Source organism: Nomascus leucogenys, chromosome 8, assembly GCF_006542625.1.
Source record: "Nomascus leucogenys isolate Asia chromosome 8, Asia_NLE_v1, whole genome shotgun sequence".
Classification (NCBI taxonomy): Eukaryota; Metazoa; Chordata; class Mammalia; order Primates; family Hylobatidae; genus Nomascus; species Nomascus leucogenys.
This window is the reverse complement of record NC_044388.1, coordinates 87931054-88003142: the sequence shown is the minus strand read 5'-3', so window position 1 is coordinate 88003142 and position 72089 is coordinate 87931054. Positions and strand designations below refer to the sequence as shown.

The following is a 72089-nucleotide window of genomic DNA, read 5'->3' as shown; positions in this document are numbered from 1 at the left end:
TAATGTGTGGCACAAACAATGGCAAGAAATTGGTAAAAGGCGGTACGTATCTTTATTTTTCTAGAAGATTCTAACATTGTCTTGGAATTCACCAACCTCAAAACTTTGTAAAGACATCATAATGAAATGCTGAAAGTGACTGAAAAAGGGCTGTACTACACACTAGTTAAAAAAACCCACAGTGAGGCCGGGCGCAGTGGCTTACGTCTGTAATCCCAGCACTTTGGGAGGCTGAGGCGGGTGGATCACCTGAGGTAAGGAGTTCGAGACCAGCCTGGCCGACATGGTGAAACCCCGTCTCTACTAAAAATACAAAAATTAGCCTGGCATGATGGCAGGAGCCTGTAATCCCAGCTACTTAGAAGGCTGAGGCAGGAGAATCACTTGAACCCAGGAAGTGGAGGTCGCAGTGAGCCGAGACTGTGACACTGCACTCCAGCCTGGGCGACAAGAGTGACATTCTGTCTCAAAACGCAAAAAAAACCAAAAAACGCACAGTGGGTTCTGATCTCCAACTCCTGCTCCTCTTCAGATGATGCCACTGATTACCCTAAACCAGTGGGGCAGGTTGGGTCTAATTCTTTGTAGGCAGCCCATGTCTCCTGGTCTCACACAGGACGCCCTGCACTGGGATGTCTGCCTGTTTCTATAGGATCTTATTACTGAGCATTATCTTTCTGCATAACCTGAAGCTGCAGTGTTTGGATGCTGAGTCTGAGAATAGCTGAGTGAGGCTGAATGCTCTGAATCTCTAACCTGAGGGCTGTGAGCATGTAATCTGCTGGGATCTTTCTCCTCTAGTGACTATATTCATATATGTGGTGGCCAAGAAAAGGAGGTTTAAAGCCCCTCTGTCTGGAGGAGTTCCTTCCTGCTTGAGATCGGAACTGAAAACGACTCCTCCATTTGCACAATGCTCTGGCATTTCCTGGGCAACATTGTTACATGCTTCTGCAGCAAGAGTAACTTGAGATACTGCTTTTTAATCACTTCTTGCCCAATATCTCATATTACACAGTCATCATCCTCTCATACTCATTCATCAGAAAGCAGAACAGTTGGTGAATAGCTTGAGTTCTTCAACTGCGATCTGTAAGGGATATAGTGAGGTGGTATTTGTGTCGTTCTATTGGAGAAATCAGGGGAAGGTTTGATGGGGGAGATGTCAACTACCTGCATCATTTTCTTTCTCTCTTTCTCTTTCTCTTTCTCTCTTTCTTTCTTTCTTTCTTTCTTTCTTTCTTTCTTTCTTTCTTTCTTTCTTTCTTCTTTCTTTCTTTCTTCTTTCTTTCTTTCTTTCTTTCTTTCTTTTTTTCTTTCTTTCTTTCTTTCCTTCTTTCTTTCTTTCCTTCTTTCTTTCTTCCTTCCTTCCTTCCTTCCTTTCTTTTTTTTTTTGTTGAGACAGAGTCTCACTCTGTTGCTCAGGCTGGAGTGCAGTGGCACAATCTCAGCTCACTGCAACCTCTACCTACCAGGTTCAAGTGATTTTCCTGACTCAGCCTCCCAGGTAGCTGGGATTATAGGCATGTGCCACCACATCCAGCTAATTTTTGTATTTTTAGTAGAGACAGGGTTTCACCCTGTTGGCCAGGCTGGTCTTAAACTTCTGGCTTTAAGTGATCCAGGCACCTCAGCCTCCCAAGGTGCTGAATTACAGGTGTGAGCCACCGTGCCCAGTCACTGACTACAGCAGGAGACATCTCATATCGTGGGCTGCAGAGAATTCCAAAGAATGCCACTTCCTCATTAGAGCCATCTTTAATGGATATTCCCTGAAAGAAAAAGATTAAAGTTCAGTTTGCTACATGTACATCTGTAGAATGAATTCCTAGAAGTAGAACTGTTAGGTCAAAAGGCATGTGTATTTATTTATTTATTTATTATTTTTTATTTTTTTTGAGATGGAGTCTCACTCTGTCACCCAGGCTGGAGTGCAGTGGCATGATCTCGGCTCACTGCAAGCTCCACCTCCCAGGTTCATGCCATTCTCCCGCCTCAGCGTCCCGAGTAGCTGGGACTACAGGCGCCTGCCACCACGCCCGGCCAATTTTTTTTTTTTTTTTTTTTTTTTTTTTGTATTTTTAGTAGAGACAGGGTTTCACTGTGTTAGCCAGGATGGTCTCGATCTCCTGACCTCGTGATCCACCCGCCTTGGCCTCCCAAAGTGGGCATGTGTATTTATAATTTTCATACAGAGTTTGTGCCAATTTGTGCTTCCACCAGCAAATGTAGGAGAGTGCTTATTTTCCCACACTTTTGTAAATAAAATGGGCTTTCAAACTTTGCCAACTTTATAGGTGAAAAAATACATTTGTGCCTAACTGTGAAAAATTCATCCTTCTGTCACTGGAGACTCTTTGGAAGAGAGGATTGGGTCCTGCCAATGTTTCCTTGGGGTTTACTCATACCACCCAGGGTCCTGAAGAAAAATGGGGGTAGGCCAGGCGCAGTGGCTCATGCCTGTAATCCCAGCATTTTGGGAGGCCAAGGTGGGCGGATCACTTGAGGTCAGGAGTTCCAGACCAGTCTGGCAAACATGGCAAAACCCCGTCTCTACTAAAAATACATAAATTAGTCGGGCATGGTGGTGGGCGCCTGTAATTCCAGCTACTGGGGAGGCTGAGGCATGAGAATTGCTTCAACCTGGGAGGCAGTAGTTGCAGTGAGCTAAGATTGCACCACTGTACTCCAGCCTGGGTGACAGAGTGAAAAGCCTTCTTTTATTTTTCTCCAAAAGAAAAAGCAAAGAAAAGAAAAGAAAAATGGGGGTAGAAGAGAGGAAGGAGATCAGGGAGAACGAGAGAGGAAAGGAGTAGCAGAGAGCAGAAAAGGGGTGAGGAGCTGGGCATGGTGGCTCATGCCTGTAATCTCAGCACTTTGGGAGGCCGAGGTGGGTGGATCATGAGGTCACGAGTTCGAGACCAGCCTGACCAACATGGGGAAACACCGTCTCTACTAAAAATACAAAAATTAGCCAGGCATGGTGGCATGTGCCTGTAATCCCAGCTACTCAGTAGGCTGAGGCAGGAGAATTGCTTGAACCCGGGAGGCAGAGGTTGCAGTGAGCTGAGATCGCACCACTGTAATCCAGCCTGGGCGACAGAGCGCGACTCCACCTCAAAAAAAAAAAAAAAGAAAAGAAAAAAAGAAAGAAAGAAAAGAAAAGGGGTGAGGAGGATGAGGAAGTAGAGTAGAAGTAGGTTGGGGCAATCAGAGTGTAACTAGAGGTTATAGTTCCCAGCTAATCAGGTATGTTCTTGTTTTCTCTCCATTTGACTTATCTCCACCCATCAACACACCCATTTTCTACCCAGGTGTTTTACTTCCTGTGAGCAGAGAGTTGTGTTGTAGGTGCTCAAGCACCTTGACTGCTCATGACATTCTCAGATCTCAAGACAGACACTAGACATGGATGTACCTTATGCCCAAGAAGTCCTTTCTAGGAGGGCCAGGGGGAAAAAAGGTGGAGGGAGTTGTTAGGGTAAACAGTGAGGCTTCTAACGCTGCAACACTGATTATTTGGGATGGGAGAAATGACCACAGTGAATTCTGGGCTAATCAAAAAGACCTCAGGTCTTACAACTGGGAGATAGAAACTAGTGGATCAAAAGTTTTAGTACTAATTTATATGGTTTGTGCAGAGTGCAGTTGCCAGAGGAAAAGCTAATCTGTTAGGCTCTTTGGGTTGTAAGGTACAGAGAGGTTTATCCAGATTGCTTTGAACATTGATGGTTTATGAAGCTACATGTATAAGGCAGAGTGCTGGCCATACAGCCAGGTCTCTAGTGAACCTTTATGCAGCTCAACAACTATCCTCCCCCATCCCCCAGACGTAGAACATAGTTTGATAATGGGAAGATTACACAGCAGGGATCCCCAACCAGTACCAGTCTGTGGCCTGTTAGGAACTGGGCAGCACAGGAGGAGGTGAGCAGCAAGTGAGCAAATGAAGCTCCATCTGCATTTACAGCCCTGCTCCATCACTCACATTACCACTTGAGCTCTGCCTTCTGTCAGATCAGCGGCGGCATTAGATTCTCATAGGAGCGCAAATCCTCTTGTGAACTGTGCGTGGGAGAGATCTAAGTTGAGCTCCTCATGGGAATCTAATGCCTGATGATCTGCCACTCTTTCCCATCACCCCCAGATGGGACAGTCTAGTTGTAGGAAAACAAGCTCAGGGATCCCACTGAGTCTATATTATGGTGAGTTGTATAATTATTTCATTATATATGACAATGTCATAATAATAGAAATAAAGGCTGGGCACAGTGGCTCACACTTGTAATCCCAGCAATTTGGGAGGCCGAGGCAGGTGGATCACCTGAGGTTAGGAGTTTGAGACCAGCCTGACCAACATGGTGAAAACCCGTTTCTACTAAAAATACATAAATTAGCCGGGCATGATGGTGGGTTCCTGTAATCCCAGCTACTTGGGAGGCTGAGGCAGGAGAATCACTTGAACCCAGGAGGTCGAGGTTGCAGTGAGCTGAGATCATGCCCCTGAACTGCAGCTTGGATGACAGAGACTCCGTCTCACTAAAAAAAAAAAAAAGAAAAGAAAAGAAAGTGCGCAATAAACAGAATGCCTTGAATCTCCCTGAAACCATGCCCCAACTCACCATCCCATCCATGGAAAAATTGTCTTCCATGAAACTGGTCCCTGGTGCCAACAAGGTTGAGGATGGCTGTTATACAGGATTCAGTGTGGGTCTAGCAACTGGGTGATCACTCTCCTTCCCTCAGCAGCAGGAGGAGCCAATGGCTGCTTTAGCACCTCACCATCCTTTTGATTCAGCTTCTCCATTTTTTCCTCTGCTGTTCACATCTTTACCTGCAAAATGTCCTTTTTTTTTTTTCTTTTTGAGATAGGGTCTTACTCTGTCACCCAGGTTGGAGTGTGGTGGAGTGATCTTGGCTCACTGCAACCTCCACCTCCCTGGCTTAAGTGATCCTCCCACCTCAGCCTCATGAATAGCTGGGACCACAGGCACACACCACCATGTCTGGCTAACTTTTTGTAATTTTTGTAGAGACAGGGTTTTGCTATGTTGCCCACGCTGATCTCAAACTCCCGAGCTCAAGCTATCTGCCTGTCTCAGCCTCCCAAATTGCTGGGATTATAGGCGTGAGCCACTGTGCCCAGCTGCAAAATGCTCTTTATCTCCATCTGACCCTATAGTGTCTGCTCACTCATAGCTTCAGGTCATCTTACTGCCTCTTCTGTGTGTCTTTCACCTTTTGCTCCTCTTACCAATTGTTCAATGCCCAATATCTCCTATTTTAAAATTCCCAAATGATCCCTGGGGTCCTTTGTGGCTCTGCTGATCTAATTTCATTCTGCCAGTCCCCAAATACCCTATCTGCTCTTTCAGGCTACTTGTCTTCCCTTCTGTATGATTGCCATGTTACCTACTATTCTAGAGAAGACAGCAAAGACCATTGTCTGTCAACTATGATGTTTAAAGGGAAAAAAGGTCCCTTCTATCCCATTTCCTATCAGAATGGATTGCATTGCCGGATTAGCTGATGGCCCCTGATAGACTCAGAGGATGTTACAATGTGAAAGGCAGTGTGGAGAGGGAAGAAAGCTTGTTCCCCATTCTTCATACTGTCATGGAGAAGGGGAGAAAGTATGGGCAGACATGTTCACCCCCATTTTCCTCTTTTCCTTCACATAGTCCTCCGGAGGGAGGAAGAGTGACTAACTGGAAGAGTGAGGGTGGACATGCTCTCAGCTTACTCTCGGCAAACTCAGATTCTGTGCTCCTCCACGCAGAGAACTTACCAGAACATGCTCTCACTCTCAGAAAAAGGAGGACTACGATTTTGACAATAAATAGTAGGAAGCCTGGGGAGTTCAAGCCATGGTCTCTTTTCTCAGTTGGAAAGCTAGTCTTTTGATTTTTTTTTTTTCTGAGACGGAGTCTTGCTCTGTCGCCCAGGCTGGAGTGCAGTGGTGCCATCTCGGCTCACTGCAAGCTCTGCCTCCCGGGTTCAAGCGATTCTCCTGCCTCAGCCTCCTGAGTAGCTGGGATTACAGACACATACAACCATGCTCAGCTAATTTTTTTTTTTTTTTTTTTTTTAGATGGAGTCTTGCTCTGTCACCCAGGCTGGAGTGCAGTGGCACTATCTTGGCTCACTGCAAGCTCTGCCTCCCTGGTTCAGGCCATTCTCCTGCCTCAGTTTCCCGAGTAGCTGGGCCTATATGCGCCTGCCACCACGCCTGGCTAATTTTTTGTATTTTTAGTAGAGATGGGGTTTCACCATGTTGGCCAGGCTGGTCCCGAACTCCTGACCTCTTGATCTGCCTGCCTTGGCTTCCCAAAGTGCTGGGATTACAGGCATGAGCCACTGCATCTGGCCATTGACCTGTGCAACTTCTATGATGATGCTGCGGTTGCCCTGGAGCTGGCTTAGGAAGAAGGGATGTGGTTAATTAGCTCATTTCCCAATAGTGTCATTCCTGGGCCTGGATGCTTGGGAAAGCACCCGATGCAGCTTTAAGTACAAAATAGAGTGGTTTGCTTTAAGAGTCCTAAAGCAACCCGAGGAATAACGCAAGATACCCTGCAGGAATATCAGCCTCCTACAAGGGAGTCCCGGGCCCATGACTCTATCCAGAAAGATTCTCCATTCCTCATTTTCCTCTATGGCTACCAGTCAATTTCTGAGGTTTGACTGAATTATCAAATTCAAATCTGCCCAGATGTCAGTGTTATCATTTTCGTGTCTCCTGATGGAAATATTCTTTGATTGGTTACTAAGACCTCTAAACCAGCAGAGCCCATAGTTGAGGAAATGAGAATGAAAAACTATCTAAGTGGGTTATTAGATGTAATAATGAACGATGTTAACACTCATTTCTTTTCTTTTTTGAAACAGGGTCTTGCTCTGTCACCCAAGCTGGAGTGCAATGGTGTAATCATAGCTCACTGCAACCTCGACTCCTGGGCTCAACTCTCACTTCAGGCATGTGTGTGTCTCACCCAAGGCATCGAAAATACCTGGTACATCTGGCCTCCAAGTCCTGTTAGCTTTTTTTTTGTTTTTTGTTTTTGAGACAGAGTCTTGCTCTGTCACACAGGCTGGAGTGCAGTGGTGCGATCTTGGCTCACTGCAGCCTCCAACTTGCAGGTTCAAGCAATTCTCATGCCTGAGCCTCCCTAGTAGCTGGGACTACAGGCACGTGCCACCATGCCTGGCTAATTTTTATAGTTTTAGTAGAGATGGGGTTTTGCCATGTTGGCCAGACTGGTCTCAAACTCCCGGCCTCAAGTGATCTGCCTGCCTCGGCCTCCCAAAGTGCTGGGATTACAGGTGTGAGCCACCATGCCTGGATGATATTTTGAAGACTTCATATAAAAATAAGTACCTCAGTAAGTTTTATATTGACTACATATTGAAATGATACTATTTTAGATATCATGGATTCAGTAAACTGTGCTTTTAAAATTAATTTCACCTGTTTCTTTTTACTTTTAAAAAATTCAGCTACTGCCAGGCACGGTGGCTCACGTCTGTAATCCCAGCACTTTGGGAGGCCGAGGCAGGCAGATTATGAGGTCAGGAGATCAAGAACTTCCTGGCTAACACGGTGAAACCCCATCTCTACTGAAAATACAAAAAATTAGCCGGGCGTGGTGGTGGGCTGTAGTCTCAGCTACTCGGGAGGCTGAGGCAGGAGAATGCCGTGAACCCGGAAGGCAGAGCTTGCAGTGAGCTGAGATCATGCCACTGCACTCCAGCCTGGGCAACAGAGCGAGACTCCGTCTCAAAAAAAAAAAGTTAGACATGTGACTCACATTATTTTTCTGTTGGACAGTGCTGCTCTAAAGGCTTAATTTGCTTTTCTTACCATAATAGCCCTCATGACTTGGGTTAGAGAGTCAATTTGGAAATTATCCCAATTGTTGAACTTACTTTTTCCAATTGTACACTCAACCACAAGATGAGTTTGGGGTCTTATTAGAGACTAATTGGAATCAAAGCTTTATAATCTTATCATGAGGCTGCCACTGACTGGTAATCCGTGACAGCGTTCTAGTCTCCCATTATTTCAAAGCCGAAGGTTTAGATACTTTCCTTCCCTACGTGTACATCTACCCCTATGAATAGCTGTCTTTTTGGAGAAGTTGAGGGGGAGGAGGCTGAGTATATACCTGTCATGTTACCACAGCCTTTTTTTTGAGGATATGCACCTTTCCTTTTACTTAAGGGGCTCAGAGTCTCTGAAATTAATCAGACCTGGGAATTGAGTGAGGAGGCAGGATTCTATGGTGGTGGTTCAAGTAAGGCCTCTTATCACCAAACTTGGAGTTTTTTGGTTTCATACATCAAATAAAACCTTGTGGTGGGCTACCCGTCTGTTTCAATTCTGGATCTTCTGTTTAGGTAATTAGGTACCACCAAAGAGTCAGACTATTCAGATGACTACGTAAGTATCTTTGGCAGTTATGACAACTGTAGATTCCATGCCTTCAAAATGAAGTGCTGATGCTTGGCCTTGCTTGTGTGTTCTACTCCCAATTCCATAACCCTTACTGGAATTAGGGAGCCTGTGTCATCCCATAAGGAGTGCACTTCATCCCATTTGCATCCATGGCCTACAACTGCTTTACAGAGATTCTAGCTCTCCTTGCACCAACGCATTTCTCAATGGTTTGATGATGTGAGTATATTGTTAGTCTTTACTGGAGGGGCATGTTTTTTTTTTTTTTTTTTTTTTTTTTGAGATGGAGTCTTGCTCTGTCACCCAGGCTGGAGTGCAGTGGCATAATCTCGGCTCACTACAACCTCTGCCTCCCAGGTTCAAGCGATTCTCCTGCCTCAGCCTCTTGAGTAGCTGGGATTACAGGTGCCTGCCACCATGTCTGGCTAATTTTTGTAATTTTAGTAGAGATGGGGTTTTGCCATGTTGGCCAGGCTGGTCTCGAACTCCCAACCTCAGGTGATCCGCCCACCTCAGTCTCCCAAAGTGCTGGGATTACAGGCATGAGCCACCACGCCCGGCCTAGAGGGGCATAATTTTGAGGTGGGTGAATCACATATGATAAATCCATTCCCAAGTCCCCATCTTCCTGTCTTTGCATTCCTTCCTCTACATTGTAGGCAGAAATTTCTGGCCTCTTGGCTTCATTTGGTGTGGTCTATCTTTGAATCACAGTTTCCTGTCAGCAAACTGAGAAAAACAATTAGAATCACTCTTAGCTGCTGGAGCTGGCATTTTCATCCAAAATCTCTGGAAAGAATACCGTATTAAAAAATTTAGCCTAACCTGCCAGGTGAGGTGGCTCATGCCTGTAATCCTAGCACTTTGGGAGGCAGAGACAGGTGGATCACCAGAGGTCAGGAGTTCAAGACCAGCCTGGCCAAGATGGCAAAACCCCGTCTCTACTAAAAATACAAAAATGAGTCTGGCGTGGCGGCGTGCACCTGTAGTCCTAGCTACTCGGGAGGATGAGGCAGGAGAATTGCTTGAACCTGGGAGGCGGAGGTTGCAGTGAGCTGAGATCATGCAACTGCCCTCCAGCCTGGGTGACAAGGCAAGACTCCCTCTCAAACAAACAAAAAAAAAAAAAAAAAAAAATTGCCTCACCTTTATCTATTTCCCTCTTTCCTTGGTCCAGCCCTTATGCTTACAGGCATTCTCCAGGGTTTTGCTAATAAAAATGAGCAAATGCTTAACATCCTTTTGATGTTTTAGCTTCCATCTTCATTCTGGATCCTCAAGGGCATGCTGGCTGTCATCTGGAGGCAATCAGAGATGGTAAGAATGCCCGGTATAAAGAGAATTGGCAACGGTAACTCCCTATAGCAAGGTGGGTTCCCTGACAGAAGAGGAAAAGGAGGGAGAGCTGCATTTGCTGGCAAGAGAGGCTCACTGGGACTTGGGATACTCTGAGTCACATGAATTCCCCCAAACCAATTCTTCTAGGCCGACTTCTTCTTTCTGATCAATGCCATAACTTTTGCAATAGATCTGATGAGGCTATGAACTCAGCTAATGTTTTAATTCAACATACTACAGAATGAAACTTTGAGTGTTAGGAAGCAGCAGGGAATACCAAGCTGGTCATCAAATCTGAGTGAGTGGGAAACTGGAGCAGGGAGATAAAGTCAGCAGGACTGAGAGCCAGTCATATGCAGGAACAGATTGGAGAGCAACGTTCTGGAGGAGTCAAGTGAAGGCAGGAAGTCAAATGAAGTGGGTTGTGATCCTGACATGAACTTTTTTTTTTTTTTTTTTTTTTGAGACAGAGTCTTGCTCTGTCACCCAGACTGGAGTACAGTGGCATGATCTCAGCTCACTGCAACCTCTACCTCCTGGGTTCAAGTGATTCTCCTGCCCGAGCCTCCTCAGTAGCTATGATTACAGGCATGCACCACCACACCCAGCTAATTGTTTGTATTTTTAGTAGAGACGGGGTTTCGCCATATTGGGCAGGCTGGTCTTGAACTCCTGACCTCAAGTGATCCACCTGCCTCAGCTTCCTGAAGTGCTGAGATTACAGGCGTGAGCCACTGAGCGGGGACCGGACTTTTCTTAGGTGTTAGCCTCCTGGGACTTTGGGCAGCCTGCCCCTCCTAAGGAAGGCTTAGGGTTGGTTTGAAACATTAAAGAGTTCCCATTGTAGAAAGTGAGTGTGGTACGTTCCCAACTGACCTGTACGAAACTAAAAAGAAAATATTTCAGCCACATTTGGGTCATAGGAATGGGGGAGAAACAGAATTCCTCACTCGGATTAGAGCGACAACCTTCCTGCTGGATGTCTGTACCTTCAAGCTCATTCTCTCTGATCCATCCTCCACATAGCAGCCAAAGAAATCTAACACACAAAACCTTCAATTACTTCCTACTGCCTTCACGACAAAGCCCACATTCTGGAACCGGACTTTGAAGGCTCTGCGTGCCCCGGAGCTGCACAGAACCTAAATTTGCAATCTGTATTTAATTTTCCCTGTGTAAAAAGTGAGACGAATACGGGTAGGAACAGAAACAGGGTGAGGAGCTTGGAAGGTAGAGAAAAGAGACTTCGAGGCCAAAGAGAGAGAGAGAAAGGATACTACTGCCAGTAAGAGATCCTTGATGGGAACAGATCAAGGATTTTTAGAACAGCCATGTCTAAGGAGCAACTTTTTTTTTTCTTTTTTTTTGTTTTTGAGACAGGCTCTCACTCTGCCGCCCAGGCTGGAGTGCGGGGGTGCGATCTAGGCTCACTGCAACCTCTGCCTCCGGGTTCAAGCGATCCTCCTGCCTCAGCCTCCCAAGTAGCTGGGATTACAGGCACACACCACAACGCCTGGCTAATTTTTGTATTTTATTTTTTCAGTAGAGACGGCGTTTCACCATGTTGTCCAGGCTGGTCTCGAGCTACTGGCTTCAAGCAATCCGCCCGCCGACCTCCCAAAGTGCTGGGATTACGGTTGTGAGCCACTGGCCCCAGCCAGGAGCAACTGTAAAGTTGTTTGTTGTGCACTGTAGAATGGCGTTGCAGCCCCTCCCTCACAATTCATAAACCTCAACAAAGCTTGAAAGCACTTTTACTTCCCCACTTTCTTCTTTCACACCCCTACTCCTGTGTTTTGAGAAAATTTAGAATTTTAGCCAAGGCTATTAAATGTTCCTCCATAATAAGTCTCATCTGATTTAAAATTCTCATTATTCCATGTCACGTTAGCATCTATTTAGAGTATGACAACTACAAGTTTCATTATTCACCGTTGTTTTCTTGTATTCTTTGTCTTTCCCTGTTGCTGAGTTTTTTTAAAAAACTATTATTTTAGGCTGGGCACAGTAACTCACGCCTGTAATCCCAGCACCTTGGGAGGCTAAGGCAGGTGGATCACCCAAGGTCAGAAGTTCAAAACCAGCCTTGCCAACAAGGCAAAAAGCTGTCTCTACTAAAAATACAAAAATGAGCCAGGTGTGGTGGTGTATGCCTGTAATCCCAGCTACTTGGGAGGCTGCGGCAGGAGAATTGCTTGATCCTGGGAGGTGTAGGTTTAAATGAGCCAAGATCGTGCCAGTGCACTCCAGCCGGGGTGACAGAGCGAGACTTCATCTAAAAAAAAAAAAAAAAAATTATTATTTTAAATTGACAAATAATAATTATACATATTCATGGGGTACAAAGTGATGTTTTAATATATATAATGTAAAGTGATCAGATCAGGATAATTAGCATATCCATCCTCTCAAACATTTATCATTTCTTCATGTTGGAAACATTTAATATCCTCTTTCTATTTGAAACTGTGTAATATATTATTGTTAACTATAGGGATCCTATAGAACCCTAGAACTATAGGAACTGTGAATTCTATAGAACACTAGAACTTATTCCTCTTATCTGGCTATAATTTTGCGTCCTTTTTTTTTTATTTTTGTTTTTTTGAGGTGGAGTTTCACTCTTGTTGCTGAGGCTGGAGTGCAATGGCACAATTTCGGCTCACTGCAACCTCTGCCTCCCAGGTTCAAGCGATTCTCCTGCCTCAGCCTCCTGAAATAGCTGGGATTACAGGCACCCGCCATCATGCTCGGCTAATTTTTTTTTTTTTTTGTACTTTTGTAAAGGCAGGGTTTCACCATGCTGGCTAGGCTGGTCTAGAACTCCTGACCTCAGGTGATCCGACCGCCTTGGCCTCCCAAAGTGCTGGGATTACAGGCGTGAACCACGCGCCTGGCCTCCTTGCATCCTTATTTTCTTAAGTACTTTCTTGACTAATTTCCTCAGGTTGAGTACATGGGTAGTATACTTTCTGAGGTCCTACAAGCCCCTAAATACCTTAGTTTTGCCCTCATATAATAAGATTTGGCTGGATATAAGATTTTCCTATCACATTCCCCCCCAGTAACCTTCAGTATTGCCGATAGTCCAGCAATGGTCTAACTCCCTTTCCTTTGTCAATAACTTGTTCTTTCTGGCTGATGACCGTTAAATTTATCCTTCGGGTTAAAAAATTTAACCCTATTTAATTTTTCCCCATTTTCTTCTTTTAGGACACTTCTTTGTCTGCAAATGCGTCCACTCATTTTACCCACCTGGGTCTAGGAAGTCGTTTAAATCTAAAGAAGCAAGTCTTTGGTTTTCTTCTCTCTCTTCCTTTTTCCTTCTGGAAATCCTATTATTAGACAATTTAAGTCTCCACCTAAACGGTCCTCTCTGTCTTGTATCTGTGTATTTCTCTTAGTATTTAGTATATTTTGTTTTGTTTTGCTCTGGGTTACGGGGATCCCACTAAATGCTATTTTGATTTTCAGAAGTAATCATTCTTTTTAATTTCTACATTGAATCATACTTTTCAGTTCCATAATTTCATTTTTTATGCTCCAATTGTATCTTCTTAAATGTCCTCATTATGTTTCTCCTCCTCATTAGGTTTTAACTGAAGTTTACTTCTCTTTCTCTTATTAATTCTGCCTCTATGTTAGCCATATTTTCCGGTCATGCAATTTGGTCTTTCTCCGAGAAATTGCATGTTTCCTTTGCAAGTCAGCTGTTGGAATTCCTCAAGCCATAGTGAACTGACTGCCACTGGATGGGCCAGCAGTAATGAGACAGGCAGCTGGGACTTTCTGTTGGGGTTTTTGGGGGTGTGGTCTCTGTTCTCAGATGCAAGAAGTGAAACCTTTTTTTCTAGTGCCACTGAAATCGATGGAATTGATCAGTTTCTCCCAGATGATGGTCATAGCAAGGCAGTAAGGCAGCCAGATTTGGATCCTCATCTCTAGATTCCAAACTATGAGCTCTGAGCTGTGTCTAGACTCTTCATTTGGTGGTTGAATTGTCCTAGCTGGGAGGGACTGAAAATCAAAAGTGATCAGCCAATACGGGTTGTCATTTTCCCAGAATTTCCCAAGGATAGGCAAATACAGCACTGTTGGCCCGAATCAGTGGGACTCTGTGGGACAGTGTTTCCTAGCCCCACTCGGCAGCTTTGGCTCAGTCTCAGTAGTCACAGCAATGGTACTCCTCCATTCATTTTTTGCCCCTTGGGCTAATCCATGAAAATAAAGTAAAAATTTTAAGTTCCAGCCGCCCTAGTGACAAAATTCAAACTATCAGTTTTTAGGAGAAAAAGTATGAAAAGAAAACCTTCTGTTAACTTTTCAACAAGTTTTCCTCTGCCTTACTTTCTCTATCTGGTACTAGATCTCTTACTTGTCACTCAACATCTGCTATTCCCTGTGGCCTGGCTTGTAGAGTCCTGTGTGTTGTAACCTCTGGTGATTACAGGTCTATTACGCTTTGCTTAGAGATCAACAGAGTGGCATCCTAGAGTCTGAGCCTCAACCCTCCAGGCCGCAAGACTCCCACCTCCACTCCACCATCCTTGACTTGTGGAACATGCATCCCCCTGGGGATAAAACTCTACCGAGATGTTCCTTTAAGAGTGGCTGGAAGTGCCTGCATCAGAACCTCAGGAAAGCTGATAAAGTTGCAGAGTCCTTGCTTTCCTCACGTGGGAGGGGGGCGCTGCTGCTGGCATTTAAGATGATTCTGATTCATGCTACAATTTGACAACCTACAAAGCCACATGGAAGAAAATTCTCTTCCACATGGCCTAGAGAGACGTAAGCATCCGCGTGCTCACTGCTCTCAGTGCTGAGAGAAGAGAACACCTGGGAAATTGTCTTTGAATTATATAGAACCAGTTGTCCATTAAATGAATAACAGCTGGAAGCATTCCAACCTGGTAAAACCCCTTGTATGTTGCCTATGATGTGGGCGCATCTGATTCCAGGTCATATGTGCAATGCTCTGCTGCAGACACTTTAGCTTTCAGATGTTGTGGGCTATTGTTATAGGAACACAGGTCTATGCAATGAGGTCTTGTAGCTGCTTCCTAAGCTTTGCACATCAATCCATTAGCTCTAACATTCTGGACAATATTATTGCTGGCTACCACAGCACTATTTATAATAGTTCAAATGAATCAGATTGATTTTCTCCTTGAACACTAGAATATTTACTCTGAATCATCAAGGGCAAAAGGTCAATTCCCCTCAAAAAGATCATGCAACCCTCTCCATCAGAGGATAAACAATTCTTCAAGGATTGAGGAAAGAAAAGTGACTTTGGGCCAGCCGTGGTGGCTCACATCTGTAATCCCAGCACTTTGGGAGGCCGAGGAGGGAGACCTCACTTGAGGTCAGGAGTTTGAGACCAGCCTGGGTAATATGGTGAAACCCCGTCTCTACTAAAAACACAAAAATTAGCTGGGCGTGGTGGCAGGTGCCTGTAATCCCAGCTACTCGGGAGGCTGAGGCAGGAGAATCACTTGAACCTGGGAGGTGGAGGTTGCAGTGAGCCGTGATTGCACTATTGCACTCCAGCCTGAGTGACAGAGCGAGACTCCATCTCAAAAAAAAAAAAAAAGAAAAGTGACTTTGTCCACTGGGTAGCCAAGCTTTCATTTTGCTTAGTGACGGAGTCTAGTACTTGAGATCCATATCATAGCAACACAAAACTTCTATTGAGGATGTAGCTTTTCATATGCATCATTCCCTTCACTTCTCACATTGGTGTCCACTGAGGCATAGAGACATGGTACAGGATACAAATGGTGATGCTGGAAAGTGAACCTAAGTCTGGCTGTACAATCTACACACCTCACCACTGTGTGATCAGCTGTAGGCTTAATACTAGTTAGACAGGCATGCTTACCTGTATTTGTTCATTAATTTGTTCAATAAAAAGGACTTTGTGTAAGGTTCTACATCAGGTGCTTGGGACACAAAGTCAAGCAATTTATGAACCCTCCCTGACCTTGCCATTTCCAATCTAATGACAAACGCAAAGAAAGGGGCAATTAAAATAATTAGTGTAAGTGCTAGAGCAGAGAAGAAGGGTGAGGCTGGGGAGGCACAGACACAGGGTGCATAACCATGTGAGTGTCAGTCAGAAAAGCCCTCCTGGGGGAGTTGGCTTCTAAGTTGAGTCCCAAGGGTCGAGCAGGGCTTAATTAGAGGAATTGGGGGACCCAGGTGAAAGCAACATGCACCAAGGCCCAGAGCGGGAAAGGCCAGGCGTCAGGAAACTGGAGGAAGTTTACTTTGAGGAGGGTTTATATGAACAGGTTAGGAAAAGAACTGAGAGACAAGCAGGAGGGGTTGGCTGGGGCCTAACCTAAAATGGTCCCTCTGCTGTGAGAAAAGCTTGGGCTTTATCCTGATGGCAACATTAAGCCATTAGAGTGTTTTAAGAGGAGGAGTAACAGGCTCAGCTTTTCCTCACAGAGGAGGAGGAAGCTGCTGATACACGCGGGAGGGATGAACTTGCCTGCAGCTCTGCTCTTAGATCACAGAGGCCCAAGTTCAACTGGCACGGGGGCTGCAAACCTCCTGCTCAATAGCATATATGACCAGAAAAAGAAAACATCTGAAGAGAATTATGAACATGCTACATGCGTCTCTAAAGTATAAATGACTAAAACTGACTTTAAAACACAGAAATGAATATTATCAATGAAATAAACTGAAAATATTATCAAAGTGCCAGACCTATAAAGTTTTATGGATACATTCTTTTAAACTTTTTTTTTTTTTTTTTTGGAGACAGTGTCTCGCTCTGTCGCCCAGGCTGGAGTGCAGTGGTGTGATCTCTGCTCACTGAAACTTCTGCCTCCTGGGCTCAAGCGATTCTCCTGCCTCAGCCTCCTGAGTAGCTGGGATTACAGGCACTCACCACCATGCCCGGCCAGTGTTTGTATTTTTAGTAGAGACAGGGTTTCATCATGTCGGCCAGGCTGGTTTTGAACTCCTGACCTCAAATGATCTGCCTGCCTCGGCCTCCCAAAATGCTGGGATTACAGGCATGAGCCACTGCACCCAGCCTCTTTCAAACTTTTAAGGAACAGATAATTCCTAGCTAAGTAGTTTTTTTCTGGAGCATAGGAATAAAAATAGCCCAACTGACTTTGCATAGTTAGCATATTCTAACTCTGAAGACTAGAAAATATATTATGAAATAATAACAAATGAAGTTCAGGAATGTATCTAAAAAACACTACTCAAAGGCCAAGTCAGCTTTATTTCACAAATGCAGATATATACAGACTCTGAAAATATTATTACTTCAAAGCTGAAAATGGTTTTATTTGAAAAGAGGGAGGGAAAGCAAATTTGGGAAGACTAATCTTTGATCTGGACAACTTCCACGGGCCATTTAGTTGCTCAAATGCTAATCAACTATTTCCATGCCTACTCTATCTTACCTTGAGGAAACACCTTCCTAAATGCAAAGGTTCTAGAAGAGTGAAGGACTCAGCTTAGCAATATAAAAGCTATTTTATATTGCTAAAAGGAAAAGATGCGGAACAAGCAATAAGAAAACATTTGGATCCTCATTTAAATGAGATTAAAGCCTGTAATCCCAGCACTTTGGGAGGCCAAGGCAGGCGGATCACCTGAGGTCAGGAGTTCAAGAACAGCCTGGCCAACATGGTGAAACCCCATCTCCACTAAAAATAGAAAATTAGATGGGCATGGTGGTGGGTGCCTGTAATCCTAGCTACTTGGGAGACTGAGGCAGGAGAATCACTTGAACCTGGGAGGTGGAGGTTGCAGTCAGCCGAGATCGCACCACAGCGCTCCACATTGGGCAACAGAGCAAGACTCGGTCTCTAAATAAATAAATAAATAAATAAATCAGATTAAGAAGTGGAAGGAAATCCAATGACTAAAAATCATACATACAAAAATACTCAATCTCACCAGTCATTAAAAAGCCATATATTTAAAGAATGATGCACCTTTTCATCTGTCAAATTTAGAAAGATTTAGAAAATAGCTATTCTGACTCCTAACAAGGATGACAAGTAATGAGAAATGCACACACCTTCTCTGGAAACCACTTCAGCAGTATGTGCCAGAATGTGGGAAGGAAATAATACATTGAGAGTGATATTTATTTTTCCTTTGCAAACATTCTTATCACCCCAAAAGAAACCCTGTTAGTAATGACTACTGTTAGTAGTCGTGCCTCATTCCTCCCATCCCCTAGCCCATGGCAACCACTAATCTACTTCCTGTCTCTATGGATTTGCCTGGTCTAGACATTTCATACAAACACAATCATACACTATGAGGCCTTTTGTATCCAGCTTCTTTCACTTAGTGTAACATTTCCAAGGTTCATCCATGTTGTGGCATGCATCAATACTTCATTTCTTTTTCTTTTTTCTTTTTTTTTTTTTGAGACAGAGTCTCACTCTGTTGCCCAGGCTGGAGTGCAGTGGTGTGATCTCGGCTCACTGCAACCTCCACCTCCCGGGTTCAAGCGATTCTCATGCCTCAGACTCCTGAGTAGCTGGGATCCCAGGCACATGCTACTAGTCCATCTAATTTTTGTGTTTTTAGTAGAGACAGAGTTTTACCATGTTGGCCAGGCTGGTCTCAAACTCCTGATCTCAGGTGATCTGCCCGCCTCGGCCTCCCAAAGTGTTGGGATTACATGCGTGAGCCACCACGCCTGGCCCTTCATTTGTTTTTTAGGGATAAATAATATCCCATTGTCTGTATATGATCAAGTTTTGTTTGTCCATTCATCAGTTGATGGACATTTGGGTTGTTTCCACCTTTTGGCTATTATGAATAATGCTGCTATGAACATTCAGATTTTTATGTGGATATGCTTTGTTTCCAATTCTCTTGAGTATCTACCTAGAAGTGCTTTTGTTTATTTCTTATGTTTCAGGTTTATAGTAAATATGTACTATTTTTATGATCCAAAACTAACGTGTGACTTAAAGAAAACAAAACACAACAAGAATCAACGGGCTTGTAGGATGTTGGTAAGACAGATTTGACAGGTCACCTCTTGATTCCTTCCAAAAACTGCCAGCTTCTCAAAGTTTAAGAAAAAAAAAAAAACAAGCCGGGCACAGTGGCTCAGGCCTGTAATCCCAGCACTTTGGGAGGTCGAGGAGGGCAGATCACAAGGTCACGAGTTCGAGACCAGCCTGACCATCGTGGTGAAACCCCCGTCTCTACTAAAAATACAAAAATTAGCCGGGCGTGGTGGTGTGCGCCTGTAATCCCAGCTACTCAGAGGCTGAGGCAGGAGAATCGCTTGAATCCGGTAGGTGGAGGTTGCAGTGAGCCGAGATGGCGCCACTACACTCCAGCCTGGGCAACAGAGGCAGACTCTGTCTCAAAAAACAAAAAACAAACAAACAAAAACCCAAAACCAGAACTAGAAGTTTCCAGAAGGGGAAAACAAAATTTTAGTATTTTACTCAGGTGTAGGGTGAGGGTGAGGGGTTGGGAGCATGAAATAGCAAACACCTTACTAATCCAATGAGAGGGTGAAAAGGTATTAAATGACATTTGTGCCAGAATTAATGTTTTCATTCTGGTTTGACTGTCAACAATAGACCTTTCCCGAGTAACTATTACATGAATGCACTGGAGGGAAGGGAAGGGTACAAAGAGAAAAAAAGCACAAAAAAGGACTACTAAGATATGCAAAGTCCAGTCCCCTGAAAACTGGAAATGACCACAGACACCTAAGTGAAATGCCTGACAAAATGAAAGGGACAAAATGTGGGCACATACAACTCTGGAAAGGTCCTGAATTGAATGTGAGTTGAGGTTTAAAGGAGGAGAGTATCTTGACCGGGTGCAGTGGCTCACACCTGTAATCCCAGCCCTTTGGGAGGCTGAGGCAAGCGAATCACTTGAGGACAGGAGTTTGAGACCAGCCTGGCTAACACGGCGAAACCCCTTAAAAATACAAAAATTAGCTGGGTGTAGTGGCGCACGCCTGTAATCCCAGCTACTCAGGAGGTGGAGGCACGAGAATCGCTTGAACACAGGAGGTGGAGGTTGCAGTGAGCAGAGATTGCACCACTGCACTCCAGCCTGGGTGACAGAGTGACACTCTGTCTCAAAAAACAATAAAACAAAAAAAACCAAAAAACAAAAAAACCAACAATAAAGAAGGAGAGTATCCCCATAGGCAGGGAAAGTGAGGATGAAGGGAGAGAAACTTTCAGGGTAAGGAAACAGCATGGGAGCAAGGAAGCTCTGGTTCCACGTGGAAAAGAGTCGGCTGGTGAGAGTGAGTCATTGGGTTGGAGGTGGAGAGCTCAGGCTGGAGATGGTGATGTGAAATGAGAATAGAAAATTAAGGACCACCTTTTCCTGGGCTTGGAGTAAGGCTGAGGAACATGGGGTCAGAGAAAGAAGCTGAAGTTAGAAGTCAAGCTCTAAGTCAATGCAGAGACAAAGCAGGCAGTTAAACAAGCCATATAACCAAAAATAAGCGAATCAGAACAAAATGAAAAAGGGCAGACTGTGGGCAGGGCTAGGGTGCCCACAGCTGCTTCTGGGATGCCGATTCTGCTGTTGGGAGACAGTCTAGGATAAAGTCAGGGGACTGGGAGATGGGGATGGACAACTCGCCTTCATCGTCTCTTACTGACCCAACTTCTTAGGACATTTCTCACAAATTCAAATCAGGCTTAGTTTTTTGGCTTAGTATTACTGGGACCTTGGGTGGAAGTGCATCTTTGTTGCAGTTTCCAAATATCTGTGCCCATCACTTTCATGTCTTTTTCACACGCAGCCAAACCTAAAGCATCTGACTTCTGCTTCTTCCACTCTGATAACTGGCTTCCTGGGAGCTGCCTTTCTTCAAATGTTTCCTTGGCATCAGAGTCATATGGGTGCTCTCAGTCAGGAGCAATTTCTGGCTTTGAAAGTCCCACCCTTTGTCTCTCACTGCAGAAAATGTATCACTGTGTAAAACAAGAAAAATCATTCATAAAGAAGCTGTATTCCTCCCACGCAGACATTTCATCTATCAACATCTGAGACAATTCACTATGGCGGAGACCCACGCTGGCAACTCTACAGGGAGTTTCCCGCCCCAGAGTTCACCAGCCTCTTCTCATCCTTTATGGTCAATGGCCCCTCCCGTGACCACTTCCTTCTTGAAATCTCTCTTTCCAAGGTTACTGTGGCACTCCTTTCACTATTTCTTTCTTCTTTGGGAGGAAAAAAAGCACTAACTGTCCCTATGCTCATGTACATGACCTCGTCGAATCATCTCTACTGCCTCAGAAGGTGCTTTAATATCTCCATTCTACATGGTAAGAAAGCTTGGCTCAGAAACATGAAGGAAGCTTCCTAAAGTCCCATAGCTACCAAAAAGCCCATTTGGACCCCAGGTTTGGCAGCCTCTTTTCCTAGATGTTTTTCTTCCATTGTCTCTCTAAATAGGTCCCCAAGATTCTGTCCTTAGTTGTCACCTGCTGACACTTCGACTTTGGTTATGGTCACTGTCTCAGCCATCACCTCTGGGGAAATGACTCCCAAGTCACCACTTCTAACCCATTCCTTTCCCCTGCTCCAGAGCTGCACAGTAAATAGTCTGCTGGATTTCTCCAGCATGTTCCTTAGGCTGGCCTGGTGTTGGTCAGTCATGAGGGGAAATGATAGAGGCTTCATGGCTGGCGACAAGGGTTGGGAAACAAAGGTGGCATGACTGCAATGGGAGGTGTGAAGGCAGCAAAGCAGAGGCGCAGATACTCAGTCCTGTAGAGAAATAAATGATATCCCTAAATTGCTTAAATTAGATAATTTCAAGTCCATGCTATTAGCATGGATGTCTTAATGATGATTAGTCTGAACAGCACAACCACATGAAACCATTCCAGACACCCACAGTCTCTGCCAATTTCTCTCGGAACTGAGGAGGGGCCATGTGAAAGGCTTAGCACATTTTGGTTCTTAGGCAACTAGCTGCTTAGGGATCTCTTAAAGATACGTATTTTTGTTTTTAGAAAATACTAAGATAGTGATTTTAAACTTTCTTCTAGGTATCAATATTTTTAAAGCAAATTATCCAACTAAACACATATCCTTGCAGCTCTGCAGAGACAGGTCTCACCATTTTGCAATATTTGCTTTCCTTTCACCGAAATGAAGTTGATATGGTCGTAAACTATAACTTGAAATGAATAAATAACTCAAGCGCTAGATCCTGATAAACTTCAAAAGGAAAGGTCTGAACTATTTTCATTCTCATGAAGAGTCTTGTGGTATGTATCAATCTTATCAATCATGTATGTAAAGCATTTCACTTTAAATGAGCTTTATAGTAATTTACATTCTTGTTCTACAGGTTTGAATCTGGTTCTCTGAGTTAGGATACAGATGGTTATTAAAACTGTGATATTTTTCCTCCTTAAGGTCTAGGTAAATTTTAAAGCTAGTGTAGGCATAAATTTAACTGTGATCCAGTGGAGAAATATACCACACTGGGACCAGACAGAGGGGCTACTCCCAGCTCTGCCAGCAGCACCATGCCTACCTAACCCTATGATCACAGCTCTCACTGTGGGTGTCTCAGCTTCTTCACTCTAAAATAAGGGTGAGGGATCTCCAAGATCCACCTAGCTATGAAATTCTAAGACATACTCAACTTTGTGTTGATCATTTCTTAAACTGTAGGGTTAGAAGTACACAAATGAGAAGGAATGTTTGTTTACTGGGCCAGATCCCTTTTAGGCTGTGTCTTAGTTTCTTACGGCTCCTGTAACAGAATACCCATAGACTGGGTGGGTTATAAACAACAAAACTTTCTCAGTCTTGGAGGCTGTAAAGTTTTAAGATCAAGGACCTGGCAGATTCAGTGGCTAGTAAAAGCTGACTTTCTGGTTCATAGCTGGTCACCTTTTCGCCATATCCTCACATAGTGGAAGAGACAAGAAAGATCTCTGGGGTTTCCTTTATAAACATCAATCCCATCCTGAGGGCTCTGATCACCTACCAAAGACCTCACCTTGAAAGACCCTCCTCACATTGGGGATTAGGTTTCAACATAGGAACTATGGAGAGACAAAAGTATCAGCTGATAGCAGATTCTTTCTACCCCGGATTTGTTCTCCAGTTAAGAACATTCTTTTCTCATGGGATGGTGGTAAAACAGCCTGTGAAGGCCTCCAGCTTGGGAGGGACCTGGCCTTGGAAAGTATGTAAGGTCCATCTCCCATCTGGGTCTCAAGTAATAATGCCATTCCATTCCTTCCTTTGGATTTACCTTTTCTAGGAGTGGTAAGATCTAAAAGGCTGAGTTCAAGCTGGGAGCCCGGGAGAGAGGGGCCCAAAGGACCACTGGCTCTTTTCTAAAGGTCATTATGAGCCAGTCATTCTCACAGTAGACTCACGGGTAGAAGAGCTCAGGCCTCACCCAGAATGATTACACCAAAATCTATGTGGGCAGGGCCCAGGGGGTGTGTGTGCATGTGTGTGTTGTGTTATGTGTTGTGTACAGGGCCCAGGGTGTGTGTTGTGTATTTTTTTTTTTTTTTTTACAAGTTCTCCAGGTGATTTTAACAGGCAACCAATGTAGAAAAGCCATACTTAAGTCACAGGACTGCCTATGTCCTTATTTATTTTACCTATGGCTCAGGTAAAAGGAAGATTTCAAAAGGAATACTTGACAGAACTCTTCTAATAATTCTGATGTGAATGGTGGAACATGCTACTTATAAAAATATAGAAGAAAAGAACAAAAAATACATTCTTGCTAATGTTTTGATTGTATTCAAATTTTTATTTTTTGAACAAAAATTTAAGACAATGATTTTAAATAATAAAACATGGTATATATTCTAGACACTGTTTTTTTTTTTAAGATTTATTAAATTTAGACTCCTATAGTTCTGTTGCAATGCTTTCTTCAACATTTATATTATTTCTTACCATTTTATCATCACTCCAAGCTTGCTAAACAAAGAATCACTCTGTTTAAGTGAAGCTTTACATTAAGGAAATAGTCCACTAGCACACTGAACAAACCTACAGAACTCTCCTAGTTTATATTTACAAAACACAAGAAGTCTGTCCAGCCATTTTGGTTTTGTTGTTACACTGTCCATACTGAGATCAGCAGAAAGCTAAGTAATACACAAGATTACACTTCGGCAGTGCAAAGGATGGCATCAACCAAACTTCATTAAACAGACCAACAAGTACAAACATGGTGAGCAAAGTTCAACTCAGGTAATAGTGATTAAAAACAAAACATGTAGTGGGTCACAACCAGACTGGTTTTCACTGTGCAACTTTCCTCAGGGAAAAATACCCATTCACAGAAAGAAAGGAATATGCATCCAAGCCTTTGTTCATAAAGAAAATGCCCTTCAAACAAATTCATCATAAGGCTAAAAAAAAAAAAAAGAAAGAAAAAAGGATGAAGCAGTTTGGCCCAGAGAAAAGCTTAAATATAATGTGTATACATACTTATAGATATGTTGCCATTTAAACCATGGATATAGACATTTGACAATTAAATGAATTGGCTCAGTAAAGTGAAAAAGTGTTTTCTATAAATATGTAGTTATTGCTGATATGCTACACATTATGCTCTGACATGGAGACTGTAGTAACTCAGAATTTAAAGCTGCCATATTGCCAGTGTTAGCCCTGCAGTAGGCATTCCTATGGACAACATGCCATCCAATCCTGAAGAAAAAGCAACACACCACTACTAAACAAAGAAAAGGCTTATGCACTGTCCCTTACATTTTTGTTTTTTTAAAACAAAACAAAACAAAACAAAAACAAGTCCAGTTCACCACAAGTTAAGCACAACCTGGCGAGCAAGTTTAGCGGCATGATGGGGAGAAAACAGTGAGGTACAGCATGCATTTACAACCAGCGCTGATCTAGCCTATTTTGTCATATAAACTGGAATACAAAAATCCAATTTAAATAAGACTAGACTAACTATAATAGTAACAAAAAACAAAAAAAAAAACACACAGTAGACTTAGTTTGATACTGATTAATTTTAAGAGTAAACTCATCCTGTCTCCTCTTAATACTCTACCGCAATTTATTTATTGATGGCTAGAATATTTACTGACTTTAAAAAGATATTAAATACTTGTATCATGAAATTACATTCTTATTAACAATAAGACATACTGTGTAAGAAAATAGCTCATGTGAAATGTGTCTGAAATGCATTTTTTCCTTACAACTATCAAAACATCCACTCACACTAGAACAAAACCACTCCCAATCCCCCCTGAAAAAACGTTAAGGGAAGATGGGGTGGCCTGGGGGAGGAGCAAGGAAGGAAAAGATTTAGCTATACTAATTACAGCACAGTGATTAACAATGGTTCAAGACAGAACCAACAAGAGTTGGTCAAAAAGATGCCTTCAATACATGGCTACAATTAAAAACCAAACTCAGCCGCTTTTGGTTCATTGCAGTGAGACCAAAAAAAATATCTCTCACAGATTCATATAAATACTAGACTCCAGCTCTTTTTTTTTTTTTAAGTTTTTCTGTTTGTTTCTGCAAGGCCTAGCTATCTTATTACAATTTATATTTGCTCTGCAACAACTACAAGAGGTAGGCATAAAGCATGAAAAAGTTTCTCAGTTAGTACCTCGCCATGTGTTGTTCACTGCACAAAACCATTCACTTTGGACACGAATAGTCATTCCTTCTAGTATCTTCTAAACCCTAAAGCAAAGCTGCTGCCACCCGTAAATGTTCTAAAAGAGTGTACTCACAAATAAGAAACTTTCTCTACTGAAGGATACTGTCATAGTGTTTGTTGCAGAGCATCTCTATATATATTTATTTATTTTAAAAAAATAAACAACAATGATGAACAAACCCAGGTTCCTAGAACCAATTCTCTTGATTCTCTACTTCCACAAAATAAAGTGTATCATTTGGCCAAGACTACAGATGTGTTGTTTTTTTTTTTTTCACAGATGCAAGTGCCATGCAAAAATAAATTAAAGAACAGATACCAAAACATACATGTGATAAAACTACAGAAGGTAGATCTTTAAAAGCATTTATATAAACATAATTTATAATACTTCTCTTTTTTCCTTTATATACAGTCACAAAGCTGTAGTTATACATCTAGGATTTCCTCTGCTGTACCCCCACAGCGTAATCTGTAGCGACCAGTTCTCCAGCTTATAGTTGGGTCCCATAATGCAGACAAAAAAATGTATATCGTCATGGATTCGCGGATGAACCAGGCAACTGCATAATCAAGTTTTGAAAAACACAGTGTGCCACCCTAGGAATGGAAAAAAATTTTTTTAAATTTTATTCACTGTCAAACTAAAGACACGGTTAAAAAATTAAATTCTTGGATTTCACTTTTCTAAGTATACTACGTAAAATCAAGTCTGCTTCCTTATGTAATTTAACTGCCATGCTATACCATTCAAGAAAATGCTAATTGCTAATGAAGCATTAAAATAACTGCTATCTTAACGTTTTTTTTTTTTTTTTTTTTTGAGACGGAGTCTCGCTCTGTCGCCCAGGCTGGAGTGCAGTGGCGCAGTCTCGGCTCACTGCAAGCTCCGCCTCCCGGGTTCACTCCATTCTCCTGCCTCAGCCTCTCCGAGTAGCTGGGACTAGAGGCGCCCGCCACCACACCCGGCTAATTTTTTGTATTTTTTTTAGTAGAGACGGGGTTTCACCATGGTCTCGATCTCCTGACCTCGTGATCCGCCCGCCTCGGCCTCCCAAAGTGCTGGGATTACAAGCGTGAGCCACCGCGCCCGGCTATCTTAACGTATTATTAGTTTGAATACTCACTGATTTAATTAACTTCATGTTTTTGGAACCTTAATAAAAGTGATTATATAACCAATAGAAAGTTGCAAATCAACTTAAGTTTTGTGTCAACATTCTACTAGAGAAAGTAATGTTCAAACCTGACACTAACCTACAATGGGAAGCTGGAGAATGGCTCAGACAGATTTCCTCCAACTTTTTCTAAATTGAAATAGTTCTAGTTACACCAAGGAACTGCCAACCTTTTCATGCCTATCCACATACCTGGACACCCCTGAGTTGAATGTAGTCAAATATAAACCATGCCAGGCAATGACACATGAAAAATACCATAATATCCCATCTGAATACATGGTGGGCTGCCCATCCAATAATTAAACTGGCAACAAAGCATTCTGAAATTGGCTCACAAATTATTGTAGCAGGAAGCATGTTAATCCGTAGTTTGGTCCACCTAGAAAAACAAAAAGGATTTTCTTTAAAACAATATCCTGGCTACAAGACGAATCCTTTTTTTTCCCCTCAAATAATCAATTTTTTTACCTTGTGATAGAAAGGCCATTCTCTTTAAACTTTTTTTGTTTTTTTTTTTTTTACTTGAGACAGGGTTCTGCTCTGTCACCCAGGCTGGAGTGCAGTGGCACTCACTGTAGCTTCAATGTCCCAGGCTCAAGCGATCCTCCCACCTCATCCCACCAAGTAGCTGGGACCACAGGTGCACACGCCACCACACCTGGCTAATTTTTGCATTTTTTGTAGAGACAGGGTTTCACCATTTTGCCCAGGCTGGTCTCAAACTCCTGGGCTCAAGCAGTCCTCTTGCCTTGGCCTCCCAAAGCGCTGGGATTACAGGTGTGAACCACCATACACAACGTAAAATTTTTTTTAATGACTCTCTTTTCTATTTTTGTCTAGGATGTCAAAGAAAAATGTCTTTAAATTCATTTGTATGGCCTACGCTCTGATGAATACAGATGATAAAATTTAATCAGTAAAGAAAGTTAGAAAATAGAGATCAGCATATTAAAAAATTCAGTCTCAACATTTCTCTATTGAGTGCTTTCAGTGTTATACAGCAAATAAAATACATTTAGACATTAAATTTATCTTAAACACAGATGTTAAACTCTATTTTCTGGAACTAAACAAAAATCTTCAACCTTTAGGTATATTTATTTAACTACATTAAACCTGTAAAAATTACCACCCCCCAGCACTTTCCTTTTAATGACGTATAGAAAGAAAACAGTTGATTTACCTGATCATTCTGGATTGAAACTGAGAAATTGAATATGAGCCAGAGTTTTGCATTGCAACTTGAGTGGACATTGCAAACCTCCAACCTCTGAAAATTAAGATAATTAGAAAATAAGTTATGATGATGAACACATGCAAGTGTAACTGGTTATGCATTCAGTAATCATTATAAAGACCAGGCAACTGCCAGTATCCAGGGTGGGCCCAGCTTTCAGGATTAGCACATGACTTAAGGTCTACCATATGTATGGATGTTTTAGCAATTATGCTTGCCTGTGACGGCACCATCTAAGAACTAGAAGAAACTGTACCCACCTTACTTTACAATTTAAGAAACTTAAAATGCAGTCATTCTGAAAAAAAATGGAGGGCTCCATATTTAATAGATTAGTCACTGATGACTACTAACCAAACAACAAGACATGTAAACAGAAAGTGGCATTATGGATCTCACGGGAGACACCAGGAAACCATGAACCACATGAACACAATCATGACAGAATTTGTATTTGAAACACACTTCAGTTTTTAAAAAATTTAAAAGAATTCTCACACAAGGCAGTGATCTCCTTTAAAAACAAGTATTTTAGGCTGGGTGCAGTGGCTCATGCCTGTAATCCCAGCACTTTGGGAGGCTGAGGCAGGCGGATCACGAGGTCAGGAGTTCGAGACTAGCCTGGCCAACATGGTGAAACCCCGCCTCTACCAACATACAAAAAAAAGTAGCCGAGCGTGGTGGCAGGCACCTATAATCCCAGCTACTTGGGAGGCTGAGGCAGGAGAATCGTTTGAACCCAGGAGGCGGAGGCTGCAGTGAGCCGAGACTGCGCCACTGCACTCCAGCCTGGGTGTCAGGGCAAGACTCTGTCTCAAAAACAAAACAAAACAAAACAAGTATTTTGTGACAGAGAAATGCTAAGTCAGTCATATGAATCTTTCAGTGGCTTCTTAGCAAAGTATCATATAATTCACTGACAAATTTCAAATTTTGAAATGATAGTCTTTAAATTTTCACCTACTGGTTTATGACTGCACTGATAGTTTTAATTCTTCTAAAACACAGAAATTTATATCTATATAGTAAAAATTCTAAACACAGAGAAACTTACTTTTAATCACTTTAAAACACATTAATTTGAAAAATGTAGAGGAATCAGAACATTTACTTTCTTCATCAGCACATATCTACAATTCTATAATTAGAATATGAATTACTCTCTAAAATTATTGATCTGCTGGGTGTGGTGGCTCATACCTGTAATCCCAGCACTTTAGGAGGCCGAGGTGGGCAGATCACTTGAGTTCAGGAGTTCAAGACCAGCCTGGCCAACACAAAGAAACACCATCTCTACTAAAAACACAGAAATCAGCTGTGCGTGGTGGTACATGCCTGTAGTCCCAGGTACTCTGGTGGCTGAGGCACGAGAATCACTTGAACCCGGGAGGCAGAGGCTACAGTGAGCCAAGATCACGCCACTGCACTCCAGCCTGGGTGACAGAGCAAGACTCTGTCTCAAAAACAAACAAAATAATACAATTATTGACCTATTCTGTACTTACTAGCAAAAAAATAAAATTAAATTGAAAAGCCCTAATCTATAGGTTGAACAAAAAGAATAAACCAACAGAAGTTAGGTAATAAAAATACATGACTTCATTTAGTTGTCTTACCGGTCTGCTATCGCTTTGGCCATAAAGTAATCTTCGGCAATATACTGAGCAAAAGCTATAAGTCCTCCTGCTTGATCTAACACATCTTTTCTCATTAAACAAGACATTCCTGTCACACATTTGAAACCAGTTACATTGGCAGAGATATAGTATCTTGGATGTGAAGTTCCAAAATATACCTGCCCAAAAAACCACAAATGTGTATGATTAGAATTTCATGTTAGAAGTATGGTGTTTATGAACTGTTTTTCCCAATGGTTTTTTATAAGTATGATTGAGTGAATATCCTATTATTCTTACATAGACTACCTGAATAAAAAGTGGTACACAATATTGCTTTCATAGAGCAAGCACAGTTAGTAATCTAAAAATGCATCCAAATAAAACTTAATTTAGATAAAAATAAGGTAAAAAATATCACTCATTGATATACAAAGTATTAACAAATATTCAATGTATCTTGTTTTTAGGTTGTTCATGTAAATATACACACACATCTACTTTACTGGGATCAATATACATATTTGTATGCTATGTATATGTGTGTATATATACATGCATGCATACACACACCACCCATAGGTATATCAACCTTCAGGACAATCCTATTTTTTTGGGGGGTCGGGGGTGGGGAGGGGACACAATCCTGTTTCTTAATTCCTTTTCTTGCATCCTTTTGTAGCTAGCTGCTCCCTCTCCCTTAGTCACTAAGATTCTTCCCAATTTCCCCACTTTTTCAACGTATTTTTCATAAGGGGGATACTAAAATTCTCTCTCATCCCCTACTGCCATTTCTCTACATATACTCTGAAGTCATAAGATATATAAGCTGATAAATCAATGGTAGAAAAGGACTGTTATTACCCTACTTAGCAGACATAAAATCCTATTTATTATTTACACCTCAGATATGTTGCCTTTTCTAATTAGCCTGAAATAAAGGGTAGTGATCTTTCTCAGGAGTTACATCTCACTCCTGAGATGTGAAGTTCCAAATATACCTGCCCAAGAATGCAGAGCAAGAGAATTCTAAGAGGCAATTACGATTATGATTCTTGCTACCTACCCTGAACCCAGACTCCAGTGAAGCCCTAGTGTTTGCGGGACTGAACTGAACCTGACTTCTAAGAACAGAGGCACACATCTTAATTCCTTAGTAGTTACTGAGGTCTTAGGAATGAGATGTTAGTCACTGAAATGAATGCGCCTAGGATTTCTTTACAGTTGAGAATGATTAATTCTAAGTATGGCAGAGTGACTTCCAGAGATTAAACCTACACTAAGGGAATGGGTGTATTCTAGGAGATGTTTATTGACATATACATCACGGAGATGTTACTGACATCTGTATCAATTTGGATATTTCTAAGACAAAAATACAATTTGGTATATTAGAATATATCGTATTTTATTTTAAAGCGGCTACTCAGTTTCTTTTTCTAAACAAAAATTCTGGTATTTAAGACTAACAATTTCTTGCAGTAGGACAAATATATTTACAGGCAATATTAAGAAAGAGCTCACGGTTCAAACTGCCAAAGGCCAGATGTAAGTTCCCACAATGTACCTTTACCCCTTCAGATATGTGGCAATCATAAGACTGTGATTCAAAAGAATATAAACGCAGATATGCTTAAGAGCAAGTTGACATATTTAAAGACTGAAATCACGTATCTGTCCTTATAACATTACAACAAATTTTTCCTCCCAAATGTTTAACAGTACAGGAATGATTAACTCAAGCATAGGAAACACATACGATGGCCTATGATACAGCCAATAAAAATTACTTTTATGAAAAGCTATTAATGATATGGGAAAAGCTTACAAAGTCACAAAAATAAGATACAGATTATTTTTAGAATACTATCTCAACAATGTTTTCTAAAGGGCCCAGAAGGGGGGGGAGGGATAATAAAGACTCCAAAGTGTCCAAATGATACAACAAACCTTTATTTTTAAAAACAGAAACTTCCGGCCGGGCGCGGTGGCTCACGCCTGTAATCCCAGCACTCTGGGAGGCCGAGGAGGGTGGATCACGAGGCCAGGAGATCGAGACCATCCTGGCTAACATGGTGAAACTCTGTCTCTATCAAAAATACAAAAAATTAGCCAGGCGTGGTGGTGGGCACCTGTAGTCCCAGCTACTCAGGAGGCTGAGGCAGGAGAATGGCGTGAACCCGGGAGGCAGAGCTTGCAGTGAGCCGAGACTGCGCCACTGCACTCCAGCCTGGGCGACAGAGCAAGACTCCATCTCAAAAAAAAAAACCAAAAAACCAAAAAAAACCAGAAACTTCCTGTAATTGTTAGGGTTCTAGGTTGTTGGTTCTTGTTTTTTTGCATCTTATACTTTTCCATTATTTATAGTTTCCTATGGATGTTACTATTTCTAAGTTGGAGAAAAAATAAAATGAAAACGTAAGTTTCTCAGGTAATTATTAGAAATATGTTTTAAAAGGACATCAAATAGGTTTTATAAGGACTTGTATGAATACATTTTCTTTTCTGTATATTTGAAATACTTTGTGATATTTTAAAAAGGTTCTTTTCAAGGCTGGGCGCAGTGGCTCACGCCTGTAATCCCAGCACATTGGGAGGCTGAGGCAGGCAGATCACTTGAGGTCAGGAGTTTGAGGCCGGTCTGGCCAACATGGTGAAACCCCATTTCTACTAAAAATACAAAAGTTAGCCGGGTGTGGTAGCACACCTGAAATCCCAGCTACTTGGGAGGCTGAGGCAGAAGAATCACTTGAACCTGGGAAGTAGAGGTTGCAGTGAGCCAAGACTGTGCCACCGCACTCCAGCCTGGGCAACAGAACAAGGCTCTGTCTCAAAAAAAAAAAAAAAAAAAAAAGCCGGGGGCAGGGAGGGGGCCAGCGGTTCTTTTCAGATCGAATGTTTGAAAGAACAATATAAAGAACTGAACTCTAGCACTGGAAGTGAATACTACAAGGCAGGAGGTTAGACTGTGTTCAGCTGGCAATAAGACCACAGGCATTTCCTGTGCACAGCTGCTCACTGCCAGGGTACAGTCAGGGTCCCAAGAATTCCCTCACTAATGAAAACAGCTGCTCTCAACTCAGGGCTTCTAGAACACAGCAGGTAGCCAAATGGACTTAACACAGTTAACTTGAGATACCTAATTCCAGCTCCCAGTTTCAAGCTTCTGGGAAATGAGGGGTCTGATACCATGAACATGATTTATAACCACCATACTCACCTGCTCTAAGGTGGCAGCAAAGCCCTGTCTGTCTGCTACGTAAGGCAGCCCGTGAACCAAGCCTACTTTTTCTGTCATTTGATTCACCATGTCAGTAAGCGTATCTGGAATTACTACAATTAAAAAAAAAAGGCAGAGGGGGGAGAAAAGAAAATTTGTTTTTAGTAGAATGCCCACTAATATATTTTGTGAATTGTTATTAAATTCTTAATAAAATACATTATTTTAAACATATGGATCTAATAAAATGAATCTCAACCACCTTTCTGAGGAGAATACAAAATTTCAGAAGGGCCTCATTCTTGAAAGCTAATTTATACATTTTTTAGCCCAGTATATACCTACTATGTACCAGAGTCAGAATATACTTTGAAAAAGTTACCCCCGTCGGAACTTCTAAATTGGAGTAAGGACAATGTGTCCTAGTGGGAAAGGTTCAGGAGCAGAGTTAAGGGCCTCAGTTCTTGTGCTGGCTTCTCTACTCTCTAACCATAGGAAATGAGACTACTTTCTCTGTATCAGATTTCCACACAGGAATGGAATGTGATTACACTGAACAGAGATCTGTACACTGAAAAACATATGATAGTAAATAATTTAAGATAGCAAATATGAAGAATGAACATCATCTCTGACCAGCTGATAGATTTGTAATGGTCCTGATTAACTCATAGGAGTGTGACATTTATGTTCATTTTCTAATTTGCATTTTAAGCTAATAAAAAATTTAAATTATTGCCCAATCTTTAGCAAACATCTCATATCATTTTTACATGACCTTATTTTTCATTTCCTTCAAGTCTTTAAGAACTAAATCTACTGTATAAAGAAAAGTTGTATTTGGACCTTAAATACTCATTCTAGGTCAGTGCTTCTCAACTGGGGGCAATTCTGCCCCACAGGGGACATCTGGCAACATCCGAAGACATTTTTGCTTTTACTACTGAGAAGGGGGTACTACTGGCATCTCACGGTAGATACAGGGATGCTGCTAAACATCCTACAAGACAGCTCCCACAACAAAGCCCAAAATGTGAATAGTACTGGGGTTAAGAAACTTAAGGCAATTAGAATATAACAAAATATTATAGAACACTGAAACTATTATGAGTGTTCAAAAATGCAAGTTATAATTTCAGTATATGAAAAGCTTCTTGCTAAAATCATTTAAGTAAAATGTCATGTGTATAGTCCAATAAGTGTATGTGTTCTAGTAAAATATGCACCTATTAATTTCTGTCCCTTTGTGAGACGGTGTATCATGCAAGCCGAAACACATTAAAGATAAGTGTCAGGCAAACAAGGGAAAAGTTACACCCATGGGAAAGCTTGCAGATTATATAATGAACCACGACCATTTTTAATTTAATGGTTGAAATTTTCTCTTCAAAATGAAAACATTTTAATACATGCAACACTCTAGTTTAGGATTAAAAACATCAATCTTAGTAAGCATAACTGGACGTATTACCATGAAATAATGATGAAATAAGTTACTCTTTTAGGCAAATAAAAAGAACTCATGAATGTATCTGAGACCGCTTTTAGCGTTTTATCTTCAAATTAATAGTTTTATAAAATAAATGAGAAAAAATCTCACCTCTTATTCCACTATCACAAATCCATATAAGATCATACTTTGCAACTTCATATCCTGGCATTAAATTATTAATTTTAGGATTAATGCCAACCTTTTTGCCACCTAAAAATGTAAAGGTACAGTAGTAAAAGATTTATGCAACATTAAAAATACTTTATAGTATAAAGATACATGATAGAAATGAAAACTACTTGCATATTTAATAATTAAAATAAACATACTTTCATATTATTTAACATTCTCTATTATTCATAATAATATATTTAGGAAAAAACGGTCCATTCTCAAAAGCAAAATTGTATCATTTATCTTTGAAAATTCACTGTTTCACTTTTTCTATTTCTTAAGACCTTGCCTTAGTAGTTCAGTATGAGTCAATATTTAATAGGAATTGTACAACATGGCAACTACAGCTAACAACAATGTATGGTATACTTGAAAACGACTGACAGTAGATTTCTCACCACAAATAAAGTATAAGTACATGGGAAAGTATACAACAACGTGTTGTTTACTTGAAAACTGCTAAGAGAGATTTCCCACCATGAATAAATATGTGTGGCAATGCATATGTTAATTAACTTAATTTAGCTATTCCACAATGTGTATATATATTTCAAAACATCATGCTGTACACCAAAAATATATACAAATTTTATTTGTCAATTTAAAAAATAATCCTAAGGGAAAAAGCTACAGGTGTCATTTTGAAGCTATAATTAAAACAGTATAAATTCATAAATACAGCAAGATTATATTTAATAAAGATTTATTAAATATAAACACACATGGCCGGGCGCCATGGGCTCATGCCTGTAATCCCAGCACTTTGGGAGGTCGAGGGGGGTGGATCACCTGAGGTCAGGAATTCCAGACCAGTATGACATGGCGAAACCCCATCTCTACTAAAAATTAGCTGAGCGTGGTGGCGTCTGACTGTAATCCCAGCTACTGGGGAGGCTATACTCCCAGCACTTTGGGAGGCTGAGGCAGGTGGATCACCTGAGGTCAGCAGTTCGAGACCAGCCTGACTGACATGGTGAAACCCTGTCTCTGCTAAAAATACAAAAAAATTAGCTGGGCGTGGTGATGTATGCCTGTGATCCCAGCAGCTGAGGAGGCTGAAGCAGGAGAAGTGCTTGAACCCGGGAGGAAGGGGTTGCAGTGAGCTGAAATCGCGCCATTGCACTCCAGCCTGGGTGATAAGAGCAAAAAATCCGTCTAAAAAAAAAAACCCCAAAATAACCCATAAATATATGACAGTAAATAATTTAAGACAGCTCATGTGAGGAATGAGCATCTCTGACCATGAGCTGATAGATTTGTAATGGTCCTGATTAATTTGTAGGCGTGCTACACTTACATTAATTTTCAAATTTGCATTTTAAGCTAATAAAAAATTTAAATCATTGCCCTATCTTCAAATAGCAAAGATCTGATATCATTTTATATGACTTCCTTGTTTTTTAGAGAGACCACATCAGTTCCATGTTAAAAAAAACATTAATGGCAAACACACCTCTACAAGTCTTTCAATAAGCCTGTAGGCTTTTGGAAAAATACCCTTCTAGTAATGTAATAAAAGTGAATTCTATCATTCACTCCAATTATAGTCAGTAAGATACAGAAAAGGCCACACATTTAAAATATTGAAGAAACAAAAAATAACAGACCCTCACGTCTGATGAATGGGAAAAATATTATTTTGTGTGTGATTTTGTTCATCTCAGATATGAAAAAAAAACCCTATGTTTTTATAACTTTTCTCAAAAGGACGTAAACACCTTTCAGTACTCCAACAAACATATTTAAAACAAACATGGCTAACACCTTAATCTTCAGCTCAATGCAGAGATTACTGATACTTAATACTATCAATGGAAAATGGTTACTACAGAATTTGTTACTTACCTATAAACAATCTAGCATCAACATTTGGATATTTTCCAAGAAGCTTCTTACATACATCAATGGCTGGATCATCATGATCTTGTACACAAAGGAGCACTTCATACTAGTCAAAAAGCATTGTATGTAAATTAAATTCTTTAAAAAAATAAGCACTTACTAGCATGTATTGATTAAACAAAAAGCACAGGAAGAAACAAGCAATTGTATTATGCAAAGTTTTAAAAGAGAGCATTCACAATGGATGCAAACACTTATGATAACAAGTGTTACTTTAATGGAGTGAAGCTTCTAATTAGGAGCCTAAGCAGAAGAAATAAGGAAGAGACTGGCAGTGCCCACAATTGCAGTCTTGCCATTCCCAGACAGGAATCTCCTAGGAATTAACTGGATCTCAAGCTTGTCAATGGCCATCATTACTGAAGACACACTAACTGCTCACAGGGTGCCTAGCAGAGTAAAAAGTGACATCAAAAGAACCAAAATAAACATACCCTCTCTCTAGAAGCGTTGTCTCTACACTTAATATTATTTCATGAAGGTACAACAAATTTCATATAAAATTCCATTATAATAAATTTAAAGGGTCCTTCCAAATTCATCACATGAAAAGGACAAAGATTACACTTTTTTGTTTCATAACTTTTTGAAACAAAACAGAATTTGATTTGAATGGACATTTACTATCTTGAAATGCATGCTTAGCCTTGTAACTATGAAAATACCCACAACTTTATTTTGCCCAGTGCTATGTTTAGATTTTTAACAGTAAATTAAGAAAGGCATTTCTTAACACTTGCCTAGCTGTGACAAAATTACCCTGGGGCTGGGCACGGTGGCTCATGCCTGTAATCCCAGCACTTTGGGAGGTCAAGGTGGGAAGACTGCTTGAGCCTAGGAGTTCGAGAGCAGCCTGGGCAAAAAGGGGAGGCCCTGTCTCTACAAAAAGTTTTAAAAATTAGTTGGGCATGGTGAGGCATGCCTGTGGTCCCAGCTACTTGGGAGGCTGAGGTGGGAGGATTGCTTGAGCCCAGAAGGTGGAGGCTGCAGTGAGCCGAAGACTGCACCACTACGTTTCAGCCTGGGAAACAGTGAGACCCTGTCTCAAAAAAAAAAAAAAAAAAAAAAAAAAAAAAAAAAAAAAAAAAAAAAAATCACCCTGGGGCATTCATTTTAAAAAGAGAATTGGACCCTATTTTAGACTTTTGAGTCAGAATCTCTGGGGTGATCTGACATGCAGCCAGATTTATAAAATCCTGAACTGAACCCCTAAATTTCCATTAACGACTCATTTTTTTTTTTTTTTTGGAGACAGAGTCTTACTGTCGCCCAGGCTGGAGTGCAGTGGCATGATCTCGGCTCACTGCAACCTCCACCTCCTGGGTTCAATCGATTCTCCTGCCGCAGCCTCCCAAGCAGGAGTAGCTGGGACTACAGATGCCTGCCACCATGTCCGGCTAATATTTATATTTTAAGTAGAGACGGAGTTTCATTGGCCAGGCTGGTCTCGAACTCGTGACCTTGTGATCTGCTTGCCTCTGCCTCCCAAAGTGCTGGGATTACAGGCGTGAGCCACCACGCTCAGCCAACAACTAAATTTTTAAAGTATTTGTCCTTAACATACAAAAATACTACTCTATTATTTGTAGGATATGTATTCTGAGTAGTGATTTTTTTTTCCAGAAGTGGTAATAAATTCATGTTGACTCAATGAAGAAATTTCCTACCAAATCTTTTCTAAAACTGGTTGAACGGCCAGGTACGGCGGCTCATGCCTGTAATCCCAGCACCTCAGGAAGCCAAGGCTGCTGGATCACTTGAGGTCAGGTTTTTGAGACCAGCCTGGAAACATGGTGAAACCCTGTTTCTACTAAAAATACAAAAAATTGGCCAAGTGTAGTGGCACGCGCCTGTAATCCCAGCTACTTGGGAGACTGAGGCAGGAGAATCACTTGAACCCAGGAGGCGGAGACTGAAGTGAGCCCAGATCACGCCACTGCACTCCAGCCTGGGCGACAGAGCGAGACTCCATCTCAAAAAACAAAACAAAACAAAACGACGACAACATAAAACTGGTTGAACATTTTTAAGCACAGAAGGGAGGTTAATTATGTCCATGAAAACATAACAAAGCTAACTAACTCAAGAGAACAACAAAGTCTGTTATATTTACTTCCACTGATAAGCATACACAAGTAAAAAGTAGAAATAAAATGTTTATAGTGCCTGTGAGCATAACAATTGTTTGCCCACTACCTATAATCTCAGCAAAAATTGCCAATAAAAAAATTTGTGGGCCGGGTGTGGTAGCTCAAGCCTGTAATCTCAGCACTTTGGAGGGTGGGGCGGGTGGATCACCTGTCAGGAGTTCGAGGCCAGCCTGACCAACATGGTGAAACCCCGTCTCTACTAAAAATGCAATAATTAGCAGGCCTGGTGGCACACGCCTGTAATCACAGCTACTTGGGAAGCTGAGGCAGGAGAATCTTCTGAACCTGGGAGGCGGAGGGAGGTTGCAGTGAGCCGAGATTGCGCCACTGTACTCCAGCCTGGGCAACAAGAGTGAAACTCCGTCTTGGGGAAAAAATAAAAATAAAAATAAAAGAAATTTGCAGTTGATCACAAAAGAACCAAGACTAAGGTTAATGAAGAAGGTTTAGCTAATAAGATTTTTTGTCAAATGAAAAACATGTTTTCTTAATAATTAAGTTGATGAGGAAAACAATGTATATTTTCCTCATACTTTCTACCTACCTACTGCTGTTATTATATATTCTATCCAATATCTACCTCTAATGATGACTGACGAAAATTGCCACTCAAGAGGTACTGAAACCAACTTGACAGTTACCTGGTCTCCAGAGACCAGATAAAAATCTGAAAATGGAAAGGGCCCTACTTCTACCATCCTCCTGAGATTTCCTTAAGAGCTGACTCTAAGTCACAGAAAGTGTCAGTCAGCCTCCCATCCAGACTCTCAAAACAATGTTTGGCTGAGCCACCAAAAAGGTGATGACCTTCACAATAACGATTAGAGAGGTTAAGTGACTTTTGAAACGGCAAAAGTAACAATGAGCTTTCCTACTATAGGAGGCTGCTCAGCCAGGTTTGCTCTAAAGAGTTCCTTGTTTTTCCAAACATAGCATAGTTTCTTTTTTTTTTTTTTTTTTTTTTTTTTTTTTTTTGATATGGAGTCTTGCTCTGTCACCCAGGCTGGAGTGCAGTGGCGCGATCTCGGCTCACTGCAACCTCCGCCTCCCGGGTTCACGCCACTCTCCTGCCTCAGCCTCCCGAGGAGCTGGGACTACAGGCGCCTGCCACCACACCCGGCTAATGTTTTGTATTTTCGTTTAGTAGAGACAGAGTTTCACCGTGCTAGCCAGGATGGTCTCGATCTCCTGACCTCGTGATCTGCCTGCCTCGGCCTCCCAAAGTGCTGGGATTACAGGCTTGAGCTACCGCGCCCAGCCAGCATAGTTTCTTTAATGCTTTTTTTTTTGAGACAGGGTCTTTCACTGTCACCCAGGCTGGAGTGCAGTGGCGTGATCTTGGCTCACTATAGCCTCAACTTCCCAGGCTCAAGCAATCCTCCCACCTCAGCCTCCCTAGTAGCTGGGACTATAGGTGTGCACCACCACACTCGGCTAATTTTTGTATTTTTAGTACAGACGATGAGCTGGTCTTGAACGCTTGTGCTCAAGTGATCTGCCCACCTCAGCCTCCTAAAGTGCTGGTATTATAGGCATAAGCCACTATGCCCAGCCTTCAATGCTTTTTTAATGCTATTTTGTAAGTACGAGTACATATGATGAAAGGAAATGTTTATAAGTAATACAATTCCATAAAGTACAATAAAAAACTAATCTTAGCTTTTATTTTCCCCAGCAAGAGGAAACTTTGTAAAAATATAGTACTAGAAATATACTCAATGGGAAGAAAAATGCTATACTAGTGTTAAGTAGGGAGGTTATAAGTAAGGGAGGTACAGTCTGCCTTTATTCAGATGCAAGGTTTAAAGTTTTAATTTTTATTGATTACACTGCTTAAACATAATTTTTAATTAAAAACAAATACTTTCTAATTAGCCAGAGTGTAAATGAGACTCATATTCATATTATCCAAAAAAAGGTTCAGACTCAAATACATAGTAAGATTCACTTGTTTTTGATATTGGAAATTACACCAAATTGGAGGCAGCATTCCAGGTATTTTCAAAAGTATCAGATTTTAATCAGGAATCATTTCTTGGCTATCAGCTCTGTGTCTTCACAATTTGATCAGATATTTCATTTGCTAAGAATCCCTGTATTAAAATTGTTAAATCAGGCCAGGCACGGTGGCTCACACCTGTAATCCCAGCACTTTGGGAGGCTGAGGTGGGGGGATCAACTGAGGTCAGGAGTTCAAGACCAGCCTGGCCAACATGATGAAATCCTCTCTCTACTAAAAATACAAAAATTAGCCAGGGGTAGTGCCATGCGCCTGTAATCCCAGCTTCTCGGGAGGCTGACACAGGAGAATTGCTTGAATCCAGGAGGCGGAAGTTGCAGTGAGCCGAGATTGTGGCATTGTACTCCAGCCTGGGTGACAGAGCAAGACTCTGCCTCAAAAGGAAAAAAAAAAAAAATCAATTCTATAATTGCAAAAAAGAAGAAAATATCATAGTTATGATAGGTTCACTGTTAATAACTCTGATAGTTAATTTAGGCATTCTTCACATGGCCAGAATTTACTGAAGTAAAGCCAGCAAGCCACTTTAGATGCAGATTATTGACTATTCTTGCTACTGCTTAATCTCTCCCCAAATCCCTTCTATGCTGGTGACAAATGAGTGTTCAATGTTGTGGAAAATGAACCGCATCACCTTTTCATTATTTTATGTTTTCCCAAGGAATGAGTATCAGTATAAAAGTAGATTTGTAAGATGTATACAGCACAGAGGTCTTTCAGGGCAACTAGTCTAGTCTCACCAAAATTGAAACCTAGAAATTCAGAGCAAGTACCAGTAGTAGCAAATTTTCTTGCACATGTCCAAAATTCAGTAAAATTTTAAAACTTCAACATGTTTTATTATTTTCCCCCAAATGGCCTATGATAGTCCCAATCGAATATTAGAAGAGAAAGTTATGTCCAAAATGAAAATATTTCCATAATCTGGTAAAACGACGTTCACACCAGGCAAAATGCAAACATGAAAGGGCACTGCGCCTGGCAGTCACGTAAATGTTTATTTTGTGTCTCCTTGACTTTTTGGTGACACAAATGCCTTGTCTGTTCACACTCAGATATGCGTGATTTCAGTGGTTTAACTTTAGTCTCCCGTGGAACATTTGCCATTGTAGTTGGTTTTTACAAAGTAAATAAAATGCTGTGAGATCAAATATTTCCCTTAGATTGCAGGTACTTTGCACTTCTCCTCTGCTTTCCAAACTTTCTATTTATACAGCTAAATATACTTTTATAATTAGAAAATAAAATTCTGTACTAACAAAGAATAATCTGCAGATGCTCTTCTTCATTTTACAATGAATGTCAAAATAGCTTTCTCCTCAACCCACTTAAGTAACTAAATGGAAAAAGAACTACTACTCTAAGTGAAAACAAGAGCTCTTGAGATCATTCTAAACTGTAATTTTCAAAACAATTTTTTATTTCAATTTTTTAGTTTTTTTTTGAAGGTGGGTTCTCACTGTGTTGCCCAGGCTGGTCTTGAACACCTGGCCTCAAGCAATCCTCCCGCCTCAGCCTCCCAAAGTGCTGGGATTACAAGCAGAAGCCACTATGCCTGGCCAAAATCTTCATTCACAAGAAATCAGTTATGGGGTCATTAGAAATGTTCATAATCAATGGATACATATATCCCTGGGGTTACTTTTAAAAATTCTTTCGGTAGGGCATGGTGGCTCACGTCTGTAATCCCAGCACTTTGGGAGGCTGAGGTGGGCGGACTGCTTGAGCCCAAGAGTTCAAGACCAGCCCTGGCAACATGGCAACACCCTCTACAAAAAATACAAAAATTATCTAGGTGTGGTAGCGCATGCCCATAGTCCCAGCTACTAGGTAGGGTGAGGTGGGAGGACCGCTTGAGCCTGGGAGGCCGAGGCTGCAGTGAGCCATGATTGTGCCACTGTGCTCCACCCTAGGTGACAAAGCAAGATACTGTCTTAAAAAAAAAAAAAATTCTTTCTACAACTAAACCCCTCACTAACTTCCTCCCTCAAGCATTTAAATCCCATGACTATCATCTCACAAGCATTACAACATAAAAATTCCATAACCAATTTTAAGAGTGGTTGAATGGGGAAAGTGGAAGAGGATGGTTAAAAAACTGAAATGTGAGATTAAGTTTCACAATGATAATGCATATGACTCTAAGCTATGCTCTAAGATTCATTCATAATCAATGAAAAATTTCTTTCATTTATAAACATTAATTCTCCTTTGCATTTACTTTTATGGAGCTTGAAAATCTTCCATTTTTCTTACTGCAAAGCTTATTTTACAATTAATTTTATTTATATCTTTCTTTCTGAATTACAAAAGGCTAAGTTTTACATTTTTTAGTTTGAAGAAACAAGTATATATAATATCTTATTTTTTTAATTATATATTTAATTGAAGTTAACACGTATTTAATTTAAATATCTAAAATTATTAAACATATAAACACACAGAAACTAGAACATACAATTTTTTTGCTTCAAAACAGCTTCCAATACTCTAAAATTGGTTTCTAAACTCCAAAACTCCAAAGCAATAATGTAAAAACACTAAAAATACAACTGAATGATACTCATGTCTACCTACTTAATAAGTGCTGCATTAAGGCTATCACATCTGTGTCTTCTCTATTCTTTTCATTGGTGCTACCGAGAAAAATAAAGGCTAAAAGAAAAGAAATAAGAGCATGAAAACCAGTCACCATGAGAAGTGTAGTGTGCATATCATCTTCCTTCTGACTATTTGAGCTACCCTGTCCAAAAAAATTAAGAGGGACGACTCTCCCAGTAGCAAAAATAGCTATGGAAAAACTGAGGCAATAGGGTAAAAATTGAGGCAAGTGAATAGAGACCGCAAAGGGAAAACTAAACTGTAGTGAAGTCAAGTGGGTAGAAGCTTAAAGACACATTCTTCTCACAAGTGATCTGTTACCACCAAAATGCCCTTTCAAAAGCAGTCTCAGGCAATTTAATACAAAGCTGCTGTAAAGCTAAGTACAAAAATCAAAGAATATTAAGTTATCCTAAGAAACTACAGGTGGACTACTAAAGCAAAGTGATAAAAAGAATACTTTCATCTCAAGAAAACTAAGTTCTCCAATTAAGGGAGTACACTGAGTTTATAGATATACAGATTATACAGATAAATGGTATAAGCAATACAATTAACTATTAAAATCAGAACAGTAAGGAAATTAAAAATGAGGTAAGATGAAACCCTACCTTACCACTAATTGTAATCTATTCTTGGCTCAAAGCCAGTTTCTCTGGGGAAGTCACGTTTAGTTCTGGCTATGTACTGCAACCCATTTCAGACCACTAACACTGCTTTCTCCCTCTCCTTGTCTCCTCTTCCTATTGTTCATGTCCAACTCTTGTGGAAGAAAATTTTTATTTTCAAACTACCAGGCACTTGACAATGCCTGAGTTTCAGCAGGTTTACTCAGGGATCTCTACTTCACACGGACATATAGGTGGTTAGAAAGGGAATTTACACCCCTTCCTCAACCCTATTTCTGTTCTGTGATGATTACTACTAAAGCTTATATTTTATGAGGCCAAAATCATCATGAATTTTTAATACTTCACCTTATACAGTGTTAAAATCCCTAAATGTTTATCATGAGGGGAACAAAACAAAACAAAAAACCGTAACACTGTACTTACTTTGGGATAATCCAATTCGAAGAATGTTTCCAGGTTGTTGATTAAGTTAGGATCTACCCCTTTCAGTGGTTTCAGAAGAGACACACCTGGGAGCTTGCTATAAGGCTGTTTGTCAGTTGCCTTCTTGTTGAGGTGTAATCGGCTAAAAAGCAAATGATACAAAAATTATTTCTATAGAATACATAAGTGTCAAATCAAAGCACTGACAAGCTATCAATAAATCACTAAATTCTAAGTTAAGATTTTTAAAAGTTGACATCTTTCTAAAAGAAGATCCAAACATGAAGGGAAGTAGAACCAGGTAAGCATGGCTTTGAATGCAGCCCAACACAAATTCATAAACTTTCTTAAAACATTATGAGATCTTCTGCGATTTTTTAAAGCTCATCAGCTATTGTTAGTGTATTTTATATGTGACCCAAGACAATTATTCTTCTTCCAATGTGACCGAGGGAAGACAAAAGATTGAATACCCGTGATGTACTCTCTGACTATTGCTGTAGTCACAGAACTATGCCAGGCATAGCGCAAGCATTTCAATAAAATACATGGTGAAGAAATGAATGGCAGTGTTAGCCCAAAGATTAACTCCTCTTCCTCTTAAATTGCCAGCGAAGTGGCCACAGAACTATAAAAACAGGTAAAATAAAACTCCGTCTGCAGCAGAAAATTACGAAAGGATAACCAGAACTTTCTGAGAAATTTCTCTGCAGTGGAATAATACACAGTTAAAAGAAGTGTCAAGCAGTCTGCATGGCAAGCAAGATAATGGGACAACTGGAACTCCCAATATTAATAAGGTCTGAATGGCAGGGGTAGAACAGAAGGAAACTGAAAGTAAGAAAAAAACTCAATGATGAGAAAAATGTCTATTAATGACACTGGAAGATATACCAGTGCCACCAGTTCATAGATAAGTGACCAAATGGCCAAAGTTCTCACTGCTGGTCCATTGCAAGGATGCTGCAGCACAGCAGGGCTCCTAATGAAAGAAGCAATGCCACCCGGGTGTGGTGGCTCACGCCTGTGTAATCCCAGCACTTTGGGAGGCCAAGGCAGGTGGATCACTTGAGGTCAGGAGTTCGAGACCAGCCTGGCCAACACAGTGAAACCCCATCTCTACTAAAAAAAAAAAAAAAAAAAAAAAAAAAATTAGCTGGGCGTGGTGGTGGGTGCCTATAATCCCAGCTACTCGGGAGGCTGAGGCAGAAGAATCGCTTGAACCCAGGGGGTGGAGGTTGCAGTGAGCCAAGATTGTGCCGCTGCACTCCAGCCTGGGCGACAGAGTGAGACTGTCTCAAAAAAAAGAAAGAAGCAATGCCAGAGAAGACAGAACGTGCCCCAGTTAACATCAGGCTGTCACAACAAGATGCCATTCAATACCGTGGTGAAGTTTCTAAAGGAAGCCACTGAAGGCTTCCTCCTACTTCTCGTAAATACGTGACAAGTACTTCTCATAAACAAGTCTCCAAGCATTCGACAGTAATTAGACACTAGAACAATCATGGGTCCATCTGCAAGATATTCTAAGAGACATGTTCTTCTACATTTTAACATCTCTGACCATCAATGGTACCTTACAATTGCTGCCAGCCAGATGGCAGCTCTGACTTACTGTGAAAATCAACCAATGAGAACTTCTAGATGATCAAAAAATACTTGCATCAATGCATTTTGATTTGATAAAATCCACTATTAAAATTGGGAAAGACTTTTGGAGGGACAACAGTACCACCACCCAGACCACTTAGCCACGGGCTTGGTCTCTAAGGCAGGTGTGTGCTGTAGCAAACATCTAATGTTTTAGATAAAGTCATACAGTTTTACACACACATGCACACACGCATGCACACACACACCAGGTCTACAATGGAAAAACTTTAAAACCAACGAGAAATTTAAAGAACAGGGTGGTATCAATTTCTGATACACCAAGTACCAGAAAATACTGGAGCACCATCTATCGCAGTGCTATTCAAAGTGTGGTCTGGTCCAGCATTGCTTTTTACTGGTTTGCAAGTGAGAAACAATTGAGTGAAACCTTTTAGAAACTTGTATAGCAATTTAACATTGCCATGACATCAAGCATGTGATCAGCAATTTATTTTTATTGTAGTTTACCAAAGTATTGTATCATGGCAGATTGGAATTTTTTTTTTAAGACAGTTTTGCTCTGCCACCCAGGCTGGAGTGCAGTGGTGCGATCTCAGCTACTGCAACCTTCGCCTCCCGGGTTCAAATGAATCCCCTGCCTCAGCCTCTCAAGTAGCTGGGATTACAGGCATGCAACACCATGCCCAGCTAACTTTTTGTATTTTTATTAGACACAGAGTTTCATCATGTTGGCCAGGCTGGTCTCGAACTCCTGATCTTAAGTGATCTGCCCACCTCGGCCTCCCAAAGTGCTGGGATTACAGGTGTGAGCCACCATACCCAGCCAGATTGGAAAATTTTAAAGAACAACTGCTTTGCCATAGATAGTTTGGAAAATATTGCTCTACAGAGTTCATCTGGAGGACCAGACAGGCAAAACCATGACCTAAAATGCATATAACCACAAAAGTGATCATTATTCTATTGCTAACAAAATAGCAGACTAGATGCCTGAAACCCACCGGGTAAAGAACATCTAGACTGCTGGGGAAAAAAAATTTATATTACACAATTAATTGATTGAACAGGATATATACATATGAGACAGGGTCTTGCTCTGTTGCTCAGGCTGGCATGCAGTGGTGTAATTATCTGCATCTCCCAGGCTCAAGCGATCCTGCCACTTTAGCCTCCCCAGTAGCTAGGATGACAGGTACACGCCACCACACCAGGCTAATTTTTTTTTTTTTTTTATGGAGATGGAGTCTCACTATATTGCCCAGGCTGGTCTTGAACTCCTAGGCTCAAAGAATCCTCCAGCCTTGGCTTCTCAAAGTGCTGGGATTACAGGCATGAGCCACCACGTTTAGCCTCTGAACTGGTAATATACTGATATAGCTCAAATCACTAAAAATATTAAAAGGGTCTGATAAAAGAAATCTGTCACCACTGCCCCGCCATCTGCCTGTTTCCATTACTGCTTCCCCAGCATTACTAGTTTCTTGTCCTTCCAGAGGTTTTAAAAATGCATATACAAGTCCAAATATATGCACACATTTATGGTATATATGAATTATATATGTACATGTTCATAAACTTTTCTCTCTTCCTTTTTAATACAAGCGTAGTAAAAGCATGTTTTAAAATACATAATTGAACCGTTAGGAAAATAAAGAAGAGTCTCTAAGGTCAGAAGTGAGAAAAAAGTCTCTCAGGGACCGAGTGCTAGAGTCCATGCTTGCCTCCTGACCATCTATTGGTTCTTGGTGACCTGGAGATGGAGAGAAGCCTGAGATAAGAATGACAGGACAACTGTTCTGAGAGCCTTGTGTAAATCTGGACTCCCTGAAAGGCAAGCAGAAAAATCCTGGTCCATAGAGGGAAGGTGCGGATGCTCTCTATCTTGGATTCAGTCCTCAGTGAAACAGAATAAAAGAAAAAAGTCTTGGCCAGGCACAGTGGCTCATGCCTGCAATCCCAGCACTTTCAAAGGTGGAGGCAGGTGGATCACTTGAGGTCAGGAGTTTGAGACCAGCCTGGTCAACATGGTGAAACTCCGTCTCTACTAAAAAATACAAAATATGGCCAGGCATGGTGGTGTGCACCTGTGGTCCCGGCTACTTGGAAGGCTGAGATATGAGAATCCCTTGAACCTGGGAGGCAGAGGCTGCGATAAGCTGAGACTGCGCCACTGCACCTCAGCGTGGGCAACAGAGCGAGACTTCATCTCAAACAAAAACAAAAACAAAAAAGAAAAAAGTCTTCTTGGAGAACACCTCACCAGGTGGGTTTGGGCCAAGAATGCAACCTCCCTGTGTACCTGAACAAAACCCAAGAGAAGGAAATGAGGGAAATCATCATATATGACCACAAATAACATGAAAAGAACCACACAAGTTCTAGAAATGACAGTTACGATCACTGACATCAGAAACTCAAAAGACAAGTAATAGAGAATCTTGCATACTCACAGTTTACAAAAGAATTGGAATCTAGATTAGAAGAAGCTACCCAGAATGCAGCCCAGAGAGAGGGCCAGGCAAAGACACAGAAATCATGAAAAAGTTTGAGATGTGGATGACAGAATAAGAAGGTCTAAAATCCTAGTGATTTTTATCTGTTGGTCCCACTGTGTGATCCTTAAGTGCTATTAAACTACCAAAACATGCAGGTCAAGTGCTGGCCAAGTAAGAGAGAAACCTGGCCCACTAATAATCTCAGTGCCTGTGGCAAGGCTTTAGATCAAAAACAGCAGCAACGAAGATCATCTAAGCTGTACCGAATAGTCTAGAGGCGATTACATTTTGGTAAAGTTTAGAGTAGATCCTACTTTTCCCTTCTCCCAAGATGTTTTACTTTAAATACCATTAGATACACCTCCTCCTTTGAAGAACTTTTCGTGTCGAGAATGCAGTATTTTATCACAGATTCATTCTGACTCTCCCAACAGCTACAAATTCCTCTCTAGGTTTATGGATGAAGAGAATTGTTAAGTACTGTATCTGAAATTTCTACTCAAAATAAGCCAGACTATATCACGGGGCCTTTAAAAAATGTATTTGTGCCTCCCCTCTGTCCCTGTCTTTCTCTAATGTTTTCTTTCCAAAACCCAACGGGTTTGTTGTGTACCCCCTAGGGTACAAGATCCTACCTTGCAGAATACTGTTTTGACTTACATAATGCAACCAACAAAGCCACGTGGTACAAATTACTTGAAATGTTTGTCAAAACAATAAAAGAATATCCATTAAGTCACCAAATAAACAAAACACCTCTAGCACTGGGCTCAGCACACAGTGGTACTCCATGACTACTTTGCAGTCACTTACTGAACAACATCTTTAGAGCCCCAAATGTACACTAGTCATTATCATCTGCACTGGAATGCAACAAGCAACAGGTGAATTCCCTACCGTCAAGGAGCTGTGGCTTAATGGGGAAGTTGGGTTGCACATCTTCTCCTTACAAAACTCTTAAAGATGTCAACACAGCTTTGCTCTGGAGAATCGTTCCACAGGCGGAAACTGCCTTTGGCCATGACCAGTGTGTTGGAGGCCAATCTACAGATTTCTACACAGAAATCATGAAAGAGTTTGAGATGTGGATGACAGAATAAAAAGCTCTAAAATCCCAGTGATTTTTTTCAAAATTTTTTTTTAAGTCACAGTGATTTTTTTTCAAAAAATTTTTTAAAATCCCACTGTTTTTTTTCAAAATAAAGAAGAGTTTCCAAGGTCAGAAGTACCCTGGTGGGCTGGTGCAGTGGCTCATGCCTGTAATTCTAGCACTTTGGGAAGACGAGGCAGGCGGATCACTTGAGGTCAGGAGTTCAAGACCAGCCTGGCCAACATGGCAAAACCCCATCTCTACTAAAAATAGAAAAATTAGCTGGGCATGGTGGCACACGCCTGTAATTCCAGCTACTCGGGAAGCTGAGGCACAAGAATGACTTGAACCTGGGAGGCAGAGGTTGCAGTGAGCCGAAATCCGCACCACTGCACTCCAGCCTGTGTGAGACGGAGAGAGGGAGGGAGGGCACTGTGATCAATTGCCTAGTGTTTCAAAAGTGGCCTCGATCGTGGAGCACTTAAAGTGGGGCAGTATTATAAGTGGCTCGGACAGGGTCTTACAAGTTTTACTGGTTTCTAACCAGTTTTCCTTTTAGTGTCTCAGATCAGGGTTTCTGCATTTCCTAGACAGTATGAACTTGAGCCTATGATTCCTACACGTTGCACAAGCTTTCTCATGGGTGTCCATTTCCACCCTCAGCCTAGGGCAGACGACTTGCTTTCTAGGTTCTATACTGGGAATCCAGTTCTTACCTTCCTATAATGCATATGGCTTGCAGCCTTGACCTTTCTGTTGGGGAAGTGGTGTGGGGGAGTACTTTTTATTGATACATAATGTACATATTATAAAGTCACATGTAAGTACACAGCTCAAAGAATTTTCTCAAAGTGAAACTCTCATGTAACCAGTACCTAGATCAAAAAACAGTATTAGCAGAACCCCAGAAGTCCCCTCATGTCTCCTTCCACGTACTATGCTCCCCTCAAGGGTACTCACCGTCCTGACTCCTAACACTACAGACTAGTTTTGCTGGCTTTAAATTTTTATATAAATGGAATCTGTCTGGCCTCTTTGGGTTGCGTTATGTTTGTGAGATTCATCCATGTGTTACATTTAGCTATCATGTATTCACTCTTGTTACGGGATAGTTTTACTAATATACCACACTTTATCTACTTTCTGTTGATGGATATTTGGGTTGTTTACAGTTTGAGGTTATTATAACTAGTGTGCAGCATTGACTCTGTCCTCACACTAGTACTAAAAACCCTACTCTTTCCACCACCCCCCAAGCCTTCAACTTTTGGACAAGATGAAGAAACGCTAACTGGATTTACTCTCTCCCACCTGAAACAACCAAAAAATCAGAAAAATACAGGAGACAACAGTTTTGAAGATACTAGACATCAAGCAAAGGAAGATAGTGATTCCTATGACACAGAAAATAAGGTAGGCTGGGTGCGGTGGCTCATGCCTGTAATCCCAGCACTTTGGGAGGCCAAGATGGGAGGATAATTTGAGGTCAGGAGTTCGAGACCAGCCTGGCCAACATGGTGAAACCCTATCTCTTCTAAAAATACAAAAAATAATTAGCCAGGTGTGGTCTCACGTGCCTGTAATCCCAGCTACTAGGGAGGCTGAGGCAGGAGAATCACTTGAATCTGGGAGGCAGAGGTTGCAGTGAGCCAAGATCGCTCCACTGCACTCCAGCCTGGGCAACAGAGCAAGATTCCATCTCAAAAAAAGAAAAAAAAAAAAAGAAAACGAATTAAAGAGCTGGAGTCAAGAGTCCAGAAAAACAACAACATCCAGCACCCAACACGGTGAAATTCAAAATGTTTGGCATCTATTAAAAAATTTCCAAGCATGCAAAGAATCAGGAAAATATACCAATGAGAAAACATATCAATAAATTAAAACCCCACCGGGATTCAAATTAGCAGACCAGACCAACCCACTGCTTTGCATTCCCTCTTGGTTTCTGGAATATGCAGATTTTCCTTTCATATTTTCAGGCTCTGGGTGTGCAAGTGTCTAATCATTACAGCATTTCCATGTGTTAATAGGAGAGGTGGTTCTCACATGTGCACAGGCCACCTCTCATTCAGAAGTCAAGTCTGTATGGGATTCTGCAAATGCAGTGTGATACAGGCTATCATCAAAGTATGTTTGGAACACTTTGAGAGAAGAGAGATGGAAGCATCCAACTAATCTTAGGAGGCGGTCTTTCCAGACTCTCATACTCCAAGGGTGGCCCATGGACCAGCAGCACTGGCAACACCTGGGAGCTTTTCAGAGCTTCAAAATTTCAGGCCTCACCCTCCAAAACTACTGAAACTGAATCTTCAGTTTAACAAGATCTCTAGGTGATTCACAGGCACACTCAAGCTTGAGGAGCACTGCTTTAAGACTCATCTCTGCTATAAATTCTTCGTGACTTCACAGACAAGGCTGAAAAGACCTGGAGCTCATCCTCTAGGCAAGAAATAACCATGAAAGACTAAAAGGAAGCAACCAGGATCATTTTTGTATTTATAGAAGTCAAGAGAATAAAGTACAGGCAGGGGAGATGGAAGGCAAGGGAAAAATATTGCAAAGGTCCAAAAGAAAGAGAGAGGCACACAAACCAGAAAGGCGTAAGAAACAAGTGAAAGGCTGGGTGCAGTGACTCATGCCTGTAATCCCAGCCAATTTGGGAGGCTGAGGCAGGTGGATCACCTGGGGTTGGGAGTGCAAGACCAGCCTGGCTAACACAGTGAAACCCCGTCTCTACTAAAAATACAAAAATTAGCCAGGTATGGTGGCGCACACTTGTAATCCCAGCTAGTCGGGAGGCTGAGGCAGAAGAATCGCTTGAACCTGGGAGGCGGAGGTTGTGGTGAGCCAAGTCTGCACCACTGAACTCCAGCCTGGGCGACACAGCGAGACTGTCTCAAACAAAACAAAACAAAACAAAACAAAACAAAACAAAACAAACCAAACCAAAACAAAACATGCACACAAAAGAAACAAGCGAAGGAAGCAAAGCCAAGAGAAGGTGAGAACTCAGAATCAAGGAGTTTAGCCAATAACTGATGATGGTATTGCTGGAGGGGGAATGAGGGAGAATGAGGGGTATACCTGGGTCAGGCTATGGTAACTAGTTGTGCCATTCATAAAATCTAGGCACAATGAGAGCTGGGAGAGAGTAATGAACTTTTGAACATACGAACTTTAATTTACACTCAAGACATCAAGTGGTGACGTCTCATCTAGGAGACCAGAGGTTTGCAACTTTTAGTATAAATAATGCCCACAGGTAGAGATCACAAGTGAATGAACCAGATGAAGAGATTAGGAATCTGCATTTTTCACAAGCATCCCAAATGATGCAGGCTGGCAGTAAACTACAACTGGAGAAACACTACAGTAGAATGTAAATTCTCCAGAGCCCAGCAAAGCAATAATACATAGTATGTTCTCAATTTTTAAAAATAATTTTGAATAAATAAAGAGCAAATAAATAAACAGATACAGGGAGCTCAGCAGGTAAGGTTAGCCTACAGATAAAAATACAGAAGCCATCCACCATAAGGTAAATACACAAGCTCTCCAAGGCACAGCATTCTTAGAAGATGGCCAAGAAGGAATATATTATTATTGAATCAGTAATGCATGAAGGAGAGGCCGGGCACAGTGGCTCATGCCTGTAACCCCAGCACTTTGGGAGGCTGAGGCGGGTGAATCACCTGAGGTCAGGAATTCGAGACCAGCCCAACCAATATGGTGAAACCCCATCTCTACTAAAAATACAAAAATTAGCCGGGCATGGTGGTGCACCTGTAATCCCAGCGACTTGGGAGGCTGAGGCAGAAGAATTGCTTGAACCTGGGAGGCAGAGGTTGCAGTGAGCCAAGATTGTACCACTGCACTCCAACCTGGATGACAAGATCGAAACTCCCTCTCAAAAAAAAAAAAAAAAAAAAAAAGAGTAGACTGAAAGTGGGGATCAAAGAAGCAGAAAGACAGCCAGGATGCAAGTAAAGTGACAGAAGGGTTTATCTGGCCAGGCTGTTTTCTTTCTCAAAGGGTTCAAGAAAGTATAACACTGAATGCTGCTGGAGAGACCAAGATAAGAATGGTAACGTCCAGTAGATTACATATGTACTTACTGCTATCTCTGAGCACTTTTGGCAAGAATTGGGGCAGTTCATGGAGGATAAGGGTAGATAGCTAAAAATGGGTTAAAAAGTAAATGAATGGGAGTTGAGATGTGATAACAGTAAACAAACACTAGTTTCTACTGAAACCTGACAGTGAGTGAAAAGGCTAAAGAGTGGAACAGAGGGCTTCTAGTTTAATTTTTCTAGTTTTTTTTGAGATACAATCTTGCTCTGTCACCCAGGTTGGACTGCAGTGGCAATCATAGCTCGCTGCATACCACTGCCTCTGGCTAATTTTTTAAAATTTTTCTGTGGCGATGGGGTCTTGCTATATTGCTCAGACTAGTTTTGAACTCCAGGCCTCAGGCGATCCTCCCTGCCTTGGCTCTCTAGTGGAACTTTTTTCTCCCCCGAGATGAAGTTTTGCTCTTGTTGCCCAGGCTGGAGAGCAATGGCACAACCTTGGCTCACTGCAGCCTCCACCTTCCAGGTTCAAGCGATTCTCCTGCCTCAGCCTCTGGAGTAGCTGGGATTACAGGCGAGCACCACCACGCCTGGCTAATTTTTTGTATCTTTAGTAGAGACGGTGTTTCCCCATGTTGGCCAGGCTGGTCTCAAACTCCTGACCTCAGGTGATCCACCTGCCTCGGCCTCCCAAAGTGCTGGGATTACAGGCGTGAGCCACCACGACTGGCCTCTAGTTCAATTTTTTAAAGACTACTTGAAATTCTTTAAAAATTCAAGAAGAGCTAGCCAAAGGGCAAAAAGAGAAAAAGAAAAAACTAATTTAAGGCATGATGGGATCCACAGTATGAAGTAGGAGCTAAAGTCATCTACCAAGGATGCGGTAGAATGAAGATTTAGAAGTTTTTTTAAGTGATGGGTGTCAGAGCTAAACACAGAAAAAAAAGCACTGCCAGGCAGCACCGCATGCAGGTTTAGCTGAGCCCTGAGACTACTAGTGTGTAGTAGTATTAGTCCACATGGCTGTGTGATTACCCTCTGTAGGATTTTCAAAGTTGAGCAGCTATAATTATTGGATGGATTCAAGATAACAGGGAAGACTGATATGAGGTGAGGCAAGAGGCAAGATAACGAAGTGATGAACTGTGGGCTCTGGGCTAAATGGAGAATTAAATGAAGCCAAGAGGTGGCAGGTGCTGGACACAACTGTGGGCAGACAGCCTGGGGCAATGATTCTCAGCCTAGGCTGCACATCCATGTCACCTAGGGAGTTTTGAAAATACTGATGCCTGAACCAATTTAATCATGTCTGTAGGGGTTAGACCCAGGCAGCAGTCGTTTCTTTTTTTTAAGCACTCGATGTGACTCCATAGTGCAGTCAAACTTGACAACCACAGGTCTAGAAAGACTGGGTGACTGAAGAATGGAAAAGGCCTATAATCCCAGCACCTGTGGAGGCCGAGGCGGGTAGATTGAGCTCAGGAGTTCGAGACCAGCCTAGCCAACACGGCGGAACCCTGTCTCTACAAAAAACACAAAAATTAGCCAGGCGTGGTGGCACGTGCCTGTAGTCCCAGCTACTCAGGAGGCTGAGGTAGGAGGATTGCTTGAGCCTGGGAGGTCAAGGCTGTAGTGAGCCATGATCACACTACTGCACTCCAGCCTGGGTAACAGAGCGAGACTCTGTCTCAAAAAGAAAAGAAAAAAAGCCAAGGTGGGAACATTTTTTTTTTTTTTTTTTCTGAGGCAGAGTCTCGCTCTGTCACCCAGGCTGGAGTGTAGTGGCATGATCTTGGCTTACTGCAACCCCCGCCTCCTGGGTTCAAGCGATTCTCCTGTCTCTGCCTCCCAAGCAGCTGGGATTACAGGTGCCTGCCACCACACCCAGTTAATTTTTGTATTTTTAGTAGAGATGGGGTTTCGCCATGTTGGTCAGGCTGGTCTTGAACTCCTGACCTCAGGTGATCCACCTGCCTCGGCCTCCCAAAGTGCTGGGATTACAGGTGTGAGCCACCGTACCTGGTCTGTCTCATTTTTAAATAACTTCTTTTACAATTTTGTTTTCAAATTTGGCTTTTGCAAGAGGAAAGCCTGGGATGCAGAGAAACCCATCGGAGACAGGTAAAGGTTAAACAAGGAGGGTGGGCTCCTTCCCCTTCAGATGGTGGCAAGCAGCCTCTGCAGCAACCTTAATACAGCTCTTCACAAGTGAGGCACAAGAATTTCACTCGGCTGGGTACAGTGGCTCATGCCTGTAATCCCAGCACTTTGCCGGGTTGAGACGGGGGAATCACTTGAGGCCAGGAGTTCGAGACCAGACTGGCCAACGTGATGAAACCCCATCTCTATTGAAAGTACAAATATTAGCGGGGCATGGTGATGCGTGCTTGTAGTCCCAGCTGCTTGGGAGGCTGAGGCACAAGAATCACTTGAACCCAGAAGGCAGAGGTTGCAGCGAGCCAAGATCACACCACTGCACTCCAGCCTGGGAGACAGAATGAGACTCTCAAAAAAAAAAAGAGAGAATTTCACTCTAGGTTTCTAAGGAATAATATGAATTCCACAAGGGCAAAAGTTCACCTTGCTTAGTAGCCCCAGCATGTGTTGTTTTTATAATTCTGCTGTGTGGTTCTGCTGAACCGATTTATCTGACTCTAGGAATTTATCTTCCCTGCTCCAGGTCACAAAGCTTGTTAATATTTCGTGTAAAATTAGGTTCATTGCTATATCAGCAGGTCCTTAACTTCACATAGCCGATGCCAGCAATTTCCAGTGACTAATGACCTTTGTTACTGTTATCACTCATGACTATATTACTGTCTGTTTATAATCGGTATGTCGTGACCAATTTACTACATGTATCACTTATTTCAAAAATGGTATTGCTTCAAAATGGGCTTCATAAGCAATACAAAGCACAACTTCTTGTGCAAGCTTAACTTTGCTAACACAAATTCTCTCACAGAAGGTAAAATAACCAATAGCGAGTTAGCTCTATAGGAAAACACAAACTCTGCCCACTGGACAATGGGCTTACTACACTACAGAGTGTAAAAGATTCCACCACCATAGAAAACAAATAGGAGATGGCTGGGTGCCATAAGGGGCACCTAACTCAATAACGAACTGAAGTCTAAAATGACTTGAATGAGTAGGAGTTAATTAAGCAGGAAAGAAGGAAGAGAAAGAAAAAAGAAAGAAAGTAAAGACAATTCCAAAGAAAGCACATTGCACATTTGGGGAAATGCCAGTAATACAACGTTGCTGAAGAAGCAACAACACAGGGATGGCTCAGCTCCCACAGAGCTGTGCTTGTCTCATTAAGGAGTTTGAACTGTAACCTGGAGGCAATGAGGATTCATGGTAAGATTTTAAGCTACTATGATCCAAGATTAGTAATCCAGAAGGATAAAGGCTACAATAAGAAATATAAAATCGAAGCGGCACAAGGCTGCAGCTAGAGATACCAGCGAGTAGACATAGCTTCAATATCTAGGATAGATATGAAGGTGTACTGAACTAATTAATGTCAGAGAGAAAGGGAGGGATAATGAATCAATAGAACCATCACTGAATATTAAAATCTTGCAATGTCCACTTTGCTCTTTTTCTTTTCAACTTTTAAGTTCAGGGGCGCATGTGCAGGATGTGCAGGTTTGTTATACAGGTAAACATGTGCCATGGTGGTTTGCTGCACAGGTCACCCCATCACTATGTATTAAGCCCAGTATCTATTAACTATCCTTCCTGATGCTCTCCCTCCCTACACTGCCCCTCACTTTGCTCTTTAAAGCTATCACACTATAGTCTAATTCTGTATCTTCCCAGGCTCAGGTTAAAGGGGCTGAATTGCTGGACTGCCTTATTCATTTCCCTGAAAGCAGCCCTGTAGCAATGATCCTGACTGATGAACGTTTGACCACAGTCCAAGGGCATTCTCAGGACTAAACCCAAAAAAGATGTTCTCAATTTACATTCCACTAAGGCTCGGAACACCAAGTATTCATGAATTTAAGGCAAAGATCGTACTAACTAAAAATAATACCCCAATTGCTAAAATTTACATTAAAAACACAACCAGTTTTTGACAGATAGTTTATCGCAGTTATCCAGACACGATGAGTATGCAAATTCCATTCAAAAACTATGCATCAGGTATTGAAGTTGCTGTACATTAGAAATGGCATATTTGGGCTGGGTGCAGTGGCTCACGCCCATAATCCCAGAACTTCAGGAGGCCGAGGTGGGGGGATCACTTGAGCCCAGGAGTTTGAGACCAGCCTGGGTAACAAAAATTAGCCGGGCATGATGGCATGCACCTGTAGTCCCAGCTACTTGGGAGGCTGAGGTGGGAGAACTGCTCGAACCTGGGATGTGGAGGCTGCAGTGAGCCATGATCGAGCCACTGCATTCCAGCCTGGGCAACAGAGAAGACGGTCTCAAAAAAATAATAATAAAAATAAAGGAAGTATGTTTGTAGAAAGCAGAATTAACTTTAAAAATCTTAAAAAATCTCCAGGGGGCCAGGCACGATGGCTCACACCTGTAATCCCCAGCACTTTGGGAGCCAAGACAGGTAGATCACTTAAGTCCAGTTCAAGACCAGCCTGGGAAACATGGCAGAACCCCATCTCTACAAAAAGCACAAAAATTAGCCAGGCATGCCTGTAGTCCCAGCTACTTGGGAGCTACTTAGGAAGCTGAAGCAGGAGAATCATTTCAGCCTGGGATGCGGTGGTTGCAGTGAGCCAAGATCGTGCCATTGCACTCCAGCCTAAGCAACAGAGCAAGACCCTGTCTCAAAGAAAAAATACACACACACACACACACACACACACACACACATATATATACCTCCAGGTAAAAGGACCTCTGTTTTACTTGAGGGTAGCTAATATTTAAGGACATATAAATTATTTCCACACCAGCCTAGCACCTCCAGTCGAAAGATAAAGCCTGATGCTAAACATTAGGACCTTATGTACACAGGGAAATAATAAGAATATGAGGTGGATGGGGTAGGGGAGACAGCATGAAGCAAAGTTTCTGCTTAGATCACTTCATCATGCAGCAACGTGGCTCCCAAGGACTAAAAGGGAAACACTACCACCAGTTCTAGGCTTTTATACAATTTCACCTCAGGCCCCAGGCTATCAAGCCACACTAGCACTCACAAAAATTAACCCATAAAGGCTATTTAACTTGACAAGGCTATAATCTTTAGTTATTTTTAGGAAATCTTCAATCTCAACAATAAGACTCTTGAATTTGAAGGGTCTCTAATCTGAATGTTATCTTTAACATTGTAGGCAGAAATCCTACAAACATCTGCCATCTAAAACAGGTTAAGAAAGGGCAATGGAAGCTTTGAAACATACCCAAGTATAAAGCAGATTTTAGTTTATAATAAAAATATTTCAAAAACAGTGGAATAATCAAATAATCATCTGATAAGTAATTTTGGACAAGTCTCTAAATATTTAGAAGAAACTATAATTAGGGCTCTAGCTCTCATATAACGAAGTAAAATACTGGGTGAATTTAGGGTAATATGTGAAAAAATTAAGAAAAAATAAAAATACTAAGAGGAAGCAGAGACTAACATATATAATAATTTGGAAGAAGAAGGAAGATATAAAAATTATAACAGAGTTAGAAAACGTAAAAGAAACAGAAAGACCTGTCTACCTAAAACACACATGCACACACACTTTTCTCCATGTTAAACATATGTACAAAGTTAAAAGACAAAAAACAGACTGGGGAAAAGAATGCTACATATGACAGATAACAGAAAACAACCTTTATATCAGAAAGATGAATTCAGCAACAGATTGCAGCACAGGCAAAGGATTATGAGTATGTAATTTACATCTAAATGTAACTAGCATATAAACATATTTTTAAAGTGCTCAATGTAACTTTAAAGGAATGAAAATAGAAACAGAAAACAGTGAAATGCCTGCTACTTAGTGTTTGTAAGGCAAAATGGGGCCATCATACAATGTTACCAGGACTGTGAATACACATAACATTTCTATGGGGCCAATATGTATCAAAGTTTAAAATGTGCACCACTTCTGGCCCAATAATTCCTCTTTCGGAAATATAACTGAGATCATTTATCAAAGATGTATGCATATAAATTCATAACAGTGTTGTTCGTAATCTAGATAAACTGGAAACAACCTAAACATCCATCAATATTAATAAATAAATCTTAGTACCTGGTAAACTAAAATATCATGCATCTATTACAAATGATGTAGAGATCATACAGATATCGACATGCAAAAAATGCTCAAGACATTTTACAGGGCAGTTCCATGTGAACAGGGGCCTTGTATGTTTGTTCTTCACTCTTCCAGCAACTAGAACAGTGCCTTGCACAAAACGGCTTTTCAATAAACATTTATTAAACAGATGAACTTTAAAGCAGGTTACAGAACAATAATCATAATACAGTCCTTTTCTCTCTTCCCTCTTTCCCCTCCCTCTTTCTCTCTCTCTCACACACACAGATTGGAAGAATAGTCACGAAAAGTTAACAAGGTAATGTAGTTTTGGTGTGTGCATGTTTTAATTTTCTCCATCCCTCCCTATTGCATAAATTCCTTACACAGTAAGCATTTTTTATTTTTATGACTGTAAAAAGTAACAATTTTTTTAAAGAAAAAGAACTCACATATTTTAAATTAACTCCAGAATGTGCTCAGTGGAGTTAAGCTCACAAACTCCAAAAACTAAAGTCAACAATATCCAAGTGGCATGTTTTCTTTCACTTTCAAAGAAATATCAGTATAACTTGTACCAGCATCATCTTTCTTAGTACCAGGAAATACAGTGTTTCCAAAAGCAAAGGCACACTTTTTCCGCAGTAAAAAGGAAAAAAAAAAAAAAAAACTAAAAGTAACTAATTTCTTAAAGTCTCTTCCACTAACATACACTCTATTCTAGCTCATGGTAACGATTACTATATACAGTTGCTCTTTTTCCCCCCAGACTAAAAATCCAAGTGAATCGACATCAGTAATGTGCTCTATATAATTTTTTCATTTCTTTACAGAGGCAGATTTCACCTTAAACAATTCCAAACTAGCCACATATCCCATGTCTCTATTCACGCCATCACCCAGTTCTATTTTACTTACACGCCTCATCACAATCTCATAACCTTATTTGGATTTTATCTGCTCCTTCCTTCTAAAATGTAAGCCCCATGAGGACAGGAATTCCGTCCTGCTCACCACCGTGTCCCCTGGCCAAGAACAGTGAATGGTATCTAGGCCTCAAGAAGTATTTGTTAAACAAAAATGAAAAGATGTGGCCGGCGCGGGGAGAGTACAAATCTACATAAAACAATAAAACAAGGAACTGAAAAAAGGAAAGAAAATCACCCTGAGATGTACAAGCTGACAGGACTCAAAGCTATCATGCCAGCTCGGAGGTTTGGTGGACATTTTTGAGGGTGGACAGGTGCTTCACACCTATCTAAGCGCATAGAGCCCTTCCAGGAAGAAGAAAATCCACAGGGAAGTGTCCAGATAGCTGTGAGCAGCTCCCAGAAAAGTGGACACAATCACCACCCTAACAGAAACGTGGCCCAGGTCGGGAGAAAAAAACAATACACCATACATCTCGGCCCAGATGAAAAATCACACGAATCCCCAGCCACCACCTTCAGCCTGACACGTAAGAGCAGTCTCCTTTCGCCTGGCTGGGCCGTCGCCTGCAACCCAGCAAACCCTTCCCACGCCCAACACTTTTCCCTCGCAAAGACCACCGCCACCGCCGGTCCGAGGGGCGAGGGAACGGGGGGAACAGCCTGACGATCAGCTTTCTCCACCCCCACCCGAGCCCAGTCCCCTTCAAAGCGCAAACGTTTCCCATTTTCGCCTGTCCCCGAGGCCCGGACCCCTGCCCCGAGTCCCTCCTACGGCCCCTCACTCACGTGTAGATGATAGCCATGAAATGCATCAGCCACAGCACCAAGAAGAGGATGAACCCGAAGACGGCCATTCCCTCCAGGGCCAGGTCCAGCAGCGCCATCCCCCGGCCCGCCGGCCCGGCCCGGCCCGCTGCGGCCGCCAACACGGACAACGCTCCCGCACGAGGAGGACAGGGTGGGCGCCCGGTGCGGGGGCGCGGGAGGCGAGAGGAAGGTGGGGAGAGGAAGGGGCGGAGGGGGGTGGGGACGGAAGGGGCGGGCAGGGCCTGCGCGCTCCCGCCCGCGCGCTCTCGCCCGCGCGCTGTCTTCGGCGCGTTCGCGGGCGGCTGCGGGTGCTGCGGTCTCCCGGCTCTGGTCGAGGCGACCGCGGCCCCGCGCTCCGGTTCGCCTCTCCCGACCCTCGCGGCCGCCGGCCAGACCCTGCGCGCCGGCACCTCCGCCGCCTCTCTCCGTCTCGCCGCCGGGCTCCCGGCCGAGCAGCTCCGCCGCCGCAGCTCCGCGCACTAATCAAAACCGGCGGCTCGCGCCCCACTCCTCGGCGCGTCCCGCCCCCGGAACCGCGGCGCCCGCCTCTCCCGGGGCGGTGCCCCCGCCGCTCCACGCCCACCCTGTCGCCCGCGCGCCCGCTGCGGCGCCGGCGAGAGCGCGCCGGGGAGATCGTGTCCTGCTGCCCGCGGGACACAGGCCGGGCTTCCTCCGGCTCCTCGCTCCCGCTGCCGCCCACCTAGGCGGAAAGCGCTGCAGCGCTGGGCCAGGCTCCCTCGGTGGCGGTGGCGGCTCGGGACCCTGTTCCTGGCTGGAGGCTGCTCTCCCTCCGTCCGGCCCTGCTGTTCCTGGGTGCCCCAGAAAAAACACGGGTTCCGGGCAGCTGCCGGAGCTTGTCTCGAAATCCAACTTCCAACGCCGCGTCTGCAGCCTCCCCGCCGGGCACTGCCACTGCTCGGAACAGCCAGGCACTCCAGGCCACGTTCCTGGGCGCAAGGGATGCCCATTGCCGTCCCTCTTACTGCTTTTAATGCTGTGGGATTTTGGATCAAAAGGGACCTGAGAGTAAAATAATCTCCATGCGCCTCACAGATCTCTAAGCGCCTTAGCGACCGTGTGTATTATAAAAAGAAATTCTCAAACTCAGAATTAAAGAATCAGTTGATACTGAAATCCCCTAAGACTGCTGTCCAATACGGTAGCCACATGTGGCTAAGCGAGGGTAGGAAAGGCAGCTCGCCACCCTTTGGAGTAGTGTAAACAGTACACCAGATGTGGAAGACCATCTCCTTAGTAAATTTTACATTGATTGCATGTTGAAAAGATAATATTTTGGACATATTACATTAAATTAGGTAAATTATTAAGTTAATTTCTCTTTTTAAGTACTTTAACTGTGGCTAGCTACTAGAAAATTTTGATTGTACGTGTGGACAGCACAGCTCTAAAATGGGAAGAAATGTCACTTTGGGTAGTAAGGTAACTAAGTATTTGTCCTAATTTTAAGTCATCCCAGGAAGATGCTAATACTCAATGTTTGTGTTTTTTCAATCTAGATGAGTTTATACTATTTCTGCATTGTTTTATGTTTATTGTTGCAAGTGATTTCCTGTTAAATAATCCACGACCTCCCTTGAGATATTTCAGAATTGAATTCAATTTTGAAAAGAAGTTGTGGCTGGGCGCGGTGGCTCACACCTGTAATCCCAGCACTTTGGGAGGCCGAGGCAGGTGGATCACAAGGTCAGGAGTTCAAGACCGGCCTGGCCAAGATGGTGAAACCCCATCTCTACTAAAAATACAAAAAATTAGCCGGGCATGGTGGTAGGCGCCTGTAATCCCAGCTACTGCGGAGGCTGAGGCAGAGAATTGCTTAAACCTGGAGGGGCGGAGGTTGCAGTGAGCCGAGATCGCGCCACTGCACACCAGCCTGGGCAGCAGAGCGAGACTCCGTCTCAAAAAGAAAAAAAAAAAAGAATTTTTTTTTTTTTTTTTTTTTTTTTTTGATACGGAGTCTCGCTCTGTCGCCCAGGCTGGAGTGCAGTGGCGCGATCTCGGCTCACTGCAAGCTCCGCCTCCCGGGTTCACGCCATTCTCCTGCCTCAGCCTCTCCGAGTAGCTGGGACTACAGGCGCCCGCCACCACGCCCGGCTAATTTTTTTGTATTTTTAGTGGAGACGGGGTTTCACCATGGTCTCGATCTCCTGACCTCGTGATCCGCCCGCCTCGGCCTCCCAAAGTGCTGGGATTACAAGCGTGAGCCACCGCGCCCGGCCAAAAAAAAAAAAGAATTTTAAAAAAAAGAAAAAAAGAAAAGAAGTTGTTTATTATTGCTGTTTGTGATAGTTAATAGTGACTGAATGATCTACCTCAATCTGCAATTAAATGACAAACTACAACTAGAAGAGTTAATGTCCGAACCATTCCTCGATTAACATCCTTGGCTCCACTGGTGTAGAATCAGTGGGAAAGAACAATGCTTCAAAATCAGATTCCCACTGTTCAGAGCTACTGGTTGATAAAAATAGCAGGATAGAGGGCCAGGCGCAGTGGCTCATGCCTGTAATCCCAGCAGTTTGGGAGACTCAGGTAGGCGGATTGCTTGAGGCCAGGAGTTTGAGACCAGCCTGGGCAACATGATGAAACCCTGTCTCTACAAAAAAAAAAAAAAAAAAAAAAAAAAAAAAAAAAAAAAAATTAGCCAGGCACGGTGATGGCACCTATAATCCCAGCTACCGGGAAGGCTGAGGTGGTAGGATCACCTGATCCTGGGAAGTGGTGGCTGCAGTGAGCTATGATCGCGCCACTTAACTCCAGCCTGGGTGACAGTGAGACCCTGTCTCAAAAAAAGAAGCAGAATAGAATCCTAACGTGGAAATAACGTTCCAAACAAAAATTTACTATTGTAGTTAATTCTAAGGCACACTTCAAAAAAACACTTAACAAATTTTAATTTCTCTGAAATGGGAATGCATCTCACAGTCAATGCCATCTTACAATTAATTGGCGTGTGTTTTTTCTTTTCTTTTCTTTTTTTTTTTTTTTTTTTTTGAGGTGGAGTCTTGCTCTGTCGCCCAGACTGGAGTGCAGTGGCGTGATCTAGGCTCACGGGAACCTCCGCCTCCTGGGTTCAAGCAATTCTCCTGTCTCACCCTCCCGAGTAGCTGGTACTACAGGTGCACACCACCACGCCCGGCTAATTTTTGTGTTTTTAGTAGAGACGGGGTTTCACCATATTCAGGCTAGTCTCGAATTCCTGACCTCAGGTGATCCACAGGCCTCAGCTTCCCAAAGTGCTGGGATTACAGGCGTGAGTCACCGTGCCCAGCCAATGGCTTGTGGGTTTTTTTACTCAAATATAAAATAATAGTGCATCTTAGTGATATATAAAATAATGCTGCATCTTTAAATGCTCTCTTAGATTTGAGGAACACCAATTGCTTAATTTAAGCATTGTTTTGTATGCTGCATTTTTTCAAAAATGTTTTCTGGAACCTTACGGCCGGGCGCGGTGGCTCACGCTTGTCATCCCAGCACTTTGGGAGGCCGAGGTGGGCGGATCACGAGGTCAGGAGATCGAGACCCACGGTGAAACCCCGTCTCTACTAAAAATACAAAAAAAAATTAGCCGGGCGTGGTGGCGGGCGCCTGTAGTCCCAGCTACTCCGGAGGCTGAGGCAGGAGAATGACGTGAACCCGGGAGGCGGAGCTTGCAGTGAGCCGAGATTGCGCCACTGCACTCCAGGCCTGGGTGACAGAGCAAGACTCCGTCTCAAAAAAAAAAAAAAAAAAAAAAATGTTTTCTGGAACCTTACAACAAAGGATTTTATACAGTATGACCAATAACACAAAAAAATGAGGCCAAAGAAATGTGAAAGTAGATATTCTTAAGAGTTAACAAATTTGCTAAATTGAGTATAATCAGTAGATTAGAGATCAGTTATATTATACTTGACCCTAGTTAAACTATGTTTACCCAAACTTCATTTTAAAACAACAGCTTTAGAAAAGGGAAGAGTATGAAGACAGTATAAAGATCCGTGGTTGCCATGGAGCAGAGGAAAGAGGGACAAACAGACGACAGAGGATTTTTAGGGCTGTGAGTGAAACTATTCTGTATGATCCTATAATAGTGTATACATGTCATATATTTGTCAAACCCCATAGAAAATACACCAAGAGTGAACCCTAATGTAAGCTATGAACTTTAGGTGATAATGGTGTGTTAATGTAGGTCCATCAGTTGTAACGAATACGGTGCTCTGATGCAAGATGTTGATAGTGGAAGAGGCTGGTGGAGGGAATGGCAGGGGGTATATGGGAACCCTCAGTACTTTCTGCTCAGTTTTGCTGTGAACCTAAAACTACTCTGAAAAGTAAATTCTTAACAAAAATTAGTGAGTGTTCCACTAAAGGTGTTCTACATATATATTTATACAAATATGTGTATAACACTGGAAATGCTATAAATGTCTGAATAAGATATACCAGTTTGTGGCTGGGCGCGGTGGCTCAGGCCTATAATTGCAGCACTTTGGGAGGCCAAGGTGGGAGGATCGCTTGAGCCCAGGAGTTTGAGACCAGCCTGGGCAACATGGCGAAACCCCATTTCCACAAAAAATAGAAAAATTAGCTGGGCGTGGTGGCAGGCAACGTGGTTAAACCCTGTTTCTACAAAAAATACAAAATTTAGCCAGGCATGGTGGTGGGTACCTGTAATTCCAGCTACTCGGGAGGCTGAGGCAGGAGAATCACTTGAACCTGGGAGGCAGAGGTTGCAGTGAGCCAAGATCGCTCCACTGCACTCCAGCTTGGGTGCCAGAGCGAGACTCTGACTTAAAAACAAAAAAAATTACCAGTTTGCCATCGTGGGCACTTAAATATTTGTTGACTGAATGAATAGATAAAATGTTTATTTATCCATTGACAGAAGTCACTTAAATTTTTCTGAAAATTTTCACTGGAAAAATTTCAGTGACTTCTGAAATTTTCTGGAAAAAATTTCTGGAAAAATTTCTCAGCTTTCTCCTTTGTCTGTAAAGATTTTTAAATGGTTTTTCTTTGTGGGAAAAATACACATTAACTTCCATACCTCCTCCTTTATCTTATAAAATTAGCTAAGGAGTTAGAGTAATTACGTTTTAGTTCAACTAATCACGTCCTGAAGACCTACTCCAAAGCCCATACTTGACAGTCAACAACATAATTTTCGTCTCAATATCAGACATATTTTCCATCTTTGTCATTGTTATAAATAATTTTTCATTTAAACATTTTAAAGATCACAATTCAGTTTTCTATGGTGAGTGTATTATTATTTTTAAAAGATAGGCATACTGTAAATTTTCAGCCCTATAAAAACTTAAAAAATAAGGTGAAAACAAGGTGATCCTCCAGAAACTGAGTAAATTTGAAGTTTCATAAACAAAGTTAGAATCAATTGGCCGGCGCGCGGTGGCTCACACCTGTAATCCAGCACTTTGGGAGGCCGAGGCGGGCGGATCACGAGGTCAGGAGATCGAGACCATCCTGGCTAACACGGTGAAACCCCGTCTCTACTAAAAATACAAAAAATTAGCTGGGCGAGGTGGCAGGCGCCTGTAGTCCCAGCTACGCGGGAGGCTGAGGCAGGAGAATGGCGTGAACCCCGGGGGGCGGAGCCTGCAGTGAGCCGAGATCGCGCCACTGCACTCCAGCCTGGGTGAAAGAGCGAGACTCCGTCTCAAAAAAAAAAAAAAAAAAAAAAAAAAAAGAATCAATTGACATGAAATTTGTGGTGCTAATGCCAAGAAAAAAGGAATTCTTGTATTTTATCTAAACATGTTTAGAATTAAGTCGAAAAATACCTTAACTATCAGCCCAGGTGATTAACTTACATTGGTTTGTTATGCATGAAATGGTAACTTTGTAAAAGCCTTCAGATCCTAAGATACTGTGTTACTGTAAATTGCCTTTAAATGATACAAAGTTTCCAGGCAAATTATCAGTTCAGGGCCTGATCTTGATAAACCACTGGTATCCTGTGTTTATATAATGTGGGTGTGGTCCAGGGGAGTGACTAGAGTTTACTAGAGTTCATGTTCTTCTCAGCTGCTGTGTTCTTCTCAGCTGCTATGCTAACTCATATCCAAATGCCTAATTAAAATCTTTTTTTTTTTTTTTGAGTTGGAGTTTCGCTCTTGTCGCCCAGGCTGGAGTGCAAGTGGTGCGATCTCGGCTCACTGCAGCCTCCACCTCCCGGGTTCAAGCGATTCATCTGCCTCGGCCTCCAGAGTAGCTGGGACTACAGATGCACGCCACCACGCGTGACTAGTTTTTGTATTTTAGTAGAGACAGGGTTTCACCATGTTGGTCAAGATGTTCTCGATCTCATGACCTTGTGATCCACCTGCCTCAGCCTCCCAGAGTGCTGAGATTACAGGCGTAAGCCACTGCACCTGGCCTAAAATCTTTTTTTTAAAATCACATACTCGGCCGGACACGCCTGTAATCCTAGCACTTTGGGAGGCCAAGGCGGGCGGATCATGAGGTCAGAAGTTTGAGACCAGCCTGGCCAACATGGTGAGAGCTTGTCTCTACTAAAAATACAAAAATTAGCCAGGCATGGAGGTGCGTGCCTGTAATCCCAGCTACTCAGAAGGCTGAGACAGGAGAGTTGCTTGAACCTGGGAGGCAGAGGTTGCAGTGAGCTGAGATCATGTGCCACTGCACTCCAGCCTGGGAACAGAGTGAGACTTTCTCAAAAAGCAATTAATTAATTAATTAATTTAATTTAATTTAATTTAATCACATACTCATTTTTCTTTTAAAATTTCATGCTTAATCTTATTTCAATCCATACTTTCCTAGATCGAACCACTAATGTTTATTCTTAACGGAAGATAAATTCAAAAGATGTTCAAATATGCCCCATGTAAATATCAACTGTTTTTGTTTTTTCGTTTTGTTTTTTTGAGACAGGTTGCAGTGAGATCACACCACTGCACTCCAGCTTGGGTGACAGAGCAAGACTCTGTCTTAAAAAGAATTACTAGTTTGCCGTCAGATCCCAGGGTTTAGCACCTTGTGGGCACTTAAACACCTTCTGTCACCCAGGCTGGAGTGCAGTGGCATAATCACGGCTCACCGCAGCCTCGACCTCCCAGGCCCAGGTGATCCTCTCACCTCAGCCTCCCAAGTAGCTGGGACTTCAGGCACCTGCCAGCACACCAGGCTAATTTTTTTTTTTTTGGCAAAGTCTCGCTCTGTCACCCAGACTGGAGTGCAGTGGCATGATCTCGGCTCACTGCATACTTTTTAAATTATTTGTAGAGATGGGGTTTTGCCATGTTGCCCAGGCTGGTCTCAAACTCCTGGACTCAAGGAATTCACCCATCTTGGCCTCCCAACGTGATGGGATTCTAAGCTTGAGCCACTGTACCTAGCCTCAACTATTATCTTTTTAAAAGTGTTTTTGGAAATTTATTTCTTTTTAGATATATAGTTATGACTCATTCTAGTTTATTTAAGCTCATAATGCTAAAATCTTCACCTAGACTATGTATGCAGCTTGTGTGTGTCTGTAAACAAACTCAGTAAGTTTATTGTGGAGAGAGATTGACTAATATTTACTGAACAAGGGAACATAAATGACATGCTACGGAAATTATTTAACTATTAACTTGATTTTCACAACAGTCATAAACTGTACAGTTAGAAGCCAGAAAGATTAAGTTAAATGCCCAGATGACATTCAATAAGTGAGAGCGATGGAGTTTGGACCCGGCTTTGTCAGACTCCAAAGCCAATGCTATTTAAATAAGCAAGTACAGTATTGAGTTAATTTAAACAACATATAGTAGATGTTCAACTCTCAAAATTCAGTTTGCAAAGTAGATTTTGGTCTAGCATTATTTAGTTTAATAACCAATGTAATGTATACATCACCATCTGAGATTTAGGAAAGTCAATTTTACCATCTGAGACTTAGGAACGCATATCATGTTTTTCTGCTAAGATGCGCTGGGAATTTAAACATCTTGCTCTTTCCTTCCACCATATCATTTGCTTCAGTTAAGAGGAATTTTATGAAACATAATGTCATTGCAGAACAGTTCATTAAGAGCACAAACAACAAGTGGAAGAATTTAAGGCCGCGCACGGTGGACTCACGTAATCCCAGCACTTTGGGAGGCCGAGGCGGGCGGATCACGAGGTCAGGAGATCGAGACCATCCTGGCTAACACAGTGAAACACCGTCTCTACTAAAAATACAAAAACTTAGCCGGGCGCAGTGGCAGGCGTCTGTGGTCGCAGCTACTCCAGAGGCTGAGGCAGGAGAATGGCGTGGACCCGGGAGGCAGAGTTTGCAGTGAGCCGAGATAGTGCCACTGCACTCCAGCCTGAACGACAGAGCGAGACTCCGTCTCCAAAAAAAAGAATTTAAAAGAACAATCTTTTTCAAGTGCTTTTTTTCTCACAAAATAATTCAGGAAAATTCCAATAAAATCTGTTTCTTATTGTATCATTTTACAGAATTACCAACAATATAATTAAAACTTGACTTTAACATTTACTTTTTTTTTTTCTTTTTTGAAACGGAGTCTGGCTCTGTCGCCCAGGCTGAAGTGCAGTGGCACAATCTCAGCTCACTGCAAGCTCCGCCTCCCGGGTTCACGCCATTCTCCTGCCTCAGCCTCCTGAATACCTGGGACTGACTACAGGCGCCCGCCACCACACCCGGCTAATTTGTTGTATTTATAGTAGAGATGGGGTTTCACTGTGGGTCTCGATCTCCTGACCTCGTGATCCGCCCACCTCGGCCTCCCAAAGTGCTGGGATTACAGGCTTGAGCCACCGTGCCCGGCGACTTTAACATTTACTAAGAAACAAAGGCTGTTAAGATAAACTAGACCTCCTGACTTTAGAATCTCTACAAAATACCTTCCCTATCTTAAGAATGCTTTCCTTTAGGTTACCGTATAAACTATTGGCTAAGCCTGAATACTGTGAAAGTCAGACAGGCTGAGTTTGAATTCTGGCCCACCATGTGACCTAAGCAAGTCACTTAACCTCTCTCGCCTCAGTTTTTTTATTTTTATTTTTATTTTGTAGAGAAAGGGTCTTGTTATGTTGCCCAGGCTGGTCTTGAACTCCTGACCTGAAGCAATCCTCCTGCCCTAGCTTCCCAAAGTGCTAGGATTACAAGAGTAAGCCACTGTGCCTAGCCACTTGCTTCAGTTTCTTTGTCTATAAATGGACTGTTGTGAGGACTAAAGTTAACATATGTAAAATATTTATAGCAATTCCAGGGACGGAAATGGATATAAAGTTTTATTATTATTCCTTAATTGAGAAAGTACATTTGTTCTGTCTCATTTCATCTACATTACTAACTTTTGTTTTCTCTATTTCTCCGTTTACTGTTTCAACCCATAAAAAATAAAATTACCTATTAGAAGGATTTATCTTTGGCAAATTATTCCTTGTGACAAAGCATGCAATACTTTACAATTCTTAATTATTACACAAACCAGAATATGTTGTAGATCTCATCTTCTTGCTAATATACCTGGTGTAGTCAATCAGAAACAAATGCAATTAGATGACAATTGTAGGAAATAGGAGAAATATAATTGAATAGTAAAGAGCAAACAAAGATACTTTTATTCCATGGGAAAAATAAATTTCAGGCCTTGAAAGAAAATATTCGCTACAAACCAGCATAATATTAGAAAGGTACACAAATTGGCCTTCTGAAATAGTGATATCAAATAGCCTTTAAACTATTTTTGGTAATTTTTGGTAATAAATACCTCATAAAATATAATTAAATGCATCAGGATTGGGCCGGGCGCGGTGGCTCATGCTTGTAATCCCAGCACTTTGGGAGGCCGAGGCGGGTGGATCACGAGGTCAGGAGATCGAGACCATGGTGAAACCCCGTCTCTACTAAAAATACAAAAAAATTAGCCGGGCGTGGTGGCGGGCGCCTGTAGTCCCAGCTACTCGGAGAGGCTGAGGCAGGAGAATGGCGTGAACCCGGGAGGCGGAGCTTGCAGTGAGCCGAGATTGTGCCACTGCACTCCAGCCTGGGCGACAGAGTGAGACTCCGTCTCAAAAAAAAGAAAAAAAAAATGCATCAGGATTAACACGAGACAAAGTTTTCAGTCAAGTTTATGTAAATATATTATTTTTTGAAGCTCAGAATTGGCAAAAGGTGTTATAACGTTTACACAAATTGGTACCAAACTAACAACTAATTTGTGAAAAAGATGCATCCTCCCCTAGTCTAGTAATTTGATAGTTTGGAAATCATATCTGATTGTTTTTAGCCTTTTATATCATTGTAGGTATAAATTTGAAGTGTGGTCTAATACCCAAAAAAGCATGAAACAAAGCATTTTGCAATACAAGGAAATAGAAACAACTATTAGGGCCTTCCCTATCACATAAGCTCATGCCTAAATTCAGTTGCCAACCCACCTTAACTATTTTGGGATCCCTCATTAACAGTCATCAACAGTTAATGATGGGAGCCATCATTAATAGTCATTTCCTCTATAATAGAGAACACTGAGCAAAATTATTAAGACTGTTAAGATGATAAAGTAAACAAATTAATGGATTTTCCGTTTAGTTATTTATTTTCCTTTATTCTTCAACAAATATTAAAACGAACAAGGCAGCCAGGCATGATGGCTTATGCCAGTAATTTTAGCACTTTGGGAGGCCGAGGTGGGAGCATCACTTGAATGCAGGAGTTTAAGACCATCCTGGGTAACATAG

At 42.0% G+C, this 72089-nt stretch overlaps 1 protein-coding gene across 1 annotated transcript; it reads right to left on the bottom strand.

Moving 5' to 3' along the window:
- Positions 1-23549: 23549 nt before the first annotated feature.
- UGCG (UDP-glucose ceramide glucosyltransferase) lies at positions 23550-61890 on the bottom strand. The gene is made up of 9 exons (XM_003264001.3): positions 61341-61890; positions 44121-44262; positions 36238-36340; positions 34327-34428; positions 32727-32839; positions 29507-29685; positions 27837-27923; positions 26843-27032; positions 23550-26072 (listed from the first exon to the last, which is right to left on the bottom strand). Exons 1-9 carry the CDS (start codon positions 61436-61438, stop codon positions 25902-25904), a joined length of 1185 nt encoding a protein of 394 aa, XP_003264049.1. The 5' UTR covers positions 61439-61890; the 3' UTR covers positions 23550-25901.
- Positions 61891-72089: the final 10199 nt, after the last annotated feature.

What these genes read in the sequence shown, in the direction of transcription:
- UGCG (XM_003264001.3), bottom strand. Translation starts at nt 61,438, where the DNA reads ATGGCGCTGCTGGACCTGGCCCTGGAGGGAATGGCCGTCTTCGGGTTC. An exon ending in TCGAATTGGATTATCCCAAA is followed by an intron (nt 36,341 to 44,120) that starts GTAAGTACAGTG and finishes CTTTTTGACTAG; the next exon opens with TATGAAGTGCTCCTTTGTGT. An exon ending in TTGCTGCCACCTTAGAGCAG is followed by an intron (nt 29,686 to 32,726) that starts GTGAGTATGGTG and finishes TTTTTTGGGCAG; the next exon opens with GTATATTTTGGAACTTCACA.